The sequence below is a fragment of the Podarcis vaucheri genome, assembly GCF_965113315.1.
Source record: "Podarcis vaucheri genome assembly, chromosome: 10".
In the NCBI taxonomy this organism is placed as follows: domain Eukaryota; kingdom Metazoa; phylum Chordata; class Lepidosauria; order Squamata; family Lacertidae; genus Podarcis; species Podarcis vaucheri.
The window spans coordinates 37,456,211-37,528,299 of NC_138748.1; positions in this window are offsets into that span (position 1 = coordinate 37,456,211).

The window sequence follows — 72,089 nt, forward strand, 5'->3', positions numbered from 1 at the left end:
TCTGCCTGCGGACTGTCTCGCGAGAGTGGTGCATGCTCTGGTTATCTCCCGCTTGGACTACTGCAATGCACTCTACGTGGGGCTACCTTTGAAGGTGACTCGGAAACTACAACTAATCCAGAATGCGGCAGCTAGACTGGTGACTGGGAGCGGCCGCCGAGACCATATAACACCGGTCTTGAAAGACCTGCATTGGCTCCCAGTACGTTTCCGAGCACAATTCAAAGTGTTGGTGCTGACCTTTAAAGCCCTAAACGGCCTCGGTCCAGTATACCTGAAGGAGCGTCTCCACCCCCATCATTCTGCCCGGACGCTGAGGTCCAGCGCCGAGGGCCTTCTGGCGGTTCCCTCATTGCGAGAAGCAAAGCTACAGGGAACCAGGCAGAGGGCCTTCTCGGTAGTGGCGCCCGCCCTGTGGAACACCCTTCCAGCAGATGTCAAGGCGATAAACAACTACCTGACATTCAGGAGACATCTTAAGGCAGCCCTGTTCAGGGAAGTTTTTAACGTGTGATATTTTATTGTATTTTTGGTTTTTATGGAAGCCGCCCAGAGTGGCTGGGGAGGCCCAGCCAGATGGGCGGGGTATAAATAATAAATTATTATTATTATTATTATTATAAAGGCAGAGGCACAAGTTGACTTTCAAGCTTCCTAAGGACAGGTATAGAAGTAAAATATGAAACATTTCTTTTATTCCTCATAATGGTTCTGGGAATCTTCCCAGCTATACAGATTGAGATGAAGTGAACCAAAATATTTCAAGACACCCAACGGCTATCTGAGCTCTTAAAGAAGAGAGAACAAATAAGAGATACTTCCTCCAAATTTCCAGGGAGTCCTGGTCATTTTGCTGATGAGAATGATTTATTTCAGGCTGCCTTAAAGTTCTTCATCGTGGATGTAATAACTAAAAAAGAGAAGTGTATACTTAAACTTCACATATTTTGCCATTCTAATGTATTAATTCTAGATAAATGTGTCTGGAAATAAATTCGACTTAACATTATGATACATGTTCAAAGATCATGTTCTGCTCAGAGGTGTCCAGGCTCTGCCACCCAGTGATTGATTGATTGATCAGACATGTTGATTATCTGCCCTTCATCTGAAGGTCCCAGATACAATCTATACAAAACAAAAGAATCAAACAGCATAAAGCAAAATGCAGTTCTATGATGTTCAAATTTTATTGGTTCAGTTCAATTCATTTACAAATAAAAACTGCAGTGACAGAAATTCAAGTGCCCTGTCCTTCTCTCTCTCCCACATCCCAAAGCTTGAACAAAGTGGTCAGTCCATCTTCACCTGCCACTGAAACAACACCAGTGTCTCTGTAAGATGTGTAGTGGCATATGTTGAAGAAATTGATTATCCAGACCCATTTCATTCTGGCATCAGGCCCAGTTTTGGCACTGAAGCTGCCTCGTCTGTCTTGATCAATGACATACAAGGAGAGAAGCAGGGAAGTGCAACCTTATTAATCCTTCTGAACCTCTTTGGTGGTTTTGGACACCATTTCCCATGGCATCCTTCTGGATCAGCTCAGAGGCAAGGTGAAATGGCTGCTTTGCTGCTACCTGCAGAGATTGGCAAAGGGGCACATCAACTTGGCCCCATAGCAATTATGTTGTGGAAGATCCAGCCAGTTTCTATCTGTCCACCTCCTCCTCAATGCTGTTTAACATCTATATGAAGCTGCTGAGAAAGGTCATATGGGGATTTGGAATACAGTGTCATAAGTAAGCTGATGATACCCAGTGCTATTTTTCTAGAAAAAGAGATGCCAAAACTCAGCATGAACACCTCCCTCGTTTTCTTAGAACGGCAATGGCGCCCACCTGAGAGGTGCCAGAACTGAGTTCCAGCTGGAAAAAAGCTCTGATGATACCCAGCTCTCCATACTATGTGAAACGGGAGAAGCTGTGTGGGGTTGGGCCAGTGTCTGCAAGCAGTAATTAGTTGGCTGAGGGCTAGTAAACTGGAGTCGAATCCTAAGAAGACAAAGGCCCTTTGAGTACCTAGTCCTTGTGTCTGGGAACTGAGTAGATGGTCTGTTGCACTGCCTCTGATGGAATGGGTGCATGGGACAATGGTGTGCTTACATTTATCTCTGTTGCTGAAAGTCCAAGTGGTATTAGTGGCTCTAAGTGCCTATACCAGTTATGGCTACAGCCATACTAGATGACCTTTCCAACCCTACAATTCTATGATGCTATGCTTCATAGCTTTTCAGAGCAAGCTTTTGGACCTCACTTAACATTAGTCCTCTACATCTCCCCACTGCAGCACTTCATGTCCCTACTTATTGACATCTGAAATTGTGTCCCCAGTATTAACCATCAAAGACTGCAGTGGAATTGTTTTAGATGGCGATTTGATTGATTTCCCATTTTGCAGGTAGCATATTCACCCTGTAACATACCATAAGCGATGTCTTAGCAGCAGAACCTAGCTGCAGTTACTAGAGCGCCACATGCATTTGTTACATAACCCGTTGACCAGATTCGTGTTCAGCCTTGTCTGTCTAATTATACAGAGTCTGGGAATACTGTACGTATGTTTCTTTCTCCAGTAACTAATTAATGAAGGCTGAAATAATTCATGATGAATGTAACAGAAGTATAGTGGCAGATACTAAAGCTAAGACTTGATCTACTTTCTCACCATGCAGCAGACTGTGAATATTATATGCACACAAAGCATACAGAATGCATTTTTTTAACGCCCGTATGCAGTTATAGAAAAGGAGCATTGCATTATAAATTGATCGTGTATGTCAGATTAATCTCTGAAAATTATACGGCACATTAAACAGCATTAAATGCACAGGGAATGCACAGCTAACCTTATAGCCAGATCCTATGCTTTGCTGTTCAGGACCATGCTGATCCTGCTCACTCGGGGGTAAATTCCATTGAGTTCAGGGTTGAGTCTTACGGTTGATATAATTTTCTAAGCACCGTACCTATAAAAGATAGTTCTTGCCTGTAGGCTCGCAATCACATGATACAAAAGGAAAAAAGGAATGGGCAGGGCAATGGGAACAGTTACTCCTTCCATGGCCAATGGATGGGGACTGCTTGGTCTCTACCTTGCCAATGCCTGGCTAAGAAGCTTGAGGTACCATGATACAGAGTTCACACACAGTCTTACGTGAAGTCATCTTTGAAGAAAAGCTACTTCTGTAACAATCGCTATGGACAATCATTGACTTCGAATGCTCCCCCTGTCCAAACTAAATAACTGGGGATAGTTGGTGGTAGAATTTAAGCTTTTATAGACAAGGCCATGTCCTGCACCACTACTGCTCACTGATCCCAAGGCTTTCTGAATAGGGGGGAACTATGGTGAACAATCTATTATTTCCACTTATTTTTTTAAATAAATGTCCTCAGTACTAAAATTGTGGATCTTCTTATTAGTCACATGATTTGATTAACAGGAAAAATATATACATCAAAGATTGGAAAGGGATTCCTGTGCCAAGTACATTATTTACAACACCAATGGGGGAATGAACTCAAGTCTCCTGGCATATAAATGGTCAGAAATCCTATACAGTGATCTATGTGAAGAGTCTCCACATTGTTGGGCGGGAGATCTGAAATAAATAGCATGGGTTATTTCTTTGGTCTGCCGCACAACAAATGGAACTTGGCAAAGCACTTCCTTGTAGCTTCTTTCCCCAATAGCCCAAAAGGGTTTAGCGGTTGAAAAGCCTTTGGAGCACTGTTGACATCTCCTCCTTCAAAAAATTCAATACAGCAAAGTGAAATTAGTATAATGCTTGGATGCCTGTGGAATTGCATTGCAATTTGTTGAAATCAACGTTGCAGTACTTTTTGCATTTAACAACACATAGTTATGAAATTCACCGACACAAGATGTGGCAATAGTCACCAACTTAAATGATTTTCAAGAGGGATTGGATACATTATCAAAGGCTACTCATTATGATGACCAAATGGAACCTCTCATTTAATACCGTTGAGGATCACTTGCTGGGCAGCTGCAGCAGAGAAGGGATCTTGCCTTCATGCTCGGCTCGCAGACTCTGATTAGCCACTGAGTGAAACCTGATGCGGGATCAGATGGAACTTTGGTCTGATGCAGTAAGAGGTTTCCTTATAGTCTTCACTTAAAAGAGCAGCCTAAAGCAATGCTTTGATTTCTGGCAGAAATAGTAATAGTAATTAGAAAAGATATTTAGGCACGATCTATTGAAATGTCTCTGGCACAAGGCACACCAAAATGAACTGGCAGTCCATGTGAGTGCCCAGTTCTGCCCAGTTTCATTTGTATTTTGCTTGATCTTCTCCAGGTGCAATTTATCGAGCAGTTTTAGCAATGATGTATCACTTCTGGAATGGAATGTATTGGTGTGTAGGAATTTTAATGTGGTAGAATGCCAATAAGAAATAAGTAATTTTCTGTTGATTTGTCTCCCCCCCCCAACCAGCTGAAATACTGTCATTAATACAGTCCCCCTATTTTACATATCTCTGCAAAGTAACCATAATTCTGTTTAAAGCTGGGTAGTTTGATATGACAGGCAGACCTTTTCTTTCTATTTTGAAAACTAAAGAACTGTAAAAGAGAGAGAGAGAGAGAGAGAGAGAGAGAGAGAGAGAGAGAAGTGCTATGTTGCTTTGGGGTTGATTGCTTTTTTTAAACGTGGTTCTGAGGAAAACTGTTCTTATTCCATTCACATACGAATGTGCAGCCGAGTAACAAATCTCACCATGTGTCTCAGGTCAACTACAGATGTTCTTTTTCTTCTTCAGGAAAGCATATATTATAAATAGCTGGAATTGCATGTATGTATATATGTAAGCTGTTTTTTATGGGCTCTCCTTGGCTTAAAACATTTGCACCAATTCAGAGAAGGATACTGCATCTGCATGACTATTCCTCATGAATTATTCTTGCTGCACAGAAGTGGTACTTATTGCCTGGAGAGGAGATTAACTAAGGACTGGAATGACCCAAATATTCCATATTTAATGCATAACCATGGTTGGCGCTTGCTGGATCTCATAAATAAATCCTCAGAATGGCATTTCTACTTCCTGATGCAAAGACCCAGATATACAGAAAAGGATATGCAGAAGATTTTTTAAAAAGAAAATATAATGTATGAGTGCCAGTGCAGATCTTAAGAAAAAAGGTAGAATCACCATCTTTCTTACTATGTGGATATAAACTTCCCTGTATAGACAGGGATCCCCCTAGTAATTTCCTCATCAATTTCCCCCTCATTCCACAGTGTCCAACAGTTTTCCATATAGCTAGGATCCCCACACAGGAAGTGTGGGTATATATGGTACATAGTTGCACAGTTCCATGTTTCATACCCAAATATTCTGGGTGGTTGTTTTTTTACATCAGCTTTGCAAGTAAGTCCACAAATGTTTCCGACTCATATGATTATTGACTACTTCTCTTCTCGCATAGAACTATTTTTGTAATTTATGACATTTAGTTGGCTTAAAAGAAAACAAATACTTTCATTCCTGGTCAATTTGATTTAAATATTCCTTGCCACAGGCTCCTTCAGCACATTGGGGCCAGGCAAAACCTCCTGCTCTCCAAACAGATAGAAGTGCATTTCCCTTCCCATCTATGACCTCAGCTCAGTGTGTGCCTCTCACTGTGGATGAGGCAACATATGTTATGAAGTTATCTCTTAGAGTGCGAGACACTGATGACTGCATACTGTTTTGGTGGCAGCGGCAGAGGCTGGGCTTGGCCACAGGTGAGCTGGAGGGGGTGCATGAAAATTCTTTCTCACACAATGGACAGGTGTCATCATCAGCCTCAGGAAGGCATGGGGATCATCGGGACTCTTCTACAATTTGAATTCAGGTGGGCCATTTATGGACAAGCTAAGAGACAGGACTTATGGGGGAGTCCTGGGTGAAGCCTACCCTTCCTGGCTTCGCTCAGATTGAAATCAGCTTGGAACTGCTGGAACGCCAGCATTGGCAAGGTGCCTTGAAACCCACACGTATCAACTGCCCCATAGAAGCCAACTCCTAGGGGCTAAGGTCCCTTCAACCCCCAATAAAATATTTGAGAGGGCTGCCCCCCCCAAAGTTGATGGGCATTGCCATTCACATGAGGGGTGTGTGTGTGTGTGTGCGCGCGCGTGCGTGCGCATCATCTTGTGATCAATTATGTGGGGTGGAGATTACCTGGCCCCCAAATATTTTATTCAAGTTTTGATGGCATCACACTCTTATTAATAGACAATATTCTGATGTGCTGGAAGATCAAATGAAAACATAACGAGAAGCTGATATGAGTTCTAGATGAGTGCCAAAGGAACAACATTAATCCGAACAAAGGAAAATGGAAGTTTGCCATGACAGAAACAAAATATCCAGCACATAGCTTAACCAAACAGCCATTGAAACCATAGCTTAATGTCTCATCTCATTGAAACAACAAAACTGCTGTATAAAAATTTGCTGAACTCATCCGTTATCTAGCAATATTTATTCTAAACAAGACAATAGTGCCAATGCCATTAGGCCATTTATTGATTCGGCATGTTGCATTTTCTTGACCTTTGATCCATGACCCTGTATTCAGAGAGGGCACCAGCAGAAGCATCTGTGTCGAAGTATTGCAATGCAAATAAACCAACAGTGACACTAGGAGATGCCAGGTCCTATATTGTTTATGCTTCCAAAGCACTAACTACTCAACTGAGCTGTACTCTGAGAGAAAAATGGTTCACCTGTGGGAAAACAATAACCGTGGAAACAGACTTGGAACACTCATAGAGCAGATGTCAAACCTTCAGAAATGAAAATAAAGACCCAATTACCATCTATCAAAAGGGAGTGTGGAAATGGGCATACGTGACTGAGCAACATATGATGCCAAAGTTGTCCAGACAGAAGAACACTAAAAGCCTTAACCTAATGATGATGATGATGATTTAGTATTTATTAAATTTATATACCACCCTTCACCTGAAGATTACTGGGCAGTTTACAGTATAAAAGCAAAAAAGTACATAACATAATAACAAACAAAACTATACCCCCACTCAGTTTAAAAGGCCATGGGCTGTTTAATTAGCCAAAGGCCTGGGAGAAGAAAAAAGGAAGCCACTGCAGAAAAGGCCTCTTTTTGTGTTGCCCCTATTTGGACCTACTGTGACGCCTCAGCAATGAAATTCCTCAGTGACTGTGAGTCACAGTTTCAGCTTAACTTACCTCACAAGGTTGTTAAGAAGTTCATATAAGGCTGAGGAGACTGTCTACACTGCCCCAAGGGCAAAACAACAATGTAGTTATAATAGCAAAATCATCATAGACTTTTGGTGTGACCATGTTTCAACTTACAATTCCTCATCTGTAAAATGGGAATAATCATATTCCTCAGAGAATCTGTGAAAATGTATGAGCTATAAAATATAAATATGTAATCTTATACAGTATTTATTTGATTTTCAAATTTACATGTCAAAGTTTTTTAAAATATATAACAGATTTTTTATAGAAAAAAACTTCAAAGCCAGAAGCCATCAAAAGTGCATACAATGCTTTTAAAAAAATTGAATTGACTCTCAGTTAAGCGTAACACAAATGGATTATGAGCAAAAGAATGACTTAAAATATGCTATATTAATTATGACAATACACATATTCCTGAATTGAAATACTTGCTTATAATGTTTCTCCCCCTGTATCTAATATAGAGGGTTTCCCCCCCTATTCTGAGTTGAGTGGGAGTTTGGCTTATTTTTAACTCTGCTTTTTTGTGTTTTTTTGTGTTTTTAAAAACCATCGCTTACTTCAATTTTTCAATCTTACCTAGAAAGCAAAACATGAAGCAAGCCACACCATAATTGCATTGTTGGTATGCCAGTAGATGTAATAATCTACTATATCTTTGAATAATAAAGACAAAAACTTGATTATCATTTAAATGCTGTTAATATATGCCTGTGGGTTAGCCAGGACACCAGGTGTTCTTCAACACAAAACAGCAATTCATGTAAAATTACTAGTCTCTGTTGGTGATTATTTCTTCCTGACTCCAGTCCCAAAATATCCCTGCTGTTTTGTTTGCACTGTTCATTGTTTCCATTCAATTGGGGAGGGGGGTTGCGCACATCCGTGTGGGGGAGGGGGTGGGAGAAGACGGCTTGACACTCCTGCGCTAGCAAAGGAGCAGAGCTGAAGTGCTCTGGAATTCCTTACTTCAAGCTAAGAACACTAATTCAGCAGCTTTGGGTCTCCCTTGCCATGTAACCGAAGCCCTTTGGTCAAGGGGAAAACAATAGAAAAATGGCAATGAACCTATTGAAATAAAAAATTTAAGGTCTTATATTTATAAGAAATGTTTATAAATGTACCAAGCAAACACGTACATAAATATATAAACCACATGTCTAAAGCAGCACAGGACAACAGCCCTGAAATCATTTTGACTCCCAAACTGACCAAATGTTTTCTCTGCAAGGTCAAATGAAAATGGAAAAGCCTCCCCGTTGTCTTTTCCTTCACAAATCCTGTCTTAAGGGTATGTCTGTGTATGAATAGGGTGAACCTGTGACCTGGCTCAGGAACTAAGTATTTATCATTACAAAAGACTGGCCAGGCTCCCCAGGGTATCCAAACAAGTGACCATTAACAGGTCTGCCAGACAGGAGATAAACAATGCACTCAGATTTCTGTTGGAGACCACCCTTTCTGTGATGTAGGTATGATGTATCTGAGGGGTGGTTTTGAGCTACACCCCTTTCTGTGATGTATATATGATGTTTCTGGGAGTGGTCTTGGACTCCATGGCAGGCAATTTAAAATGTCTATATAAGGGCGGGCACACCTTTGTTCGGGGTCCTCCTCCCTTCCTGCATGTGAGGGGGCATCCTGTTGCAACAGTTCAATAAAGATCAGACTTACTAGCTGCTTTGCTTCTCAGTATTATCTGGTTGGCCTCTGTTATTTTCTCCGACTGATGGAGAACCTGCAAAGGACTCTATAAGGGCTCTTCAGAAATTGTCTATCAAGTGTAAGAAACTAAAATCTGCCCTTATTCCCTTATGGGGGCATAAGGGAATAAGGGCAGATTTTAGTTTCTTACACTTGATAGACAATTTCTGAAAACTAGGGCCAGATATAAGAACAAAAGAGCCTCTGGATCAGGCCAGTGGCCCATCAAGTCCAGCATCCTGTTCCCACAGTGACCTCCTTCCTTGGAGGTTTTTAAGCAGAGGCTGGATAGCCATCTGTCATGGATGCTTTAGCTGAGATGCCTGCATTGCAGGGGGTTGGGCTAGATGAGTCTTGGTGCTCCTTCTGCCTCTACGATTCTATGAACTAGATGCCTACAGGAAGCCTGAAAGCAGGACCTGAGCAAATATTTATTTATTTATTTATTTATTTATTTATTTATTTATTTATTTATTTATTTATTTATTTATTTATTATTATTTCAATTTATACACTGCCCTATACCTGGAGGTCTCAGGGAGGTTCACAAACAAGACCACAACATATAAGGTCAAACCAGCAACACGGCACTCTTGCCTTCTTCAGCCTTCCAGCAACCGTTCTTCAGAAGCATACTGCTTCTGACCGCATGCATTGGAAAGCGCTTCCCAACTTCTCCATTGGATTAGCAACTTACTGATCACCACGTGCAACAATTGCACATGCGTACTGCAATGTATTCTTCAGCTGGGAAGCTCTGATTTGTTGACATATTTCAGAATGTGCATTCATACCTATTCTTACATGGAAAAATAGAGAAATTTTGCATCTATCTTACTGGCCCTTAGATATGGAGCTTTCAAAAAGGTGTGGCTTGAGAAGTGCTTGAAATCCTCCAGTCTGTTTATACAATAATAGTAAAAACAAAGACAGCCTTTGGTGAGCTGTTGAGACATTTATTGCTATCAGAGCTATGAATGTGATGTCACACCAGAGCACAAAACATACAATATTTTTGTTTGTGTGTATAAGCAACTATCAAAAAACAACAACAACAAAAACACCACCCAAAACCAACCTATGCAGTCTTCAAAACCTCCTAGGTATTGGCTACAAGAACGCTGGCTCCACCATACTGCAATAGGTTCCTTTTACAGCCAAACAACATCTGACATGGGGGACCCATAACTAGGTCTCCTGACATTTGTTTGTGCTGTATTTTGCTAGTGTCTTGGGGAGTGGGTGGGAGCAGAGGCATGGAACTGCAGGATGAGGCACTTAACCCTTTCTCCCACTGCTCCAATTTTCTGACCTGAAAAACACCTCCTGAAACCTATTATTTCTGCAGGGAGAAACAGATTCACTTATACTGCCCACCCCCTGGGTCCGATAACAGATTTGAAAAGGGGATAATTTAGATAAGGAAAGTGACAAACATCCCCATCCCTAAAACCACTGCTCCAGTTAAATTTAGAGCCTTCCATTACTGCACAAAAACAAACTTTTTGAGATCCAGTTGCAAATCTTCTGCATAATGTGATTTTTAACCCTAGCCTAAGGCTGAACTGCTATAGTGTGATGACATTCTATTGAGCTGTCCAGCTGCTAAGTGGATAAAATACTAGCACAAAAAGCCTACAGAAGAGGCTTATGTAATGTTTGTTGAGAGGCAGATGCGACTACAGGAAAATTAGTTTGGGGTAGCAAAGAGGGGACAAAGATTATTATTAGGGGAAGAAAAGATTTAATCCATTCTGTATAGGACTTTTGTATACTGTGACTGAAAACTGGGGGAATAAATGGAAGGATGGGGAGAAAATGGTGTGAGGGAGCATCTGTCAGCTTTGGAGTTATTTCTGGTGAGAAGGGATGCAGAGAAAAGATCAGCTATTGTCTGGATGGTATACGGTTGTCAGTGTTGTGCTTATGGAGTGGGGAATGGTATGCGTGAGAGTGTAACTAGGATTTATGAATGAATTAGGGTATGAATGGGAAATCGATACAGAAAAGTTATTACAGATCTCCAATAATGACTGAAGTGAACAGGGCCAGCCAAAGACACTTTGCTGCCTGAGGCAGAGCAGCCAATGGGGCTCTATCTCCCAAGTCAGGAAGTACACAGCACTGAAGGCCAGCCAAGCTATTTTTGGCGGCTGAAGTAGAAAATCTTACAAGCACCTCTCCCTCTCTCTGGAACTAAAAAATCGCACACCCAATAACCATAAATTAAATAGCTAACCACTTTCATGACACCCCAAATCAGATGCCTGAGGTGGCCGCCTCACTCTGGCTCATGCTTGGCCCAGTCCTGGCAGAGAAGCTAAACATCTTAATGAAGTAGTCATTAATAAATCAATTCCAATGAGCTGAAAGCCAATCTATTCTGCCCCTCCTCCCTGAAGAAGTGTTCTGTGCCTTACTCCAACTCTTCCTTCTGTTCTGACAGCAATAAGTGCATATGGCACATTTTCTTAATAAAGGTCTCTTTTGGTACATTATGTTAAAGATTTGAGTGAATCTCTCCATTTAATTGGCACTCCACGTTTAAAGGTCAGTCCCTCTGCCCAGCCATCCACGTTCTCTCTTTAATTGCCAGTGCACATGACTAAATCACCCTGTTGTTTGAGTCATATGTCAATATCTCAACCTGAGTTTCTTGATCTCAGAGGCAGAGTAGACTCCAGAAAGTAGGTAAGTGTGTGGGCAGAATTTTCCATTTTGTATGCACCAGCATATTGTCTTTATAACTACACCCCCCAAATGTGGAAATAGAAGCTTCCAAAAGGTAGACTGGCTTTTTAAAAAACCACATACAAAAACCAGGAGGTCTTTATTCTGAGGGAACAATTCACCAACTAGCCTAGAGGTTGCTGGGTTGCGTGGCACCTCATCACAAAGTAGCTGTGTCACATTCTAACTTTGGTTGCCCCCAGACTGTCAGTATTTTGCCAGAGGGATTCAAGCACATGCCAGAAATTTAGGTGCGATTCAAGAGCTCTGTTGCTCTTGCACAATCAATCCACTTTAAAAAAAGAAGTCAGCACAGGGATGGGAAATGCACTGAAAAGTGAACAAAAGATTAGTGGGAAGATGTAGAAACAACGACACCACAAAAACAATTCAAGATGAATGCTCAATAAAGGTCATTGCTGTGAGCCCTCTAGACTGTAGGATAAACATGTTGTTATTTTATTCAAGCATTAAATTGTTTAAAATAAATATCCACGCCATGTGGCTTTGGAGCAAGGGCAAATAAACCAGAAAAGTGTACGTGGGACCCATTATTGAGCTCACTTACACTTTTCATGCAAATAACATTGCTGAAACTTTTTTTAAATTACTGGAGAACGACAGGAAAATTCACAAATGGGTTCATCACAAGGGAACAGGAGGGATGATAATAGAATCATAGAGCTGGAATGAATCAGGAGAGTCATCTAGTCCACCCCCTGCAACACAGGATTATTTTGTCCAATGCGGGGCTCAAACCCACGACCTGGGTTTAAGAGCCTCATGCTCTCTACCAACTGAGCTATTCCAGGCAGGCCTATGTTGTTGCTTGACAGAGAAAATGAACTGGACACATGGTGGCTAAGCAATGCTGTGAGCTTGGAGTGAGGGAGCGGTATAAAGAAACGATTCATGCCGGAGTAGCTGTATCTCTCCATTTAAATATCAAATACGACTGTTACAAATTCTTGAACCCATGTAAAAAATAACCTCGAAAGCATCCTGCGCTTTAACATTATAATCTGTGCTATAACAGAAAAGCACACAGGCCCCATCATATGGATGAGCTGCTGTCAGAGATCATCAGCCTGCATACAGCACTGGCATTTCCCCTGCTTTTATTATTTTTTAAAGCCTAGTTGTGTTACATAACTGTGATAAGATCGTAAGAAGAGCAGTTCCGGGCAATATTATATTTCTTGTCTGGTGGAAGTTACTTAGCCTTCAGCCGTGTCCCTTTTATTGCACCACTTGAGGCAGAAAACAGGCCCCAAGAAAAGCCCTGGGCGCCAACTGTCGGGTCTCATTACCTCCGTCAGCTCCTTCACTTTCTGACTGAAGGGGGAAATTCTCCTACCAAGCGAAGCCTGTCACAGAAGCGAACACTTTAAAACACTGACAGAATGAGTAATTAGAATCTGTTCATTAATAAAGGATGGAGCCACAATCTGAGGCCGTCAACCACGAATACAATGTTAGTACAGCTGTGCGAGGTTGAAGCCAACGAGGCAACGCTGAAGAAATTGGACAACCTTTTATCCCATGCTGTTTTGTTTGGGGTTCTGTAAGCAAAAAGCTCTCCCCCACTTGCCTCACCCATTGCTGGAACCCTGCCATTAACATATATACTGTTATTTTGCTGTCAGAGATCTTAACCTGTGGGACACAACTTGCCCATTGAGAAATATATTTTGCCGCCACTCTGCACACCACTGGCCCAAATTTATTTTTCTGGTGCCGCCATAGTCTCTGGTCGTTTAAGGACAGCTTCTGATGCAGCCTTCAATGCCAAGGGACAAGGTGAACTCCTCTAATAGAGACCAAATATCTAGATTATTTCAAATATGTAGATTATTTCTGGCTCTAATGGAGCAAGAGAAGAAGCATTCCACACATGTCCATCAGAAAGTTTATAAGTATGGAACCTCTTCTTCCAAAAATTTTATGAGGGGCTATTAAGTCTGTATAGTCCCTTCTGCAGAATCTCAGCTTTCCTAACTCAAACAGAAGAGCTGCATTCGTTTTCCCTTTGTTCCTCAGCACCATGACATCTATTTGTACACATTTTACATTTCTTTTGTGTGTTTTCTCTCAATTGTTTCCCCTGTATCAGTTTCTAAAGATATATTGGGCTTACATTTTAATATCTGGGCCAAATTCAATTTAGTGTACAGGTCCCCATCCCCCCATGCAATAATTCTACAGGCAATCTGTACTGCATGCTGTGCAGCAATTTATACCTGCAAAAAACCACAAATCACTAAGGTTCCATGCTTTCCCTTCTAATTCAACTGTCTGCAAACTCTCATTCAAACTTCTCTTAAACCTTTAAATCTCCCCATTAGCTTGAGGATAGTACACAGATGATGTCCTATGTTGCATACTGGTTCACATTCCAAAGGGGCAAACCAAATACCATTATTGGAAATCAGTTCCTCATCATGATGTTCTGACCATTGTCATGTGCTGATGCCTGACTTCCCTGCAGACAGTAAGCAAAATAGTGGTTGGTGAGTGGCAGCATTGACAAGGACACTATGGGACTAATGGTCAATGTTACACTAATTTTCATTGCTTTTGATTTTGCTGCTGGGAAAGCATAGGATCATGACTACATAACACTGGCTCAGCAGTGGCATTGCTGGGCTGTAATATCAGGATGCAAGAGTGAGCTGGGAGTCCTGGCTTAAATTGCTGCCACCAACTCTCTAGGTAGCCAGGCAAACTGTGCTCTCTCTTTCTCTAAGCCTTTCCTTTGCCTCCCTGATGAAGAGGTGATGACAATATTTGGCTGCCTTACAGATCTGCTATTGCTAAGAAAAACTGAGAAAACGTAAAACACCCCAGGGACTTGAAACTAGATAGCGTGTTCTCACTAAAAGAGAGCACGTGTTGCGGATGGGGCCGAACAAAACTCCACTTGGTTGCCAGGCAGTATTAGATTCAAGGGGCCTGGAGCAGATTGGAGGATGGTGTTACTGGGGTAAATTTGATGTTGCCAATTTAGGGGTGGGATCAGTGGTTATTTAAGCAAGGTCCACAGCTTTCTCTTTCTCTTTCGCTGTGGACATCGGATCACATGGAGCACTTGGACTGTCTGGAGGACAGTGATGCAAACTTCTCATTGTCTGGTTACATTTCTTTATTTCCCCCTTCTTTTAATCCTCTTTAGTCCCTTAAATAATTTAATTCCCCTTTTTCCTGTTCAATTTCCCACCCCACCCCTTACCCTGCCCTGTGGGAAGATTCTCCCTGTATCTGTGGCTTGCCTTTCTTTCGCAAAAAGGTTTCCCCCATTTCTCCTGTTGTAAATTGTGGGGCTAGTCAGGGCTGTTCCCAGCTTAGCTGGAATCACTTTCGTTTACAGCACCCCCGAAGGTTGGCTTTATTTGGGTGTGTGCAGCGCTGTTGGCCAAATTTTAATCTAGCCTTGGGCGGGAGCACTATTTTGAGTTCCTTTAATATTGCTATGAGACTAAGATTCTCAAGAGCAGAGGCATGGAGCCCTATTTGGCCTGGGCATAACTTCCGAGCCTAAGTATGCTACAGGTAGCAGTTAATTGTTAAGTCTCTGACCTCTCTATAAGAATGTACCTGCTTGCAGGCTCAGTTGCTGCTAATGTATATCAGAGGGCGGCAGAGGCTCTCTGTGCCTCCAATGACTATGAGCACTCTGTATATGCTCTTGAACTATGCTGTTTCTGAACAAGTTTATTTTCTTTAAGTTTGTTTTGCCCTGATAGTGGCGACTGCCATTTTAGAGGCGAGCCATTGTGGTTTAGTGGCTAAAGTGTAGGACTAGGACCTGGGAGACAGGGTTCATATCCCCCTCTTAGCCATTGTTATAACAAAACAAAACAAACTGCTCCTTTTGGGCTATTCTGTTGCTGGGTAGTTCGGTCCATAAAAGAACTTTGGGTTTCTTGAAGGGGTGCTTCCCTCTAAAAGGGCAAGCAGGGGTACCTGGACAAGCTGTGGGCTGCTTCAACTCTGCTATTTCACTGGAAACATTTATGCCTGGCCTGGCAGGTGATCCTAGGGCTTTGCCCTAGAATTCGATGGCCTGGAAGCGTTTCCGGCCTGAATAGTGTCCCCATGTGGTCCATGAAGCATTGGTTTCACCAGTTCCTTACATTGTTTAGTTTTTGCGGACTATGACTGGGCTTTTGCAAATGCCTCAAGAGCTTGCCTCTCCTGCAGGGGATGACTTGTGGACGCCCCAGGTGTCTTCTTCCAGAAGAAAGCATCTTCGAAGGCTGCAATCCAGGAGGAGGGCAAAGAGGAGCAGGGATCATGATTCAGACATCACCTTGGACCTCTACAGGGGTCAGGGTGAGGCTGTCCCGGGTCTTTAGGGATCATCCTGGATAACTCAGCTGGTCAGCGCATAGTGCCGGTAATGCCTAGGTTGCAGGATTGGTCCCTATATGGGACAGCTGCATGCTCCCCCATTGCTCTACCTGGACACTTAGGTCCAGTGTCGAGGGCCTTTTGGTGGTTCCCTCACTGCGAGGGATGTAACAGGCGCCACGTTTGCAATATGCAAGCGGGAGAAAGCACCTTTGTGTGCCCGCACTGCAGTTTGCTCTGTGCGTTACAGGGCACAGCGCTGCACGGGCTGCATTTGCATTGCATTGCGTGAGAGATTTGCATTTGCATTGCACAGAGGTTGTGCGCATTGCACAGAGGGTGTGAGTGCATTGCACAGAGGGTGTGTGTGCATTGCACAGAGTGTGTGTGCATTGCACGGAGGGTGTAGTGGCATTTGCACAGAGTGTGTGTGGTTTGGTTTTTTTTTTTGCATTGCACAGAGAGTGCATTGCACGGAGTGTGTAGTTGCATTGAACAGAGGGTGTGTGCAGTGCACGGAGTGTGTAGTTGCATTGCATGGAGGGTAGTTGCATTGCACAGAGTGGGTAGTTGCATTGCATGGAGGGTAGTTGCATTGCATGGAGTGCGTTTTTGCATTGCACGGAGTGCGTTTTTGCATTGCACGGAGTGTGTAGTTGCATTGAACGGAATGTGTAGTTGCATTGCATGAAGTGTGTAGTTGCATTGCATGGAGTGTGTAGTTGCATTGCACAGAGTGGGTAGTTGCATTGCATGGAGGGTAGTTGCATTGCATGGAGTGCGTTTTTGCATTGCACGGAGTGTTTTTTTGCACTGAGTGTGTAGTTGCATTGAACGGAGTGTGTAGCTGCATCGCACGGAGTATAGTTGCATTGCATGGATTGTGTGAGCACCGCACGGAGTGTGTTTTTGCATTGCACAGTGTGTGTCTGAAAAGGAAGCTGGCACGGCGGCAGTTTTGTCGGGACTTTTTTAGCGGTTCTGGCCAGCGTCGGCCCTGTAAATTTACGTATTATGATGGCAGCACAAGATGCCCCCTGCCCAAGCAGGGCTGGAAGCTGGCAAGCAATACCTCAATACTTTTTGCCCATATTCCCATTTTATTTAGGGATCCAGTTGGATATCGTTGCTAAAACATACCACTTGCCTATGGAGAAGCTGTCTGCCTTGAAGGAAGTTATTTTGTAATACTTCCTCTGTAGCAAGTGATGCTTCATCAGATCCGATCTTGCTGGGTCACTTAATTAATCTTGCATGCAGAGTGGTTGCCCCAGGCCGCCCCTTCCCTTCCCACTAGGCCAGGCGGCCTGAGGTCCCCTTACCTTTCTCATGCAATGGGATCTCATGCAATGGTTGCAATTCCTATATGTATGCAATAGTAGTTGGCCATGGCAGGATACTTGCACAGGGATTTTTCAGGTTCATGCTGATGCTGCTGGATCTTTGCCCTTTGGTTTTTTATTTCAGGGGCTGCTGGTGTGCAAAGCCATGGCCTCAAGCCCGGTATGGTGAGGCAATCATGTGACCTAACTTTTGAGTTTTCCCCATTGTAGTAGCAGTTCACATGTGGCCCGAGGAGTACAGTGACCATCGGATCTGCTTTTGGTCTGATAACCAGGTAGTGGTGAGCGTCTTGGCTAAACAGTTCTCACGCTCCAGCAGAGTCTCCGCCCCTCCGCTCATGCTTTTGAGCTGCACCGCTTAAGGTTTACTATTGTGCTTTCTGCTCTCCTGATTACGGGATCCTCTAATGATGTCTCTGACACTCTATCCCATTTTCAGATGGAGCGCTTCAGATCCTGGGCTCCAGACTCAGCTATTGCCAGACTTTTCCAGACCACCTGTGGCATTTTGACAACAATTAGTAATTACAGAGAGCAGCAGCTTCCATTTCCCCTTCTGCTTTTAGCTCTTATGGGAAGGCCTGGATGGATTTCTTAGCCTTAAGCTGGCAGTCCTCGGCCATTCAGATGAACTGGCCCCCATCCTCTGAGCAGATCCTGCAGTATTTGGTCCACCTGCCGCAGATTGGGCGTCCTGTTATAACTATAAGAATTCAGTCCGCTGCAATGTCTGTTATACTGAAGCTTTATTTTTCAGAGACCCTTGCATAAAGTTTGTAATGTGCAGGGCCTTGGAAGGTTGGAATAGGCTCCAACCTCATAGGACAGTGGGCAGGAAGTCGGTCAATTTTACCTAGGCAGGATCTGCAACAAGTTAAAACTTGTCTGCTGGTAAAAGATCAAGGCGAGACTCCTTTCAGTATTCCATTGCATTTTGGGCACTGAGGGTTGGGGAAATGGTTGTTGGAGCCAGCACAGGGCTGAGAGTCTGGAGGCTTATTGCTTCAGGACTTTTCCTTATCTGCTTTGGAGCTTGTCATTAGAGTTGGGAACTCTAAAACAGACTTAGTGGGCAGGAGTGCCACAGTCAGGCTTCCCATTACAGATGAGGAGGGCCCTTGCACGGTTATGGATACCAGAAAAAATTGGCTTTTCATTCCCCTGGGGGCTGGCCCACTCCTAGTGCATGAAAATGGGTTCCCATTAGCCAGGCATTAATGTGTTTACGCCGTGCACCAGTTATTACGGCCTGCGGCTTACCTACCACTGGACACGCCTCATTCCTTCCGAATAGGGCTGCTGCAACGGCTGCACACTGGGGGCCTGTCAGTAGACAGGATTTTGAATACGGGTCATTGGAAGTCTGACGCTGACAAGGGTTATATCAGGAAGTGTCACAATGATGTCTGTGCTGATGCTTGTCTGTTATTTCCTTTTCTCATAGGAGCAGCTGTGCACATTTGGGCCACAGCATTGTACACTAGGCTGGCAAGCGCGCTGACAAGTCTGGACTGGGGCGCCATCTCAGTCTTCCTGCCCATGTGGACATATACTGGATGTCCAGATGGGGAATGCTTTGGGAGGAGATCCTTCCTTTGGTGCGGTCGAGTGTGACCTGTGCAGGTCCTCCCGCAGGGCTGGTGGTACAGCTGGGCAAGAATGATTTGCTGTCTTCCTCCAGCATAAGTTTGCATTCCTGCATGCAAGAGGGCTTGGATTGAGTTGATGGCAGCTCTCCCTGGACTCAAAATAATTTAAGGCATTTGGTTCAAGGTGGTCTGGAGGGGGGGTTGGAGCACCTGTCCCCTCCAATGCGCAAAGATATTCCATTAAAGGAAACCAAGGATTTGCCATGCTTTGTCAACCCCTTTCGAGGGGTAGGGCCACGCAAGAGTCCCTGGGAGCATTTGGGGTGAGCTTGAGTCTGATCCTGGTTCATTGCTCCCCCACGCTGTTTACTTGTACTGACGATATGGTGGGGCCCAGTCGTCAGTGCTGCCCTGCTGAGGTCAGGTGCAGCTAGTCGGGAACCAATGCCTAGACAAACTACCACCGAGCAGGCCAGAAAGCATGTTAATATGGCGGTGGAAAATAAAATAAATAAAGTAAATCAAATAAAATAAAATAACATATAAAATAAAATAACAAATAAAATAAAATAGGTCCTTGCTTTAGGTGGTTCTGTGATATTGCACCCTGCTATTTTCTTCAAGACTGTTCCCCTCTTTGGGGCAGATGGGGGGTGCATCTTTCCCCTATGGGGAACGACACCTGGCGGGATGCGATTGCCTTGGGATTCATTGCTCCCCCACAATGTTGCTGGTACTGACGATATGGTGGGGCCCAGTCGTCAGTGCTGCCCTGCTGAGGTCAGGTGCAGCTAGTCAGGAACCAGTGCCTAGACAAACTACCACCAAAGAGGCCGGGAAGCATGTTAATAAGGAAGTGTAAAATAAAATAAAATAAAATAAAATAATAATTAAAATAATAAAGTAAAATAGGCTTTGCTTCAGGTGGTTCCATGATTTTGCACCCTGTGATTACCTTCAAGGCTGCTGCCAGCTTCAGGGTGAATATTTCCCCTATAGGGAACGACACCTGGTTGGCTATGGTTGCTTTGGGATTGAAGGAAGGGTTGCATTTGTGAGTGGTTTGGCGGTGAGCTAAGGCTCTGTGGCGGTTAGGCATTGGTTAAATTGGTTGGTGGAGGGGTATGGATTGGCTGTGCCTGCCCCTCCAATGCTGCTGCTGCTGGGAATTCCGTTAAAGGAATTCTGGGGCTTACCATCCCTTCGTCCAAACCCTTGGAGCAGGGTGCGGGCCGTGTAAGTTCCCAAGGAACAAGCAGGGAATAGCTGAGGGTCTGTGTCGCAGTCCCAGCTGTCCCTGGTCTTGTTCCTCCACACGCTGACTCACGGGAGTCAGCGCTGTCCCCAAGGCGGGGGGGACAGATAGTCATAACCAATGCCTAAGCAACCACTCTCAATTTGTATGAAAATAAAGTTGTGGCCAAAAGTATGCCAAAAACCTTAAACAAAAATTATGTGTGATGTGTGAGTTATTGGGGTAGGGGTTTTGGGGGACCTCAGCACGCAAAGCGTGTTCTCACTAAAAGAGAGCACGTGTTGCGGATGGGGCCGAACAAAACTCCACTTGGTTGCCAGGCAGTATTAGATTCAAGGGGCCTGGAGCAGATTGGAGGATGGTGTTACTGGGGTAAATTTGATGTTGCCAATTTAGGGGTGGGATCAGTGGTTATTTAAGCAAGGTCCACAGCTTTCTCTTTCTCTTTCGCTGTGGACATCGGATCTCCCGCCCGCCCTCCCTTGCTTGGGCTTGCGCCTTGACCTTGCTCTGCCTGTCATGGGGTCGTTCGCCTTGGTGCGGGGGCCCAGTAGGAATTTTTCCAATTGGCTGATTAGTGTGTGCCTTTTGGGTTTTGCCTACTGCTTAGCAAATCGTCACAACTTGTAAGGTTGGCGGTTAGGCATTGGTTAAATTGGTTGGTGGAGGGGTATGGATTGGCTGTGCCTGCCCCTCCAATGCTGCTGCTGCTGGGAATTCCGTTAAAGGAATTCTGGGGCTTACCATCCCTTCGTCCAAACCCTTGGAGCAGGGTGCGGGCCGTGTAAGTTCCCAAGGAACAAGCAGGGAATAGCTGAGGGTCTGTGTCGCAGTCCCAGCTGTCCCTGGTCTTGTTCCTCCACACGCTGACTCACGGGAGTCAGCGCTGTCCCCAAGGCGGGGGGGACAGATAGTCATAACCAATGCCTAAGCAACCACTCTCAATTTGTATGAAAATAAAGTTGTGGCCAAAAGTATGCCAAAAACCTTAAACAAAAATTATGTGTGATGTGTGAGTTATTGGGGTAGGGGTTTTGGGGGACCTCAGCACGCAATATTATTATGCACTACATAAATACAGACTATTGCTATTGTTAATGTTTGAGGTTCCCATAGGTTGATTACATTGATTTAACCACCGAGTTTCAGTGACTATATTAAAAATACAATGGCCATATGATGTCTGCTTATAGGATAAGCTGGCCATTCTGCCTTCCACTGCCTTTATAAGTTTTGATCTCAGGAAATGCTATTGTATATACGCCAAACCTATTTTCTCTGCCTCACTTTTGTTGTGGGCTTTTATTTTTTTTGGATGTTATATCAATGGTTTTGCATAACTGCACAGTTATTGGCTTAGACAACCTCCTTGAGATATGTTTTTTTAAAATGGAAGCGCTTCCTACAATTATTTTGCATGACTTAAATAGGCAAGATTAAATATTCTCCATTAATTATTCACTTGGTTCTGCTGTGCACTTTCCTCAAACAATTGTGTACAGGTTTGGGATCTGAACAAGAGTTTATCTAAAGCAAAACATCTGTGCTTTATGACAGCCTTGATTTCTCGCTGGAGCACACAACACACTGCAGTATCACAGAATGTTTTGCAGACTCCATCCGCTTTGCACTTCTACCTTTCCCCCTTCTTAATATGAGACAACAATATAGGGCCCTGAAGGCAGAATTAGCAAGAAGATATTTGCGTCTCCACATAACTCTCAGCTTCCAGCTTGAGAGCGAAGGCTGAACTTCTGTTCCCATTTCGCTGCTACACTTGTCCAAACTTCTAAGCAGTCTCTTGCCACTTGAGACAATCAACCCTGGATTATGCATATCATCATTCCAGATCTTCTCTCCTGGTATGCATTTCCTAGGTTAGTAGAAAGACAATCTAGATAAGCAAAAACAGTGACCAGTGGCATGACCAGGTGTGGAAACATTATCCTGAAAACATTTTGATTTTTCACCAAACCAGTGTGCAATATATAGAAATGTAGGTCAGTCAGTTTTAGTAGGAGATAGATATCTAAGCTAGCAACTGCTTCGTGCTTTCTTGTATCATTTAAGTTTCTTGTCAGTTATTCACTACAACTTACCTTCAAATAAACCAGCTGTTTTAATCAACAGGAAATTGCAATCAGCTGCAGATCATTAACACTGAAGTGACATTGTAGCAAAGGATTTAGAAATCTGAGGCAACACACTGCCTTTGACTCATCACCAGAGTCCATTTTACATGGGATGTGTAACTCAACTGAAACTGGTTAAGTTGTGCAAAGGGAAGAAGAAGAAGAAGAAGAGTTTGGATTTGATATCCCGCCTTTCACTCCCTTTTAAGGAGTCTCAAAGCGGCTAACATTCTCCTTTCCCTTCCTCCGCCACAACAAACACTCTGTGAGGTGAGTGGGGCTGAGAGACTTCAAAGAAGTGTGACTGGCCCAAGGTCACCCAGCAGCTGCATGTGGAGGAGCGGAGACGCGAACCCAGTTCCCCAGATTACGAGACTACCGCTCTTAACCACTACACCACACTGGCTCTCGGGAGAATTTGTATCCTTGTTGTCAGCTACTGTGCTGCCTTTGGTACATAAGATCACCAACTGAGATGAAGCTACTGAAATCCTAGGGCACTGAAAGTTCAATTAAGGACACAGGGACAGCTTTGATCTTGAATTGGTGAGCCTTGGTTCATTTGCCACACATTGGATCCTGCTGCTTTTTCACATCCTTCTTTTAAACAGCTGCAGAAGAAGGCAATTCTGCTTTGAAGTGGTCACTTTGTCTCCAAATACACCTTTAAGGAACTCTAAAACATCTGAGCCTGTGACAGTCTGTTGTACAAATCCTTCTGAGTTCACAGACAGGACGTATCTAACAGCTCCTTTGTTGCTGAAATAGTCTGTCGTGTCAGCTCTTCCGCAAAACATGCCAGAAGGCCTCCCCGGTAGCATATGGGATACTGCTTCTCATGTATAGGGGCCAGAGCAGCATATTAGGCATAGCTCTTCAAACCATTCATCTTCATAGCTATTTCTTTATGCAATTCATACACACATGACTCAGAACTCAGCTGTCACTCTTGCCATCTCCCACCCTTCTCTAGACTCTTGGTTTTTTGCATTCAGTGTTTGCATCATGCATGGCTTGAGTCAGAGTACAAGCCTCAGCAAAGAACATGGAAGCGATCAGTGGCTACAAGCCACAATGGCTCCTTTCTACCAACGTGAGGCAGTATGCCTCCGAATACCAGTTACCAGGGATCACAGGTGTGAGAGCTAGTGTGGTGTAGTGGTTAGAGTGTCAAGCTAGGACCTTGGAGACCAGAGTTCAAATTCCTGCTCGTAAAGCTTGCTTTGGGACCATAGGCCAGTCAAATCTCTCAGCCTAACCTCACTAACCTCACAGGGTGGTTGTAAGAGTCAAATGGAGATGGAGAAGAACCATGTACACCACCTTGAGGTGTAATAATAATAATAATAATAATAATAATAATAATAATAATAATAATAATAATAATGCAATTACACCCAGGTCTTACTTACAGGCTTCTTGGTTGGCCACTGTGAGAATAGAGTGAGGGACTAAATGGGTCTTTGGCCCATTTAGCATGCTCTTATGCTCTTCATGCTGGAGTTGTCCTATTGATATCAAAAACATTCCCATAACTTTAAAGTTAAGCCTAATGCTGTGCATACTAGAAGGACAACCATGCTCAGCACCTTTTGGAAGGAAAATCCCAGTTTTGCAAACCAAAGCATTAGAGGCAATGCAGAAACTAGCACAAAGAAAGCTCGGTTCATATAATTGCTGAAGGCCAATATGACACTTTCAAGGAGCTGCCACAAAAACTTGTAGTGTGGGATGCACTCTTCAAGATTCCAGCTATCCCATTCCAATTCTCTCCCTGAATTTCTTGCACACACCCAACATTTGGTCAGAATTCTGTGGCATAGTCAGTCCTCATTTAGGAGCTGCTTTGAGGGAGTTGTGTCCCCTTCTAATGATTTTTCAAAAGATTGTTTGGTACCTCTTCCAGCTCTGCTGTGCCTGTAGTTTTTGTACATCTCAAGTACCTCACATACCTGTATGTAGACTGAGGGTGGTTGGAACTTGTGTATTTTGATATACTTATTTAAAGGTTTTTTTAAAAAGTTACCCTGAACTCTAAGATCAATACAGTTAACACTTCCAGCCTCACCATGTCTACTTGAATTAAATGGGACTTACTTCGAAGTAAATGGGGTTAGCATTGAAACTAAAAATGTGTTCCCATTCTTGGTTGAGGTTGACGGGCAGGTTAAATAAATACATTGCACTGGCAGAGCAACATTTAATCCTGGAGCAATGAGTTTATGGCCACCAGTATCCAATTCTAAGCACAAGGGGCAAAGAAGAGGGCAGGGTTTGGATGTGGTGGAATGAGAGAATCATAGCCAGAATCCTCTTTGCTTAAAACAGGGTGGGGAATCTCAGGCCTTAGGGCTGAATGCAAACTCCCAGGCCTCTCTATTTGGCACTCAGAATTCCCCCAGGCCACACACCCTCTTTATAGGCCCCAGCCCTCAATGTCTCTGCTTTAGTGTTCTTTCATAGTTAGGAATGTGTCCTTGGACACTGATAACGCTCCTTGTTTGCCTGGATGGAGAATACAGAGGGATGTGTGTAGAAACTAGCCTAAGGTACAAAAGAAAAAATTACATTTGTTGCTACATCCACTTTTTGCCTTTGGCTCTTCCCACCCTGGCACGTGTCCCTTGGGAAATTGCCCACAAAGGAAAAGGAATGCCCCCACCCCCCAAGCTGAGAAGTAGTCATTTCCCTTGATGATGGTGCACAGAAATGCTAAAATGAAAGAGGCAGTAAAAGCAAAAAATAAAATTAAAATCCTCAATGCGGTGAGTGGCAGAGCCCAGGGTGGCAGGCCGGCAACATTGGAGAACAGGATTCTAATTAATGGCCTTTCTTCAACAAATTCTAATGGGGAAGCATCTCATTGAACATGGAAGTTACCAGGGACTCTGTATAGCTGCTTTTCAAGTATGGCTGAACTGGCTTTTATTGGAGTTCTAGCGCTGTTGTGAGGTTGCAGGAGTGCAATGATAGGACACCAGTACAGCACTGGTACAGCAGGACTAGCTTGATCATATTAATTGTCGCATTCTGTGGATTGGGAATACTCTTGCATGAGTGGCTACTGCCCTGTGCGGTTGGTTGTTATCCTGTGACAGGATGCTGAGCTTCTCCTCATAGTTCACCAAAACTACTCACTTCAGTTTCCAGTTTGGTTCAAATGCTTTAGGGTTGACTAACATTGACTGATGAGCCAGCGCTTTACCCCCTTGCGTAATCTTCAGTTCTGGCAACTCCATTAAGTTCTTGTGTCTTCAGATCTCATGTGATTAGCGCAGGTAACTTAGAAGAAACTACGAAGTCTGCAGATAACACCAGCGACAGAGAGTGCCTGCCTTACAAAAGCAGCAGGACATCACAAATGTCCAGTTGCGTTTGGACATTGCCACCGTGGATTTTGCATGCTGCTCTGAGCAATTTGTGCAAAGTTGGTTGCTTTGTTTGCCTCCATTTATGTAAGAAGCAGCAGCAGCAGCAAATGCTGATGCAGTTGTAAATATACAAGGGGCTGATGCGGGGCTGGCCCAATACATTTTGGCATCTGAGGCAAACTACAAGATGGCTCCCCTTGCAAGGGAGGAAGAGGTGAAGATCTTCATTGGGAACAAGGCGGTGGTGGGGTCAACTTTACCTGACCATTGAAATGGGAATCTTGCTATGGATTTTTGTATGTGATGCCAATAAAAGGTTTGATGATGGTGAAATGGGAAACATGACCCATTGTCCCTTCAACTTATTTCTGCCTATAGTATTAGCATACATGTCTTTCCAGATATTTATTGATTTGGCTGTTGCCAAAGCACCTCCCAGTCACATAGAAATTAAAAATGATTTGGCATGGCATGTTGTTTACTAGTGGTACTTGGAAAGCTAACAGGTGAACATCGTGATTGTTCTATTGATTTGTGGTTCACTTGGAAAAACTCAGCTGGGCAGCTGAAACTGACCATCATGGCTCGAAATACTGGCTGTCTTTTGCAGGACTGAATCTTGCATGACCAGAAGAGCAAAGTGTGGTAAGCAACCTGAAAAGTGAGGTTTTTTTAAATAAATAAATGGAATGATTCAAAAGACCTAGTAGATCCCTGTGAATGAATTTAAAGGCAGCTAAAGAAAGAATTCACTTATTATTGTGAGAGGGTTGCCTAAGACAGATTTCGGCTGGTCTCCTGCAAGCTGGGGTTCCGGGCTCTTCTGTCTGCTGTGAATGGGGATAATATATTCTCCCAGTTACTACCTGCTAGTGAAAACTGCATAGGCCAGGGCAGTTGCTTAATCCCCTAACCACCTTCACTACAATTACTGTTTCTCTTTGAGGGAAGGCCATAATTCACAGTTAGAACACTTTTTATTTTATTTTTTGCATATCTAGGATCAGAGGTTCAACCAGTGGAATTTCCATTTAAAAAGATTCCAGGGGACACGGCTAAGAAAAAACTGATAATATTGACACAGGGCTTTCACATGCAAGCAAAAGTTCTTCAATGCAAGTGCTTCTCAAGCCAGCATAGCTTTTGATGGCTATTGTTTGAGTTGTGAATGATCATTGATTCGATGGAGATCTGTCTTAATTACTAGCCCCGTTCAGATTGAAGGGCCAAGAGAGTGGATGGGTGTGGGTTGCAAATGCAAGCCCTGAGTCCAGTGATTCAGTGCCCCAGCACAGACCATAGTGCAAAGGTCTGCAAAGCTGCTAAGTGCATTCTGTTGAATACCCTTAGCAACTTCCCTGAGATAGGGATCCTTGTCTTATCAGAGTTTCCAGCCATGGTTAAATTATTAAGTATGTTCAATCGAATGCCCTTAGAAACCCTTTGCAGACCTTTGTGCTAAATGTGTGAAGGTCTAAGGAGGACCATATGCACCCAGGGTGTGGAGTGCCTCATTGCCTCTGTCCATCTCTTTAGCCCACAGAGGTTCATGGAAAGAGGCCTGATCAGGGCGATGACAGTGTTCAATTCTGGTTATAACGTGCATTACATAGAATCATTGAATTAGAAAGTTGGAAGGGATCACAACCCCCTGCAATGCAAAAATCTTTTGCCCAACATGGGGTTTGAACCTACGACCCTGAGACCGAGAGTCTCTTGCTCTACCAACTGAGCTAGCCGAGGTTAACATTCTGGCCTTGTTTGGATTCCTGTTTTCATTTTGCTTTGTTTGGTTTGGTTTATCCGGTTCCAGTTTTCAAAGGGCTCCTGAGAAAGCGGCCACTGGTGCCACCCTGACCCATCAGTTGATCTGCCTCCAGATAAACCAGAGAGTAGGGAAACAGGTGGGCAGGACACCCAAACAGGCACCAGTGTCAGCACTGGTGGGTCCTGCTGGGTCTCTGGCAACTCAGGTGCTTATACTGGTCCTGCTTTGATTCACCATTTAACATGTCAAGCTCCAGAGGCTGAAGTAAGTCTAGGAGCTGTTATCTCAGAGTAGCTGAGCATTTAAACAAAGGCCCAAGCTTACACAATGTTTTTGTTCACACAGTATCCATGGGAATCGGGAATTATTATTATTAGAAAAAGAGATACTGCCGCATTCTTTTCCTGCCAAGCTTTCACCAGTGCAAGCCTACATACGTAGATAAGAAATATATTTTCAACTGAGTAAAATATAGATTCCCATGAGACTGTTTTTGTATTCTTTGTTTTAAAAAAAGAAAACTCCAGAGGGCAAAGCGTTTTAAACAGAAGCTTGTCCCATCTCCACAGATTTCTTTCAGCAAGCAGGAGGGGAATGTATTTAAATTAAAACAGTTCCAGGCTACAGGCTTTTGAAATGTGCCCAGAAAATCCGCTGACGCCCTCTTGTAGTACATACTCTCCAAAATTTCTCTGATGAAAATAGGGACGTCCCATTCCATAATGATAATTTTACTATTCATACCCCACACATCTTACTGGGTTGCCCCACTCTGGACAGCTTCCAATATATTTAAAAACATAGTTAAACATTAAACATTAAAAAACCCTTCCCTATACAGTATTGCCTTCAGATAGCTCAGGGGTCAGATAACTCCATACCCGCCTACATTTCTCCAATGAAAATAGGGACATCCTACCATTCCCTTCAACATTTCTCCAATGAAAAAAGGGACATCCTAAGGAAAAAGTGGGACATTCCAGGATCAAATCAGAAACTGAGATGGCTTCTCTAAATCATGGACGTCCCTGGAAAATAGGGACACTTGGAGGCTCTGGTAGTGAAGGGGGCGGGGAAGGAGAATGGTGATTTTTAATGTGCTGATCTGGGCAACTCACATGGCATTATGGAAAGGGTCATTGTCTGTAAAGTGGTACCTCTGGATGCGAATGGGATCCATTCTGGAACCCTATTTGCATCCTGAGTAGAACGTAAGACACGACTGCGCGCCTGTGCGTGTGTGGGTCACATTTTGCCACTTCAGCAAATGCGCGTGATGTCATTTTGAGCGTCTGTGCATGCACGAGCAGCGAAACCCGGAAGTAACTCTCTGTTACTTCCAGGTCACCACAGAGCACAACCTGAAAATACTTAACTTGAAGCACATTTAACCCGAGGTATGACTGTATTGGTTTGAAGCTATGACCTCAAAAATGAACTCATTTTTAATCTGCAGGTTAAATATTGGGACAGCAGGAACAGGAAGTAATTTCCCTCCCGAGACTCTTACTTACAAAATGAGGTCTTGAAACCACAATATCAACATAGGCCGCAACATGGTAAAATGGCTGAAATGCTATGTGTAATGATAAGAGAAGGATGGGGAACTGGTGAGCCTACAGGTACCCTTGGACTACAACTTCTGCAGGCTTGGCCATTGACTCTGCTGGCTGGGACTGATAGACCATAGTCTCATAGACCACAGGTTCCCTATCCATATTTTAGGAAATTGTGAAGGTTCAGACTTTCTCTCAATGTGTGACTGGCCTCTGGCAAGATAGTATCCCACAGTGTAACCTACCACAGAGGCTAAAATAATATAATGTATTCCACCCTCAGATCTGAAGAGGAAGAGGCAAATAGGATAAACATAAAAGTGAATAATAAAACATGTAAACTACTTGGGAATCTCATGGTTTTGTTATTACATTTTGTTGGTTATTGCATCACGCTTTTTAAAAGATCCTCTCCACCGCTTTCCCCCTTGCGGTGATACAAAATGGCTGCCGTACTATGAATGCCCGTTGCTGTGGGCCACAAATGGGGAGAGTCCAGTGGTCCACATGGTCTGCTTGAGGGTTTCCCATCGGCATCTGGCTGGCCACTGTGAGAATGGGATCTAGGACTAGATAAAACTTTTGGTCAAATCCAGCAGAGTTTTCTTTTGTTTTTTCTATCTGGTGTATCCACAGGCAAAACATACACTTTGTGATCCTTAGGAGCATGACAGAAGATAATATTTAAAAGGAAAGAGTAAAAGGTAATGAATGGGTGAGAACTGGTTTAAAATTATATTCTAGGATCAAAGGACAGTAATCTGCAGAGGAAGGACACCATTAAAACAACTCTGAAGTCATATATAGAACAGGCCTGTTTGTATTTCTGCCACAGGACCTCGTTATCTGGTATCTCCTTTCCTTTCCTCTGTCTCTTTTCTAACCAGAGTTTTCTACAGAGGACTAGAGTACTGTCCCAACAAGTATGGCAATGCAGCCATTGCTTCAGAACTCCACCAGTGCAAATTCCTAAGGCAACATTATAAAAGGCAAATGATTTGAAGTTCCTCCAGAAAATATGCACCATGTATCTTGGCAATAAGCCAGCAGGCACTAAAAAAAAGTCTTTAATACCTCAGTCTTTTATAGCTAAGTTCATAAGTATAAATTCTAGAGCCCTTCTTTTAAACTTAACAATTCATGACTATAGCACAGTGGTTAACAGAAGCATGTGGGAGAGAAGGAATTGGAATTCATATGGGAGACAGTGGTGTCATATTAGAACACCTGTGTCTGGAATCCCTATAAAAGGGGCAATTGTGGCCTTGGCAAACATTTGTTTGATAGCTGGATGGTGCTCCTCCCCTGTTCTTCACGCTACATGCAAGTATTCATTGAAATAATGAAATAACCATGTACCAGGCATTCTTGCTTTAGGGAGAATATCTTTGGAGTTTGTTTTTTTTAAAAAAAGTAAAAGGAGAGAATGCTATAATTATTACAAGACATAAAGAAAGTAAAGATGAAATAATGTGGTTCTTCCCAGAGCTTAGGACTAGGAAGTAGCAGGGAGACATAAACAGAGGCTTTATATAGGGTTGCTGGATTTTCACTTAAAGCAAATGATTAGTAGGTTGTGGGGTGGGCAGATCGCATCCTGAGATCCTATTTCTTACACAGTTTTAAGTGCAGGAGCCGTGTCATTTCCCCCCCTCCCTCCGATGTGGGGCAACCCATTTCCACTGGGATTTCCCCCTCCTTTCAGACAACCAAGTCAGTTGTGTATGGAATATGATTGGTGTCATGGTTACCTTTTCTGAAGGTTACTGGAATAACCACATTAATGTCACAACTCCTACCTCCAGTTCCCACATTGCTATGAAACATCTTTCTCTCTCTCTCTACTGTAACTTGACATACAAAATTTAAGGGTGCAGTTTTTTGTTTTGTATGTTGTTGGTGTTTTTTTTTTTTTAAAAAAACCTTTATTCCCACGCCAGGAAAAGTTTCACAGCATGCCAGGCAGTGTTAAAGAAACAGAAGCAGAGCTAGTAAAAATGAAAATAAAAACTGGCAGTCTTCTGCTTAAGCAGTGTTCCCAACAATGCTTACTTGGAAGTAAGTCTCACTGACCTGAGTAAGCTCCATGTTATATCCATGTGATTTCGGGAAGGTTGTCCAAAAGCTATGGGTCAGAAAATTATAAAACAGAATGAATGTGGGTTTGTTTTTTTAAAAAAAAGTACTTGGGGAAGATGTACATCAAGTATGTGTATTGTAATCCTAGTCTAGTGTTTTGAATAATGTACATTTTTGTAAATGCTTTCAGGATTGGGACTCAATATCAAGCACAAAGACATCAGGCTGTCACCTTCCTAAATATAAAGATCAGCACCTTCCATCTGGTTAGCAAAATGCCAGAGTTCTTTCTATCTGTCAAACTGTAGAATTATGGGGTGCCCCCTATAACTCCCACCTAACATGGTGCCCTCTGGATGTTTTGACTACAACTTCCCTCAGCCTCAGGGATGTGGGTGGTGCTGTGGGTTAAACTACAGAGCCTAGGGCTTGCCAATCAGAATGTCGGCGGTTCGAATCCCCGCGATGGGGTGAGCTCCCATTGCTCGGTCCCCGCTCCTGCCAACCTAGCAGTTCGAAAGCACGAAGTGCAAGTAGATAAATAGGTACCACTCCGGCGGGAAGGTAAACAGCGTTTCCATGCGCTGCTTTGGTTCGCCACAAGCGGCTTAGTCATGCTGGCCACATGACCCGGAAGCTGTACATTGGCTCCCTCGGCCAGTAAAGCAAGATGAGCACCACAACCCCAGTCGTCCACAACTGGACCTAATGGTCAGGGGTCCCTTTACCTTTACCTCCATCAGCCTCATCTAAAGTGCAGTGGGTTGGGAAAAGTCAGATTAATCTGAAATGGTAGTATGCATAGATTTTTCATTGTGAGCTGAGACCCATTAAGTGTTACCCATTGCCTCAGACCACATTCATCCTCTGTCCCAGTCCACAAAATTAAAAAGTATCATTTTGAACCACTGTGGTCCAAGACAATGCTGTATTTATAATCAGATAACTGGCAGTTAATGGGGAAACTAAATATGGATTTATGCGACTCTATGCAACACTTCTTTTAGTCTATTTCACCTTATTGCAAGATTACAACATTGCCCAAAACATCTTGTTTTCAGTATCTACAACTTTGTTGAGAAAACAGGCTGAAGGAATCTAATGTACTATCTCTGAGGCCATGCAGGTGTACCTGATGCTAGTACTTGAATGAGATGCCGGCTTGGAACTATGTGTACCATCTTCAGAGTGTTCAAGATTCCCCGCCCCCTTTTTTGATTGACATCCTAGTCCTATGGTACTAACCAAACACCTCTGCTAGTGCTGCTAAAGCAGTCTCTTGGGCTATCCTGGTTACACCACTTCTAATGCCTGAAAGGCCCTCATCTTTCTTCTTTACCACCTTAAAAGTGATGGCACCATGTAAATCTACTACTGGAAAGAATAAACCAAGCAAAAGTATGCCCCTGCCTGCTTTCTTCTCTTTCCTTGACCCCAAAAACCCTCTTGTATAGGAGTAGTGCATCCTGTTTTGCTGCTGCTGCTCCTCTGCCTCTTACCTGCCCTGGACAGTGGTGGCGGCTTCTGATGAGATCTCACAAGATCCTGTGCACTCCATGAGATCTCACAAGATCTCACTGGAAACTGTTGCTGGTGGTGGTACCACTTCAGCACTGGTGGCAGAGGCAGTGGAGCAGGCAGTGGTGGCAAGACAGAGGCCACCATGCAAGAAAAACGCCTCTTTTTGCCTCATCAGTGTGGGCCAGCCCTGCTCTTGTATTGCACAGACATAGGAAGGAAGAGAGATGTGATAAGCCATTTGGGCCAAGGGATAGCTTATTTAGTTTGTATCTGAACTCAGCCCCTTGAGCATGTCCCTAAATGCCTTAGGATCTCGTACATTCTTCGACTGTATGCTTGCCACTTTCATTATTGGGACCCCACACATTTGTAGTATAACCTGGAACTGGGAATTATAGAGGTTGTGTAGATACATAGTAGGGAGTGGCCATAGGTGCCAACTCCCTGGGCCCCTGTGGGTGCCCAAGCACCCACAAATTTCAGTGCCAGAGTCATGCATGGCACCCACGGCCCCAGGTACCCACAGTTGTGGGGCCAAGCTGGCATTCTTGGGAGTGGTCATTGCATTGATATTGAAGAAGCACCTACACCACTGGTCCCCAACTGGTGGTCCGCAGGCTGCAGGGGGTCTGCATAACCCACCCAGGAGGTCTGTGGCACCATTTACATAACAGAAGCTACCCTGGAGATTCCCCCCCCCAAAATATGGGGTCCATGGCTTGGCTTTTGAAAAACAGAGGATTCACAATACTTAGCTAATTGGGAACCACTGACCTACATCTTAGAGGTCTTAGTGCAAAGGTGCGGAAAGTTACTTCCAGACAACCTGTTTATTGAGCATTCATTCTGTATGGTTTGCAGGGAAGTTATACCACAACTGCTGTTTAATGAGTGTTCATTCTAATTTGTTTCTAAGGTACAAGATCTCATCAAGCAATTGGCATCCCATACTTTCCCATGTATCTTACCATCACAGTTGTGTAGCTGTTGGTTTTGTAAAATAAATAAATAAATGGGAGTGGGTTTGTTGCATCCGAGTGCCAAATCGACTTTCATTGTGCAACCTGAATTTGCTGGTATGTGGTTTAGGGACAGCCTGGAAGCTGCCTGGCAATAGGCTGTTGGTGCTATAACAGCTTACTGTTAACAGTCCTTAAGTTGCGCAAACTGAAATCTGCAAACTACAATTTGCAAACTGAAACCTGCAATCTGCTGCAGCCAAAAACCACAAAAGAGAAATGAATCACATTCTTTCATCAGTCCTTGAAAAGACACACGTGGGATTTTTGCGCTCAGAAGTTCTCATTTAAGAAAAAATAGTAGGTAACCACTAGTGAATCGTGGTAAATTTTCAAAGGGAGCATTACTGGCAGTGACAGATGGCGGAAAACTTTCACGGAAAGCTTTCCTCTTCCATTCTCCTGAGCATTCAAACATGGATTGCTTAGAAAGTTACTCTAATGAACTCAGCTGTTGAGCTGCCTTCCATAAACAGAAGCAGTGAAAGAAAAAAAAAAGGCCAGGCAATTTAAGATTGTGTAAATTACACCAGCATTTTCTGTATTATCGTTTTACAAGCAAGTATTTACAGAACACCTTAATGATGGAGGATGACAGGTGACGTGTCCAACAACTTTGCTTATGGGGCAATAAAAGTAAATTAGTGACTGAGCAAGAGAGGAAAGGAAAATAAATACAGATTGTAATAATTTACAACCATAGAAAATAAAAGAGGGAATAAGCTAGGATGGAAAGAGTTCTATCTAAGCTATAAAACCCTAAGTAGTCATTTATCTTATCACTTAGAAGCGGTGGTAAAGAGTCTGAATTGTGTTCTTGCGTACTGAAAACGTGCTGTGCACGCATTGACTTATTTTATTCTCATCCATACACTTGATACTCCAAAGGCAATTTGAAGGAACTGAGAGAGCTTGGCCAATCTCTCTGGTTTCCTGTGTGCAATTTGTTCTTTCTCTGAAACTATTCTTCACTGCCTTCCCCCATATGCACACAGTGGGCTAATGTCTGGACAATTTTTATCTTGTTGTGTCTCTAATTCAAAAGATACATCACCCTTCTGAAAGGATGGGGTGCAAGTCTGAGTTATGCGAAAGAACTGTAGATACTGAAGCCATGGAGAAGTGGTGCTTCTTCAAACATTGCCAGATTCCAACTCCCATCTTCCCCTGACCATAGGCTGATGGGAGTTGAAGTACAAAAACATATGGAGGGCAACTTCTCAAGGCTTTATGCAGTTCCCCTTAAAAAGAGACCTGGATTATCATACCTGGCAAGCATCTAACTGGTCATGTTCCAAATACAAGTAGTTTCCACTTGCAAAACTTTACCTTTCAAAGGGGGGTAATTCTTGGTTGTTGTTTAGCTCTTAAATGACTTCTGACTGAGCCTCTTGGGCTTGCTGATCAGAAGGTTGGTGGTTTGAACCCCAACCCAGGGTGAGTTCCCGTTGCTCTGTCCCACCTCCTGCCAACCTAGCAGTTTGAAAGCATGCCAGTACAAGCAGATAAATAGGTACCACTGCGGTGGGAAGGTAAATGACATTTCTGTGTGCTCTGGTTCTGTCAGGGTATTCTGTTGCACTAGAAGCAGTTTAGTCATGCTGGCCACACGACCCGGAAAGCTGTCTGTGGACAAATGCCAGCTCCCTCGGCCTAAAGCGAGATGAGCACCGCAACCCCATAGTCGCCTTTGACTGGATGTAGCCATCCTGGGGTCCTTTACCTTTACCTTTTTTACCACATGATATACAAAAAGGCCCTGCAGGAAAAATGTACAACCCCTAGTTTGGTGGTAGGTTTGGACAACAAAATGTTTGAGGCATGGATAAATAGGGATGAAAACTTGTGGGAAGATGCATCTCATATAAACTGTGAGAGGATTTAAGGACTGCAAAATGGAATCTTTTCAAATTTGCTCTCTTTGTTGTTCATTGTTTCATTTCTTAGGGGCACTTCCTGTCTCACACTCCAGTGATCAAGCTATGTTGCCGAAACCATCGCTTCTTTTTTTTACAGCCATTTTATTAGGCAAACTCGGATGTTTTCACTTCCCTTTCACAGAGGTGCAGTGCAAACCACATCAGTGAACTGCACCAACAGTTTGCAGGAGAAAACAGCTAGAGCAAACATATCCTGTAAATTAACAGGTACAGACATAGCCTAGCAATGTGCATGAAGATAAGTGTGCCATCGATGCAAAATCTGGTGACATTTGCAGATCTGAAGATCTTTAATCCCTTGCATTTTGCTTATGAAAGTCTCATAGCCACATCACTGAAGGACACAAATAAGCCCGAAAGCACTTGGACAGTGCTTTTATATAGATGCGTACAAAATAAAAGATATTCTGAGAAGGATTCCAGAGGTCATGGGATTGGAATTTTGTAATCTAGACTGTACTTGGCCATCCAGGGAGGCCAGCAGTAAATCCAGTTATTCTGATGATGTCTTAATTTTCTAACACGCACAGGGGAAACAATAATCAAACCAAGCAAATATAATCAATTTCTGCGCTGTTTGCTGTGGCAGATAGAAATGCTGCACTTTTAAGATGTCTGTATTTGCAGTCCTTTGGTTTTCCCCTTTGAACTCTAGAATGCTGAATCTGCCAGTGTTTGTCTGCATAATAGGGCCGCCAATAAAGACTGAATGGAGTCATTTAGCTCTTACTGCACTATTTCTCTAATCAGATGTTCTGCTGCTGGAAATGGAGTCAAAAGTTAACTACCCCGAGCCAGTGATAACAAACCCATATTACGCAAAAGCTTTACAACAGCTGGACCAAGTCCATCATTTTTTTTTTGCAGGGGAGGGGTCAAGTGATGGATGAGTTCAGTTTTCAAAATGTGCAAGCAACAAACATGTCTGAAGGGAGCTACACCCCCCCCAAAAAAAGCATATGACTGTTTTAGTCTCTCCATATCATATATCTGTAGGATGTTTTGTTGTTGTTACTGCTCCATTGTAGTTACCACATCAAATGGTCTATACAGATGTGAATAGTATTACAAATCAATCCGGATTATTGTTCTATATTTTTTTTAAGATTAAATAACTGCTCTAGGGTACCTTGTTAATGATTTTTAACTTCCCTACTGGTCAGTTTAGGTTAATCAATTTTATTTTAAAACAAACAAACATGGATATTCTTATTCTTATTTTTAAAAAATTGGTGAATTGCCTCCCACAACAAAATCCTGAAGTAATGTAGATGTAGAAGAATAAATTGAATTAATAAAGATACCTAAACTTACTGAAAAACAGGGTCAGAGTAAAAGCATCCAATCACTGGTGCTGCCCAAGTGCCCAGGAAAACCAGAACTTATTTGCCTGGTGTCAGACTAATAACAAGGTTGGTGCCAGGGAGGCCTTCCCAGGGAAAGCACTCCATAGATGGGAAGCTACTAAGAGACCCATTCTCGTCACCACACTCCAGACCTCTCTTAGAGGGCTTTAGATGACCATCTTGGGATCTCTGCAGGTTCACATGGGGAAGCCGTACAGTGCATTCCTACACACCTACTCTGAAGAAAGCACTTTTGAATCCAGTAGGACTTACTCCATTGTAAATGGATCACAGCCTTAATTCTTTATAAAATGATTTGTGTCTGTCTTATGCACAATATTTAGTCAGGATAAAACCTACCTTCAAGCCACAGGCATAGCAAACAATTATTTTATCTTCAAGTGGAACTGCAAATAACTATTAATAACAAAAATAATAAATTTTTATTTATATCCCGCCCTCCCCAGCTGAAGCTGGGCTAACAACAATAAAATAATACAACATTCTAAAATCAATTCTCTCTCTATAGAACATTATTGGGATTGTATTTATTCATTTACTTTTCTAACTTGTCCAAGTTTGAAGGTTCAGATTGGGTCATAACATTGAAAATAAACCCACACCAAAAGGAAAATATATTTCACCACTCCCAGTTAAGTTTGAGTATAAAGGTCTTAGGATAAGAACATAAGAAGAACTGTGCTGTGTCAGGCCAAAGGCTTATCTAGCTCCACATCCTGTTCCCACAGTGGCCATCCAGATGCCTATGGAAAGCCCACAAGCAGGATCTGAATACTTTCAAATGATGCTTAGCACACATATCTGAATGATGGGGAGCCTCCTGGGGAAGGCTAAGAACATGAATGATGCTCCTGGTGGCTTTACCATCATTACTTCAATCTTGTCTTCTTGACTCACTTTCAAACATCATTCCTAATATATTGAATTCTTGAAGACATCTAAACACAAAGCAGCAAATAATGTCTGTTCTGATATTTGCGGAGTAGGAATATTTTAAATTAAGATACCCAGGTAGGACAGTGGTGGGGAATCTCTGGCCTGCAGGCTTAATTAGGCTTGCCAGATCTCTTCGCTTTGCTTGTAGCATGGTTTGGCCCAAACAGTGCCTCCGTGTCAGTCACCTGACATCATGTGACTTTAGGGTCAAATAAACTCACAGGGCCAACTGAAAAGAAAGAACTTGAAGGGTTACAGTGGTTATCACCTCTGACTGTTAGCCATGCTGGTGGAAGTTGGTGGTGGGAGTTGGAGCCCAACGATGTCTGGAGTGCCACAGGTCCTCAACACCTGCCACCTAAAAAAGAAGAAATGCCCCTGGAAACATTGGAACGTTGCAGTTAACAAGACTAGTCATTTTCTTCTTTTAAGCCCATAGCATAATGGAGACAACAGCAAATGGACACCAACTAGAAGCATGGATAGCTCACACGGACAGCCAGGCTTGATCTCAAGAAGTACTATTGAAGATCTGAATAAGCACATACAGATATTATGAGGAGAAACACATAGACATCTATTTATCGGCTTACCAACTCAGTCCCCGTGCCTCTCTGGCCCTTGTATGTTGTTATAATATGAACTGAAAAATACCAAATAAGAATATTATGTTGAAAAATAAAGCAAAGTTCTAATTGGAAGAGGCTGGCTTACAAGAAAACACAGAAATAGATTGGTCGTGCATTGTCGACTATCTGAAAGTCAAGTCTGGTGTTTGCCATGGAACACAGCATACAAATTTCAGCAATTTTCAACCCTGTGTAAATCAGGAAATAAATGTGGTTTCTCTGGCAACTCTATTTCAACCACTGTGTTGGTAAAAGTGAGGTGTTTTAAGTGGTGATGAATGGTGATTGTACAGTTTCATATCTCCTTGCTCTAGATTAGATCCTATAGCAGCACCAAGTACCTGCTTAATTCATCACCAGTGCTGGTACTTGGAAAATAAAGCTAACACCCTGATTCTCTGAGTTGTTTGTCAAGAGAGTTCCAAGAGTGTACCTGGAGAACTGAAGCATGAAAAATGCTACAGGATTACATAGGAGGTGAAAGGGATTTTTTCTCCACTAGGGCTATGCCAAACCTTTTAAGCATGAAATGGGATACTTTGAGGGGACAAAATACTCTATGAACCTCTCACCTCTGCTCCCTTGTTTTCTCCTTTTTGCAGCCATGACCCACCTTGAGCCAGCCACCATTTTAGCCAATGAAATTTGCCTCTGTGACGACATCACTGAAAAAGCTAGCTCAGAGTGGTGGCAATAAGTTTCATTTGCCCTCACTGAAGTCATCATGTAGGCAAGAGGGCTACATGATTACATTACGATCCATTGGTATGAAAGCCAAATGGTCAGAAAAGCTCCCAGAACAGCCAGATGGGACTTATTTTGGAGCAATACCATCACACCTGAATGCCGGTTACCAGAGAGGAAGTGCTATGTATGTGCCCGTGTGTGTCATCCTGTTTTGAACTCCTCCCCAGTCAATTAAAATGGGAGGTACTTGACACAAAGGGGTGAAAATATTTGTGCGAAGGTGTGGAGCAGGGAGAATGTCTTACTGTTTCAGCTCAGCCCTTTGTTCCATCTGCCTTGCGTATTAAAATAATCTCTGACAACCTTGAGGAGTCGCACGAAGAATGCTTAAATGCTCACTTTACAGCTTATGGTGTAAAAGGGGGGTGGAATCATTATATATGAGTCAGGCGTGCAAGTTCCAATGAAAGACTCTATCTAACTAGGTCAGCCAGCACTGACAGTCATACCCCTTCTGCATTATTAACAAACTACAATGAGAAAATTCTCGCTCACATGTTAGCAGCAAATGCGTCCCATTCCAGTGACACACCCTGTTTTCTATTAATGACAATTAATCCTTGGGTGCATACTGACTTTCCCCCAGCTACGGTCGGTGCATTTCTGAACCCTAGTATCCTAAGGGTTGGGAGATGTGCTTTTGTAAAAGAGCATTGCTGCTGATAGGCAGTGATCATGTCAGTTGTCTAGTCTGACTCATATGTTTGGAACTGTAGCTCCGCTTGCAAAACAGTACTGCTCAGGCTGGGGTGGGCTGGGGGGGGGGGAGAAGAACCAGCTCCGGACATATTGATGAATGAGGCAGAAATTTCCAATTTTCCCCACCAAAGATAAAGTACAATACTGTATTAACAGAGCAATCCTAAGCATCTACATTCTAAAGTCAGTGGCACAGTGCTCAATGGGGCTTACACCCATGCCCGTGCATGGAAGTTAGCAACCTGAGTCTGCAAACCGAAGCAGGAAGATGAGGAAGCAAGAACTGTTAAAACAGGAATGGGGAACCTGTGTTCTTGGACTCCAACTCCCATCAGCCCCAGCCAGCGTGGCTACTGGTCAGAGGCTAGAGGGGCTGGGAGTTAGAGTCCAGTGATGGCTTGGTGTGGGGAGTCATCTTTGCTTCAAACACATGAGCACTGACTTTTGAGGAAGCAAGCATGGGATTGTGCCGAATGGGGCTAATCTGTTGTTCTTTAAGTGGGGCTGCCATACGTCCTGATTTTTCAGGGCATGTCCTGGAATCCACCTCTGAAAATGCCATCCTGGATTATTTTTCAGAAATCGGGCAAATGTCCCAGAAAACCAGCAACAGGGGTTAAAACGTGCTGAAAATGCCTAAGAAAGCTCCAGAACTCAAAAATTATTGTAGCTTTTTACTAAAGAAAGCTCAACAACCTTTTGAAATTGGGCAACCCAACTTTAAGGCTGCAAGCTTATTTCTGCCTTATGGCAAGGCTGGCCTGGTGTGAGTGTGTGTAACAGTAGTTGGAGTCTGACTCTAGCCATGTTTTCTTAGAAGGCAGCCGTATTGATTTCAGAGGCCCTTTTTGAACAGTCAGATGTGCTTAGTGCTGCAGTTTCAGTCAGTAACCTTGATGGTCTGAGAGCAATTGCTCACCGCCATCCCCAGAAGCTCTTCTTCCCTGAAACCAGTGTTTAATCTTTGCTTCTCCAAGCTCATGTGACAGGCAGGGGTGAGGATTTCTTATCTTAACAGCCAGAGTCCATGATAAGAAGGCTCAGGATGTCTTTGAAACCTATGTATGTTGCCTTGAGGTCCAGGATGGAAGAAAGGGGAGTTAGAATTCTAAGCAACAAGAGTAATATATAGCACAAGAGGATGAAGTTGATGGTGTTGTGCCCGTGTTACTATTATCTTTCTTCCATAACACAGATTCAATCAAATGAAGGCAACTGCTCTGATTATCGGAAGAGTGTTATACCACCAGTCACCAGGAAGCATCTTATTCATGTCCATTTATTTCCTATAAAGTATCTCAACATGATTTAACATTAAAAACAATTATGATGATTGGAGCCTTCCGAATGCGAGGCAGACGCTCTACCACTGAACTACAGGGGCACATGGTAGTGTGAACATCCTTTCCTGGCTGGTGTGTGAAACAGTCCTGTGTTTAGTGTCAAACAAGAGTGCTTTCAGATATTCACCTGAGAAAATCAACATAGTTCTCTGCAGCGAGTGCCCATCTCAGTGTGACATAGGCTGTGTCTTCTACCATCAAATAATTACAGTCGTACCTCGTTTTATGACCAGGATCCATTCCGGAGCCCTGGCCGCTAGCCGAAATGGACGCAGGGCAAAGCGCCGCATCTGCGCACATGCACGGAGCAGTTTGTGCTTCTGTGCATGCGCGAGTGGCAAACCTGGAAGTAACCCGTTCTGGTACTTCTGGGTTTGCCGCAGACGTTCGCTGGAATGGATGCTAGACAAGGCGGACGTTCACAGAGGTATTACTGTATTAAAAAAATAACCTGAAATTCATTGTAATATGATCAGGTGTGGACTAAAAGGCCAGTCCATCCCAGAACACATCCTTGACTTGCTTTGGCAAAGCATCTCTTCCCCTTGAGACAGGTTCATCTGAACATTGGAGGAATGTTCTGTCCCCCTTTAAAACCGTTTTTGAGCCAAACTCATATATTTCCTTTAGCAGTAACTGGAGAACATAAAGTGGCGGTATGAGCAGGCCCCCAAACGGGGGACAAAGTAATCTCTAGCAATCCAGCTGGCTACATTAAACCTCTCCTGACCAAACCCCAGTCACGCAACCATCAATGGCTGGGTTGTCAGGGACCCCTACGATAACACTAGACTAACCCCCACAAACATACAGTGCAACATATAAAATCTCTCTGTGTGTAACATTTAAGGCTCCTCACAGAGCATATTTTCCCCTGCTCTGCTTCTCAGTAAGAGCAAAGTCACCAGGCAGAGTGGCAGGATGGTGTGACCTGCAGGCACGCACCTGATGATTAGGAAGCAATTCAGTGTTCCAAGCCTACTGTTGAGTCACCAGCAGAGATATATTGAATTCTATCAGTACTGAAATTCTCGTGTGGGAGGCTTAAGTCTTGAAGTTCACAATTAAAATAAAAGCCAAAACAGTAGTGTAGATTTACTTTCAGTCTCTCAGCATGTGTGATGCTACTTTATTTAAATATGTGTTTTGGAATTTTCTGCAAACACATAAAGTTGTTAATTCAGATATATATATATATATATATATATATATATATATATATATATATATGCAGGTTTTGGTGTCTTCGGGTGTCTTCCCGTGTAAGAGTCGGGGTGTCTGGGCGACATTTCGACGAGGTCTCACTCGTCATCTTCAGGCTGGTGCTTTCGGCTTCTTGTTACTGGAACAGAGCAGAATCTGGTGTTTGAGTTCCTATAAATACTGTTGAGGGGTGTGGTGTATAGCCTCCAACGTTCTGGGTAGAGAGGAAGTTCCTAGATTAGTGTGCCTCTTCTTCTTTTGTTCCTTAATTACTTGAGGGATATCTTGAGTGATTTCATGAGTGATATTCTGAATACCACTGGGTGGGTCATTAAGTGTAGATTAGTTGCTAAAGCTTTTGTGTCTTGACCTCTTGAGCTTGTGAAGAGTTTTTCTGAGAAGATGGCTGTGCTGCATTTAGTTGTGCTCTGGCTTGGCTTCGTGTATAGGGGCGAGCTGTGGTTTTGTGCCTTGTGCCAGCCAGATCTGTGTAGGGATTGCAGGGGGGTGCAGCATCCGGAGGTGCCACTATAGTTTGGCTACTGGATGGAGTCTGTAATATGTCTGTGGAGAGGGTCTGGGTTTGGGTCTGGTGTGGTTGATTGGTGACGGCGTTCTGTGTGCCTCTGGTTCTGGTGTCGGTTTTTGTGGGGAGGGCTAATTTCCAGATGTCTGGCAGGCGGGACGTGTCGTCACGCTTGTTCATGTTGTGAGGGTGTTTCTCTATCTCGATGGCTTCCATGATTATTCTCTTGTGGTGATGTTCCATGTTAAAGAGCAATTTGGAATCTGCAAAATTAATTTCGTGTCCTGTTTCTTTCATGTGTTGGAAAAGAGAGGAAGTTTTTTCTTCTTTTTTGACGGCATTCTTGTGTTCTGCGATACGTGCATTTATTCGTCTGTTTGTTTGTCCAATGTACGTGGCTGGGCAGACTTTGCAGGGTATTTCATAGACCCCTTGGTTTTCCAGCTGGGTTTTGTCTTTTGGGTTTCTGAGGATATTGGCTATTTTTTGGTTGGTGCAGAAGGCTGTTTTGATATTGTGTTTATGGAGGATTTTGCTGATTTTGTCTGTAGTGCCCTTGATATAAGGAAGGAGGGCCATGCCATTGTTTTCTTCTGTGTCTTGGTTTTTGGGGGGTGTTTCGAAGCTAATCCAAAAAGAAACACCCCCCAAAAACCAAGACACAGAAGAAAACAATGGCATGGCCCTCCTTCCTTATATCAAGGGCACTACAGACAAAATCAGCAAAATCCTCCATAAACACAATATCAAAACAGCCTTCTGCACCAACCAAAAAATAGCCAATATCCTCAGAAACCCAAAAGACAAAATCCAGCTGGAAAACCAAGGGGTCTATGAAATACCCTGCAAAGTCTGCCCAGCCACGTACATTGGACAAACAAACAGACGAATAAATGCACGTATCGCAGAACACAAGAATGCCGTCAAAAAAGAAAAAACTTCCTCTCTTTTCCAACACATGAAAGAAACAGGACACGAAATTAATTTTGCAGATTCCAAATTGCTCTTTAACATGGAACATCACCACAAGAGAATAATCATGGAAGCCATCGAGATAGAGAAACACCCTCACAACATGAACAAGCGTGACGACACGTCCCGCCTGCCAGACATCTGGAAATTAGCCCTCCCCACAAAAACCGACACCAGAACCAGAGGCACACAGAACGCCGTCACCAATCAACCACACCAGACCCAAACCCAGACCCTCTCCACAGACATATTACAGACTCCATCCAGTAGCCAAACTATAGTGGCACCTCCGGATGCTGCACCCCCCTGCAATCCCTACACAGATCTGGCTGGCACAAGGCACAAAACCACAGCTCGCCCCTATACACGAAGCCAAGCCAGAGCACAACTAAATGCAACACAGCCATCTTCTCAGAAAAACTCTTCACAAGCTCAAGAGGTCAAGACACAAAAGCTTTAGCAACTAATCTACACTTAATGACCCACCCAGTGGTATTCAGAATATCACTCATGAAATCACTCAAGATATCCCTCAAGTAATTAAGGAACAAAAGAAGAAGAGGCACACTAATCTAGGAACTTCCTCTCTACCCAGAACGTTGGAGGCTATACACCACACCCCTCAACAGTATTTATAGGAACTCAAACACCAGATTCTGCTCTGTTCCAGTAACAAGAAGCCGAAAGCACCAGCCTGAAGATGACGAGTGAGACCTCGTCGAAACGTCGCACAGACACCCCGACTCTTACACGGGAAGACACCCGAAGACACCAAAACCTGCATATATATATATATATATATATATATATATATATATATTCATTCTCCCCATAATTTGGACAAGAGGGAAGTACTGAAGTTCATGGCTCAAAATGTAATGGAGATAGTAATTGTTGTTTGCATTCCACCCTCTCTTCCTGGGCTCCTATCACCCATAAACACAGCTGCGAAGAGTCTTAATAAGGAACACCAAATAAATCATCATTCTTGCTTGCTACTTTTGCAGAACGAACTTTGAAAGCTCTTTTAATTTTCCCTTCTTGCTAATGCTAGCTCCAGCAGGCTTTCCCTCTTCCTCTGCTGTCATCCGTGAACAGCTATTCTATCAGGCTGCTGCAAAAGAGAGAAGAGAAGCAGGGCCACTCCATTGGCTTTGCTGGAGCTGGTTCCATCAGGCTGTTCCTCTCCCTCAGCCGTTATTTTGCAACAGCCATTACGTTGGACTATGGCAAAGAAGAGAAGGGAAGCTGATCACTCCATGAGCTCTGCCCTGTCAGGCTTCTCCCTCAACCAACCTGCAACCTGGCAGCAGTCATTCCATCAGGCTGCAGCAGAGGGATAATATTTGGTATGGATTGTTTCTATTCCAGCTGGTTATTATGCGAACTTTGTAATGGGTCCAAGTTCCCATCCAATCACTTTTCCTTTCCCACTTTTCAGCTGAGACATAGGGCCAAAATTCTTTAAATAGACAAAGCAATGTCTAACTAACATAGTAGTCTGTTTTCCTGTCCTTACAACTCAGAAGGTACCTGTTTAGTGAATGAGGCTTGCCAGACCACAGACTCAACAGAAGCTGGCTTTCTACAGATCTCTCGGCCTTAATAGAATGCAATGCCTCAATCTCAGATTTGTTTTCTTCTCACATGCTCCTAATGACAGAGGCCGACAGAGATCCACTGCACTGGGCACTGAGCCTAGAGGGTACTGCAGGGCATTGCAACTATGTCATAGTGAATTGAGGAGAACAGAAGGTGAGAGGTGGGGGTGCTGAATTTTTGGCTCACACAGCTGCTGAAATTTGAAAGACCCAAGTCTGCCCTTGCTAATGACTTCCTCTGGGTAGAATGACATCCTGGAAGATCCCTGCAGAGTCCATCTTGGAAAAGGACCATATCCACTGCCTGGAGCCAGAATGGCTCAGAGCTTAGCACCCAGATTCTCCAGTCATGCATTCACTTGAGTAGAGATAGTATGGGCTGAAGCAAGGAGCAGAGTCTGCCACAGATCCTCTTTGACTAATGAAGATGCTAAAAGGAGCTAGACATGGAGGAGAGAACTCAAAGCCACCAGATCAAAAGGCCCGTTGACTACAGCAAGGACTGTGTCTGAAGATCTGAACCACAGAAGCAGCCCCACCAAGAAGGTACAGGAAGGTCTCTTCCTCTCTGCCTTAACAGGACAAACCATTCAAACAAGGGATTATTGGGTGCACAGTATTCAGAATTGAATATTTGACCCTATGGTGCATTTTCTGAGGCCAAGCACACATAACCTCTTGATCTATATATTTGGACAATTTCTCAATGGTCCAGGCATATACAAGAGAATATATTTTTTTCAATGTGCGTCCTGAAGCCAACAGAAAAAAGACACTTTCCCAATTCACATGTGGATTTTCATGTAACTGGGAAGTGGCCCATTGGTATAGCACAGAGTGGACCATGTCAAGAAAAAAAGGGACAATGTATGAACAGAGATAATTTATATTGTAGTACTCCCTCAACCATGACTGACAAATAGTAATGCCAAGTTTTGTGAGGTTATAGCAGGAGGACTGACTTAGAACTTCTCTCTTGCATAAATTAGAGGTAATCAGTGCATTTCTGAAAGAATCAGGATGAACTTGATCCATGTGCCCAGCTCAAGAAGCTGCAGATCTGTCTGAATCCCACTTAGATATATTTTTATCCTGCCACCAATTTAATTATGCATCAGTCACATAATTGCTTAAGCTTTTATCCAAATAAACTCTGAATTACTTTTCACACAGATGCACACTTTTAAAAGCAGCAGAAGGAAATGGGCAAATCTTTTGAGAAATTATTGCTGCTGTTTGGGGCATTGCAACTGCATTCTCAGCAATAATTTTAAATAATGGCTTTAAAAGCATGAATGGTGCTCTTGGAAAGAATACTGTGCAGAGGACCTGCAAAAAAATAAATAATAATAAGTGAGGTGGCATAGACATCTCCCTCGGGCTTGTTATTAAATGTGTAGTGCTTCGAGCGCTTCTTTTCAACGATGCGTTAAAAACCCACTGCTGCCATAGGAACAAAAGAAGGATGAAGCCACTGGTAAGTTGTCAGCGCTGAAGAACGCTGTGACTCACTGAATTCTCTTTCACAAAAATGAAGTTGGCTGAGCTTTAATGACAACAACAATAATAAAAATAAAATGCATGCATCCCACCACCTTAGCTGGCCAATGAATTTCAAAACATACTTTATTAATTGCAAATTCCATTATGAAAATGTCACAGGGTAGATCTGCTATGAAACTAATGAAGCTTAAGCTTCAGGACCCCTAATCCCAGAGGACCAGAGAAGCGATTTTACTCCACATTGTTTCATTTGGGGGGGGTGTTTAATAGACTCAATTTGAGTTACACAACTCAACAACTATAAAGCAGAGCAATTTTTATTCACACCAGTGAATCTGACATGTGAGATAATCCCGTACAGCAAATTTAAGGAAATCTGAGATGTAGTAGCTATAAAAAATAAAATAAAATGTGGTAATCTGATGTGGAAAAATCCCATTGAAGAAGATAACAGTTGTGACCCAGACCACATTGCTGGTTGCAAAGGGAGGCTTTAACAATTTAGGGCCTCAAAAATGTAGGACCACCACTACATCTGTCCTAAACCAGGGATGGGGACCCTGTGGTGATGCTTCCTGACCAGCTCCCATTCAACTCCAGCCAGCAAGGTCAGGGGGATGGGAGGTGGAGACAGGCAACATCTGGAGGGCCACACACAGGTTTCCCATCCCTGTCCTGCACTACCTTTGTTATGCTCCACCGTCGGATTCAGTATCTCTCTGAACTCCAGTAGCTGGAAACCTCAGAAGAGGAGAGTGCTGTTGCATTCAGACCCTGTTGGTGGGCTTCCTGTAGGCATCTGGCTGGCTCTTCTTATGTTCTTATGACCGTCTTGAAATCTGCCTCTCAAACGTATTACAGAATTGCCTCCCCCCAAACTCTTCATTAAACAGCTGGTGACTGCCAAACTCTTGGACAATTACCTGTGGCACTGTGAATTAAACCACAGAGCCTAGGACTTGCCGATCAGAAAGTCAGCGGTTCGAATCCCCGCGACGGGGTGAGCTCCCGTTGCTCGGTCCCTGCTCTTGTCCACCTAGCAGTTTGAAAGCACGTCAAAGTGCAAGTAGATAAATAGGTACCGCTCCGGTGGGAAGGTAAATGGTGTTTCTGTGCGCTGCTCTGGTTCACCAGAAGTGGCTTAGTCATGCTGTACACCGGCTCTCTCGGCCAATAAGGCGAGATGAGCACCGCAACCCCAGTCGGTCACGACTGGACCTAATGGTCAGGGGTCCCTTTACCTTTACCTTTATGTGGGGCAGAGGTTGGGAAGTATTGATGTTTGCATCTCTCATTCTCTTTAAAAGCGAGAGAGAGGGAGAACTGTAGCCTACAGCAGAAGTGGAGTCCAAGGAAGACCTGTCCAAAGTCAAGTTGGGTAGGCAAAAAACACAGTAGCGGTGAGCAGCTGTAATTCTCCGCTGACAAGAGGGGATTCGGTTTGCTGTTTATTTCAAGTTACTCAAACAATGCTCTGCTAAGTAAAAAAGATGAAAAGATACAACTCCAGCCCTCTCAATGGGAAAGTTTCTCACATCCCATGAGATCATCCAAAAAGAATGGTCTTTCATCTTGTGCAGTAGTTATTTTGTTCTCAGCCAGAAGTCTGTCCAAATTGAGTTCAATACGAAGGACACGCGAATTGCACTTTTGAACAGTGTAACAGGCAGCACACCTAGGGACCAGCATAATAAGCCTGATAAAACAGGCTTTTCTATCAAACTCTTTTAAAGAGCATAGCATAGACACTGGTAAGCATCTGAATCAAAGACAATCATGGCTTGCACTGCACAAGATTTGTGTGAGTCACTCTGAGAGTGGTTATTTCTTCACCAGGGACAGGAAGGCAGACAAACACCAGGCCAGGCCCATTTTGAGATTTTGGCCCACGGTGACTGACTGCATGTTGGGGGCTTGATAAATGGCCTCTTGTTTTCACTTGAGCCATGCATGATAAGGAAAGTCATTCATTTCCCATTGCTGTATTATCAAGAGTGCACAATGTGTGAATTAAGTGCCTTCCCCTAGCAAGAGAGACTCCAAGTGTCTAAAACAGATAAAGGGAAAGAAAAATGTCAAAATCAATGACACAGAAGCAAGCGCAGCAGCTCCTTCTGCGGCAGCCGGCTCAAGCTGTCTGATTTTATGCCATTTTTATCGGCTTGAAACAGCTACTAAGATCGAGCCTGCGATGCAATGATTCCCCCCCCCACCCGATAAGTAAGGGTCAAACAAACACGCTCTAAAGCCTGACCTTTCTAAAAGGGGATTACCTATAAATAGCAATGGTTATCCCTCACAGTCTTCTGACACAAGGCAACCACTGGCATGAAGAGGAGATCCTTTCCACTTGTTCTTTCAGGAGAACTTGGGAGAGGCACAGGACACTTGCTGGCCAGGAATAGCCCAGAAGAATTTGCCAGGGATCAAGCAAAAAAAATAAAAATGCCCAGCAGCTGCCTCTGTATCAATTCCCTCTTGGCCCCCAAAATGAGTTCCAACCCCTTCCCATCCCCCAGTCTAAAACAGAGAGTGTGGAACATTAAGGCTTTATAGCTGAAACATGTCACTTTTAGAACTCATTGATTAAAACAATAATTTTAACCATATTTTATTTTATTTTTAAAAATGGGCTAAGTACTCTCAGCATTGTTTGTTCAAACCCCAGGGTGTTTGAATGCTAGGATGAAGGGCTTGGCATGCTTCTGCTGTTCCATTCAGCTCTTCTCTTTGAGTCGTGAAAACCGACTGCATTGGCCACTAGGCAACCAGGGAGCAAATCAAAAGGACAGGGGAAACAAAGTGGCACTGTTCATTTTTCATACAGAAATGGTACAGTGCATTCTGTTGTCAGATAAAGAAGACAGGCAATGTAAACAAATAACTTCCGTACCTGTAGTCTGTGGCAAGGCCGTCTTAAGGAGTTGTCTCTAAAATATCCCATGCGGTGAAAATGGAACTGTGGTGCATTTATTTGATTGTATCTCCTGCTCTCTGAACATCTAAAATTTCCAAAAGTCATATGATCAGTAAAATGAATGCCTGGTTTTTGAAGAAGCCTCTTAGGTGCTCATTCGGTGTTATGGATGTAGTTTACAAGTTAGCAGTGAGATTGAAGACATGAGTGGGGGATGTGTGTGGGCAGCTGAGGAAAGTTTGGGCACACATTATGCCTGTGTTTAGCCAAGCTGAGCTGCACCTCCAGCACAGCAGATGCAGTCTGCCTATCCAGAGAAATGCTGTGAGATCCTGCCCTACCTGTTGGATATGGGAAATGCAGGTTCAAATAACTTTATCAGTGATTACTCTCACTAGGAGGGACGCGGGTGGCGCTGTGGGCTAAAGCCTCAGCGCCTAGGGCTTGCCGATCGAAAGGTCGGCGGTTCGAATCCCCGCGGCAGGGTGCGCTCCCGCTGCTCGGTCCCAGCGCCTGCCAACCTAGCAGTTCGAAAGCACCCCCGGGGGCAAGTAGATAAATAGGTACCGCTTACCAGCGGGAAGGTAAACGGCGTTCCGTGTGCGGCTCTGGCTCACCAGAGCAGCGTTGTCACGCTGGCCACGTGACCCGGAAGTGTCTCCGGACAGCGCTGGCCCCCGGCCAATAAATGTGAGATGGGCGCACAAACCCCAGAGTCTGGCAAGACTGGCCCGTTTGGGCAGGGGTACCTTTACCTTTACCTTTTACTCTCACTAGGCAGGTCACATAATGTTAGGCACAACCCCCTCTCTTGGTCTCCTTACTTTACAGACTTGTTGGAAAATGTTGATCTGGGCTCCTCAGAGGGAAGACAGGACACAAATGTAGCCAATGAAGAAATCCATTCACCAATAAAGCAACCCTCAGAGCTTCTTTCTTGTACTACCATGTCAAGCAAGTGAGTATATGAGGAAGGGGACTAAACTGAAGAGACGAACTGGGCAAAAAAGAGCACTCAGTTGTGGGAGGAGATAGTTTCAGGAAAACTGGAGGTGGAAATGGTCAATTTCCTTAGCAGGGGAGAGAAACAGGGTAGGTGAAATTAGAATAGAAAGGTTTTCACCAAAGTTCCCATTTCCCCATTTATTTGTCCTCTTTCTCACCCCCATTCTCTGTTCTGAAACTTCGATTAGTGAATGATTGAAAGATTGATAAAACTGATGTTCCATCTCCAAACCTCATGAGATATAATGGGCTTCAAAGAGATGAAAAATATATGCAACTAGATACAACCAAGAAATGATTTGAGAACACTTCTGTGCAGTAATATCTTGGGTCCTGCGAATGCCAAGGGGGGGGGGCTCTGTTGGGGGCGGGGTCTGTGGCTAGGTGTTGTCTGGTTCGTGCTGACTTGTGGCATGGCTTTCTCTGTGGTAATTCCCCATTCGTGCCCTCCATGGCGAGGCGCATCTGTTTCCCTCATTAGTAACACTCAGGAGGAATTAGATAACATTCCTGTTCACTTGGACATTTAATGGCTGAAAGATACTGTTTCCAGCAACCTTGACATTATTAGCTATGAGGGTATGTTACTGTTTTTAAATGTTTTAAAATGTTTTTAATGTTCTTTATTATTTTTAATTGTTTTAAATATTTATAAATGTTATTTTTAATTGCCACCCTGGAATCTTTTGAATAAGAACAAGAATGCTGCAGCCTGATTTTCAGAGCTCCTGGAAGCTGTCTGTCTTCTGTTTTATGAGTACCAGAGTATTATTTTTCAGCGAGGGATGTTGATTCCCCTTTATTCCATGTTGGAGAGTGCTTAAGGTCAATTTTAACATTGCAATCTCTCTGGTGCGTAGTGGAGCCAGGCCAGGTCAAATAGGAAGTAGACTTGAGCTCATTGACAGAAGTGCAGCTAGGAATGCCCTATTAAAGCTGTATGTAAACAGGTACCTGGCACTTTCTGTGGAACTGACTCAGACTGTAAGTTGATACCATAATGGGTCCCTCAACATGCCAGCACCAATGAAATACAAACCAATTAGTGTGTCCTTATGCAGCCATTTTGTGGAGCCTTGCAGATTCCTGACCAATAAACCACACATCCTTCTTGGCCCATGCACACTTACACACACACAAGCTTTGTCCTATCCATATTCTTCTATCTTACCCCTGAAATGTTACTAAGAAGAGACAATATTTGGTTCATGTTGGCGAAATTGCACGTATTATTCCTGCAGCTGACATGATAGTTGTTTATCTGTTCTTATAGATGATGCAGTCACTATCTTTTTTAAAAGCAGCCCTGAGGTGCAGGCAAGATAACTGCAACTCTCCATATTGAGCAACGGCTTCTCAGCAGAAACTTAAGTCTAATTGTGGCCTCATTTTGTGCAACACACCGCAATGGCCGCATTTCCTTCTTGGTAATCTTTCAAGTGGGCAGGGCCAGAGGCTGAAGTGGGTGGAGCAATTCATGTAAATATTGCCTTTGTGCAATAGGCTAGTTTCTATGCACACTTCTTGCTGTCCTTCATCCAGGTTAGCAAGAGTCATTATCAGCTAGGTTGAAGCACTCAAGGAGGGTATGAAGCAAATCCAGTCAGAGGGGGAAATTCTGAAGGCTTGAGTACACCGAGGCCTAGTGTAATGGATCATGCTTCCCTGAACAGGATCAATGCAGTGACAAGGTGCTGCAGGACAGAGCTGTATGTGCCTGCCAGCCTGCTCTGCCTCCTTTGAACGAGCCTGCTGTCCTCAGGTGCACTGGAGGCTGCTTTCTGGTCACCAATGTTGAAAGTAAGATTCAACTACCAGTCTAGTTAGCTTTTATACAAATGGGGGAGCAGGCACCATCCTGTTTTGTGGCTCAGACAGCAAAATGCCTTAAGCCAGCTGTGGCCCTGAGCTGACCTATGACCAGGCATAGGCAAACTCGGCCCTCCAGAGGTTTTGGGACTACAACTCCCAACACCCCTAGCTAACAGGACCAGTGGTCAGGGATGATGGGAGTTGTAGTCGAGTTTGCCTATGCCTGCCTATGCCTGTTCTGGGTCAGCCAATTTTATCTTTACTTGTATAAATTAGTGTTTTGTCGTGTTAAAGATACCCTGCCTCTCCCACCCACCCCACAAAAAATGAATAGAAATGTAAATACATCCGACAGTTAATGTTTGGTTGTAAGTATTCCAGGTTTCAATCATGAGACATCCAATACGTCAGTTCAACCCAGGCTTGTTTACACAAATCAAGGGATTTTCAGAGTCACAAGTCACTCCCTCTTGGAATAACTGTATAAGCAATAACATGGCTCCATTTATAAGCTTAAGCATAAGTAGAGGACAGGAGTCATCCGAAATGCTCTCATCTGGTTTTACAGTATTCCAAAGCAAATGAAAAGGTCACAGTTGCTGCATGAGCAAACTCAGTAAATGGTTGCTGAATAAACTGTTCCTTCCTGCAACACTTTGAAGTGTGTCCATTAAAAACGGAACATCGCATGCCACGCTGTTTGCAGCCAATCTTCCATTGTGGGTGACTGCTTTTCACTTCCCATGCTTTGTGACTTTTTTTTCTCGGCTGAGTGGGTGTTTCAGCTGTGCCCCTGGTACAAAAGCTACTGCTAACCACTAACTCACCCTAGCCATACGCTGCAGAACTACGTCTCCCCTTAAGCAGGGCTTGCATTGTTCTGAAGCTCCGCCTGTCCATACTTTCATAGCTGATGCCTATTAGCACAGCAGCCTAGATGCCATCTTCACGTGGTTGGTACTTATGGTGCACCCAGAACCCTCATGGTTGTTACCCATGATGCAGTGCAGCACCACCATGATGGTGCACAAGGGAGCCACGGAATCCATTGTTATCATGGCTTCACTTGCCATTGCCCAGAATGATGCTTGTTAAAATGTTGCCATTTTATTTTAACCAGGGCTTGTGCTTTATAGCATAGATCTTGTTCCTTTATACAAATGCAGTTGGATTAGAGCTCGGCCTTTACATGCATCTAAATAGAATGAAGGCGGCAGCAACGGTGGCAGCCGGGAGGTGAGGATTACATCAAAGCTTTCAGGACACTCAGAGTACTGCTACTGCAGCCAAGGGATTTTCATGGGTGCAGAGGCACAAAGTAACCCCTCTAATCCCTTTCTCACTGGCTTACAGCCTCCGAAGAAGCTTAATAATTAAAGAGGAATACAGTCAAAGTGTTTTTAAGGACATATGGCGCAGCAGATTATTTTAGTTGTTTCCGAACGGCAAACGCATGGCAGGCTCTTAAGGAGAAAACAGGAGCTGATTCCCTTCTTTGTGTCTTTGCCTGCTCCCCTCCCAAAACAATAGTTTTGGGAAAAGAAGCTCACAATAGATAGAAAAGGCATTCACATCCTGTCGAAGCTGAAACAACCAGCAAAAATGCTGTGCTCTTTGCACAGGGAGAAGAGAATACACCACACTGAACATAGTCGAATGAAGAACCAAAGCAGGGACATGTGCACCTTCTCTCTCTCTCTCTCTCTCTCTCTCTCTCTCTCTCTCTCTCTCATTTCTCTTTCTTCCTTGTCGCATCTAACAAAAATGTGTGACATGATGTCACCGCACTGTATGTGTCTCTCCATCAGTGCTTCACATCATTGGCTGGCTGCGCAGGAGAGCTACATGGTGTGATGGCAGTGACTCACACCAGGCATTGTTTGTGTCAGATACTAGAAGGGGGGAAAGGAGAAAAGGCATGGAATGGTGGAAGAACTGTCTCTTATACCATCAGCATGGCCCTGTCTTCTGCAGAAACATGCTTAGTACAGGTCTGCATAGGTTCTGTAGCTGAAGGCCAATTCACACAGCCAATTTGGCACAGCGAGCGACTCTCCAGCAGGCCTGGCCTTGAGACAAAGTGCTTGTAATCTTGATTCATCATTTCAGCATGAACGTAACTCGCAGCTCAGCCTTCTTTTTTGCAGCGGGGCAGCAAATCTAGGTGGATTCTGAATTGTGAGCTGTGTTTGTGTGAAGAGAGCACAGCTGTGCTCCCCCTAACATAATGCCATTTTGTATGCATTAAATGTTTAGCAAAACTTTCCTGCTCTTCTGAATGCCTCACAGAACACAGCATGAGTTTGTAAATAGGTAATATCACATTAAAATATTGATGGATCGATGTTCCAGGGGAGGGGGTGAAATGCATTTTTAATAAAGACGCATCTAGATTATTTTCACGTAGGCCATGTGTCACCTGATCCTTCAAGTTAAACAAAGCTTGGCTAGATCAGTATCGTTGGGTAGAAGGTATAGAGACAAATGCAGTTGATCTCTTGGGGTGATAGGCGTAGGTAGAAGCAACACAGCCAAGGAACAATTGTGAGTATTGTGGGGGTGTAGATGAAGATAGGCGCAAAATGCCTAAGTTATGTATGTGGTCAACAGGACAGTGGAGCTGTTAGGCACATGTACATCTCTCAGTGTGCTAATCAGATCAGTATTGAGGTGTCCTGCATGGACCACGAGTGTAATGGTATCAATTGATGTAGTTGGCTGGTAGCAGGCCACAGGCCAGAGTTGTAGGACCTTGGACAGCTCCAACTTAGGAACTTGATCTGATAGATCTAAAGATCATCTTTTCTCCTTCCCAAGGAGGGGAGAGCCTTACAGGGATAGTCTTTGGGCATATGGTCGTGTTCCAGCTCTGTTAGTTCCTCTAAGTGTGTTGCCTGCATGAGTGTAAAAAAACAGCAACACCCTGGCCTATGTGGGAGGCTGAATGCTTCAATGTTGTCTTGAGGGTTCTTGTTTAGGAGTGAGTGGCTCAAGGGGCTTTTAGCTAACTTACTCAGAATCACAGTTATCCATGGAGTTGGTCCAGCACCTCTGCAGCTTTCATGGCTACTCCTTTCCATCTGGCTAGATACTCCTCCACTGGGTCAGAATTTGAGCTGCTTCTCAACGTGGAAATCAGGAGCAGATAGTGTGGTGGGGCTGCCCCACTTACCTGATTTCCCCCAGCTGCTCTTTTTGAGCCATCCAAGTTGGTGTCCATCGCTACCTTTCTGGGAGCATACTCATCCTAACATGTGCATGAGCTATACTTTTCTGCAGAGTACAGCTCATGTATACAGAGCTGGAATGCATTAACACTTACATGTGTAGGTACCTGTGCAGATGGCAAATTCAGTACATGGAGATTGGAGGCAGGTTCTTCAGGCATGGGCTGTAGCTCAGTGGTAGAAAACAGTGAGGCTTCAGACATCTGTTGAAGGCATAGCTTTTTGCCCAACACATATAATTGATCCCTGTCGCTTTGAGATTTTGAAATATTAAGTGACTTACACACACTTTTAAATCAATAAATAAAACCAGGAAACCAACTCTAAATAGTGTTGCGACTCGACTGCTGATTTCCTTCAGTTCAGTGGAGCAAATTTTGGGTCGTCCCCCCCGCAGCATTAATGATCCCATAGCTTGGAGAAGGAACAGCATGGGCACTGGCTACTCAAGCATTGGGAGGGTGGACATATTTTTGTGCTGCATTTCCTGCTGCATGCACACCAGAAAACATTCTGTTCCACCCTCTGATGAAGTCCAACTCATATGAAGGAGCAATTGATTCTGAATGTTAGCCATTTGTAGCTCATTAAGGAAGTGCCAATTAACCCAAATGACCTGCATAATTGAATTTCATGGACATTGGCACTCCACTTCCAGCTTCGTCTTCTTTGCCAAACCAGAGAAGTGCTATCAGAAAAGCTTTTTTTCATCTACTTTTAAAGGAATTGTGGTGATTTACCATAGCAGACACTGCCTTTGGTTTGGATCAGCTCATTTCTTTAACGCTGACCTTATACGGCTACAAATAATTCCAGTTTGCCCCAAATATATGCCAAGGGAAGAGGGCTTAAATATTTTCATCAAAATAGTAATAATACAATGTGACAAGAATTCAATGTAATGGAATCAGAGGTACCCTAAAACTGAGGAGAGGAAGGTAAACTTTGAACAGACGAACTAAAACTGAGAGGAAAAAAGCATTTAGAAATGAATAAAGAGTGAACGAAACAAACATAGTAGCCACAGTGCTGTGTGGGTGGGTGTAACTCAAAGAGAAGTTTGCAGAAACCTAAGGAAAGGTAAGAGAAAACAAATTAATGAAGTGTAAATCTTTAAAATAGGTGTTGTTTGATGGAAAATACTGTCATTAGAATTCAAAAGAACAAATAATTCACATGGGAAACCCTATTATTGAACTTAGGGAGAACAGAAAGAATTGACCCTATACTGAGCCTTCCTAAAAGTTTGCTGACTAAGAACAAATCTAACATAAACTGGGGTACAGTGGTGCCCCGCAAGACGAATGCCTCGCAAGACGGAAAACTCGCTAGACGAAAGAGTTTTCCGTTTTGGAGGTGCTTCGCAAAACGAATCTCCTATGGGCTTGCTTTGCAAGACGAAAATGTCTTGCGAGTTCCTGCGGGTTTTTTCCCCTTTCCCCTCCTTTTTCTAAGCCGCTAAGCCGCTTATCAGCTGATCCAATAAGCCGATAAGCCGCTAAAAGCCGCTAATAGTGCTAATAGCGCTAATCCGTCAATGGGCTTGCTTCGCAAGACGAAAAAACCGCTAGACGGAGAGAATCATAGAACGGATTCTTTTCGTCTTGCGAGGCACCACTGTATGTGGGGCGGGAAATACACTGAATTTAATTTTTTAATTATTATTTTTTAAATTTTAATTTTTAGTACAGGGTAAACAATCTGAAGGGATGTCAATAGTCTACTGCTCTTCTTAAGGCTCTGCTTTCCCAGGCATATCTATCTATCTATCTATCTATCTATCTATCTATCTAATTTGTAAATCTGTAGGTCTCAGAATAACAATGCTAATTACTTACTTCAACATCCCTCCCATGAATAACTGACGGGCTTGCCCTGCGAAAATCACTCTCTGTGATGAAAACCTAGACCTGCCCATCAAAACAAAAGATCCACCCTACTGCTCCATGCCCTCTGTCCCCTCATCTCACTTGAGCCCAGGGTGGTTCTCTAGTCACTTTGTGCTGCAGTGTTGTTGTTTTTTGGACATCCAAGCCCACAAATCAACTCAGGTTTTAGGGAGTCGCTGATCTGATTCAAGATCCTAATGGCACAGTCTGACTTGGGCATGTGAAAACCTCGCCCAATCAAGCCAATTTGCCTTACAATTTTAGCTTCTCATAGAGCTGATTTGCACAGTGTGTTTGTTTGCTGTTCAGATTAAATAGTCAAGAATCCCATAATTACTTGGTACTCATTTTATACAAATAGACACTTAAATTTATACTGCTGTTTAGAGAAAGTACCCAGAACTGTTCCTTTAAAAATGCCAGATGGCATGCGCACAGTTTAGTGCTTGCTTACACAGAGAAACAGAAGTTTTGAACCCCAAGCCATAGAACTTAAATAAACTCATAATAGCCAATGTCATACGTGCTTCTTTATGCTCAGTGCTCAGCTAAGCAAAATGTTTTCCCAGTAGCTCACACACTTTATGCAAGTTATAAAAGAAGCTTATCTAGTCCAATAAAAAAAAAGTCTTGACCTTTGAAACCACAAATGTCGATGGGAAAGAAGATTTTCAGCTATACAATATGTTGTAGTAGATAATAAATTTTTTATAGAGATATACTTTGAAACAATGCTAGGAGATTATGTTGTGCTTACCTGTACTGGGAGCCAGAGAAAAAGGTTGTCTCGACCCCATTAAGTTAAAATGTGTGGGCGCTGTTTTAGGTGTGCTTCCAGCGTGCAAAGAAGTTCACAAAAAAGACAGAACAATAAAATTATATCAATAAGGAGCATTAACAATCATTTAATACATTCAAAAATTAACAACAGATTAAAAATTTCATCAGCTTTCTAAATATCTCTGTAGGCTTCCTAAACAAAAAAATGCTTTTAACAAGCATTGGAAAAAGAACAGCAAAGACACCTGCCTGATGTCAGTAGGATGGGATTTCCACAGGTACGTGCTGCCATACTCAAAGATTTGAATACTTTAAAACGTGGAATGGGTATTATTGTAACAGTGATAGTTCCACTGATCAAAGCAATCAAGTGGTAAGGAGGTAAGGAAAGCTACATCTGGAGAGCTATATTTGGGCCACTATGGGCGTTGATGGAAATCTGGGTTGTTCTTTAGGGTCGCTTGTTTTGGTTTTATAGTCTGATCCTCAAAGATGTATGGGGGGAGGGCTCCTCCTTTGCCTCTGTTCCATGGAAGATGATCCAACAAGCATTAAGGTATCAATCAGTGGTGGTCTATAGCCATTGCAAGACAGTCTATGTTTGCTGTCACATAATTCTGCAGTATTGTTTTTAACTACACCATACATTTAAAGTGCATTCAATGAACATGACCTTCCCACAAAGAATTCTGGGGACTGCAGTTCCCTCCCACAGGCCCACAGCTCCCAGTACCCTTAACAAATCACAATTCCCAGGATTCTTTTTGGGGAAGTAATGTGCTTTCAATGTATGGTGTGGATGTGCCCTTAAACCTTGGAATTATTAACAGAGTTCAGCATCTGCTGCATAACTGTTGCAGATTGTTGCACACAATATGATCCACTCTGATTACCATTTCCTCCCCCCCTTTTTTTTTACATCTACAATTAATGCAGTAATCTAAATATATCACTGGCATGAATAATTGAAACGGATCTTTGGCCAGTTAAGACATTACTCAGGTTACTTTTCAAAACGCTCCTCTTTTATGACTATTAATAACAGAAAACAGCTGTTTCCTCAAGAAGAAACTGCATTTAATATTAGCAAGTTACACAGCTGTTGAGCTTGGGTGGTATTGTGAGAAGGACTAGCCCAGGGATAGCAATGTTAGAATGTACTATGTTTTTAAAGAGTTTTAAGGGCATTGCACCCATGTGGTCCTCACAGATTGAGAAGCTGAACACACAAGATGGCACCTGTGTGATGTACAAGCAGCCTGTGTTTTCTCAACATGACCCCTATCGTTCTTTAACATACACAATCAATGTACAGTTCCTGTGAGAAGGGGGAAGGTCCTTTGTAGTGCCAGGCCTGTTGATCCAAGTCATTTTGGCACCTAAGGCAAGCCACAAAATGCCTCCACCTGCCAGGGAAGAAGGGGTGTGTGAAGATCTACATTGGGAACAAGGATGGGAGGAGGCCAGCAGCACCTCCTATTCACCAAGAGGATGCTATAGAGGTGGCATTGGGCGTACTCCTGAGGAGGCAGCTGATCCAGCTTCCATGGAGCGTGCTGCATTCCTTCGAGGCCAGGTGCACTGGGTGTGTGGATCCTGCCACCTGAAGAATTTGCCTTACCTTGCCTCATGATTGGGCCGGCCCTGATTTTTCCACTGCTTTAAACAACCAGCTGTGGTTGTGTGGCTCCATCCTATATCTCTTGAACCAGACGTTGCTGGTTTTAAAGAAAACCAGATTGAATGTGTTCCATTGGCATGCCCTCAAGCACTGAGCATTCAAACCAAGACAATGCAATTCAAATTGTTCCTGAAAGGCAGCGGATGAATATTTCAGACATAAATATTTATACATGCAGAAGCTCTTGGTTGCAAGGCCATTTTGACAAACAGAATTCTTTGAGTGACAAACAAAGAGTTTCCTAATGGATGGAATACAAATGTATTAATAGACAAATTCTATTTAATCTTGCAGCCGAGGTGGAGGAAAGATCCTTGGTTCAGTGACCATTGCATCCAGGATCTTAATGACTTATAGCGACCAGGGCAGAAGGTGCTAGGTCATCCTTTGATTTCCCCTTCCCATTCAGGCCAATGAAAAGAATTAAAAACGCCAGCTCTAAGGCTGGCATAGTTTTAGGACCTTTTGTGGGGCATGTTGGGAGAACAAAAAGCCATAAGATTTTGCAATCAATTGGATCTTTCAGTGTACTTGGGGCAAGGACTTCTCATTTACGGCCCCACAACCACTGGAGCACCCCCAGCAGAACAGCAATGGCAGCAGAGCCTTCTTTTTTAGATATTTATCAACATATAAAACACATACATTTACATTTACACAATACATATACACAACGCACTACCTTATTTTCATAGCATAAAACATATCTACATTATATAATACCTACCTATACTATACATATCAACATACCTACACACCTACCCCACACGGACACCCACCAAGTGACTTGACTTCCCGCTGTTCTTGTTACTCTACTTTATTTTTCCAACTAGCTTAAACGCATTTCATTATTTCTTTGATCTCTTCTTCTATCTGAACTTTACTCTCCTTTCACTCTAATCATTTTCTGGATTCACTCAGTATTTGTCAAAAATTCTACTTTTCCCACATAGATTTTGATGTATTCCTTAAAGAGAGCCCACTCCTGATTCACTTTTTGTACTACTGGTCTACCTCCAGCATCTTGTGGTGGAGAAGAAAAGATCAGAGACTGCTTTATGTAGGAGCAGTGAATGGTATGGGAGCCTAAACTAAAAGTTGCCTGAATGGATGACAGGCAAAGACCTGGAAAAGATTTGGATCTGAAGGACCCCAAGCCTCCTCAGTCACCTGATATGCCCATGTGAAAATGGAAAACAACCCCAGAAAGGAAACAACAACAACAACAACAACAAGGCTTTGTTCTGCCTCTCATTCTGCCTGCCTATTTGGACTTTGGAGACTATGGATCCTCCAACAGCAGAGTTCCTAGACCTACTGGTAGGATTGTTTTCTCCACAGATGTGTACCCAATAAGCTCCTTAGATGGGTGATCACTAAAGGCCCCAGAGAAAGGCAAGAAATACCAAATACACATATACACACACACATTATTATTTTTCTATTGCGAAAATGGTTATGCATGAGAAAACTGTTCATCAACCATGAAAACAGATAATATACAGTTCTATATATTTAACATATTTGAGATTGTAAATAAGCATAATAAATATTAAATGTACTAAAAAGACCATAGATAATTTGATAGATTTGATAAATGTACTATTAGCTATACTCCTGATGTGGGAGAAAGACCAGTGCATGTGGAGGCAAGTTTCTTAGAATGGTGCTACTCAAAGTGGTGATCCATGGACTGCGCTGGGCCATGAGAAGGCTGCCCTGCAAGATGATTTTCCTGCTCTTCCCACTTGTATAAATCTACAGTCAAACATTGAGACTGATGGACCTAGCAGGTCTTCAGATGGAATAGCAGAATGAGAAACCTTTGCCAAAACAAAAGGTGAAGTCATCATGTGATATCCTGCCTGTATTTACTTATGTAAAGGTGGAAGATTCAGTGGCACAGGCTTAACAGAGTTATGGTCACATCACATGTGTGAAGAGTAATCTTAAATTGTTCTCTCTCTCTCTCTATATATATATATATATGAAATGCAGAAGATACAGTATCTGGCAATTCTAAATATATATAAATAAAGTGATCATTCACAGTAACAATGATTGGCGGTAACACAATCATTCTAATTTTGTTATGCTAGTTAACGCTTGTAGTGAGCCGGGAAAAATCCATCTCAGTTCCAAACTAAATTAGAAGAGTAGAACTTCTTGGTACATTTTAATTCAGCAGTTTTGCACTGGAGGCTTTCTTTGAAGCTCTTTTGTTGAAAAATTGAAGAAAGGAAATTTTAATTAATCGGCTTCTTAGATCGCTTGTCCTCATAACTGATATATTCTTCCACAAGCTCATGTGCAGATTCTGTGCTTGAATGATGGGGGGAAATGTCAAAAGACATCATTTAAATCAGAGGACCACTTGCCACCGCCACAGCTCCCATCCATTTGAACCCAAACCATGTTATCTCCTTTTAAAAAAAACCCAGTGCAACAGGGGAAGGGCTGGAACCCTTCTTTCTTCGTAAATTCAATATTCAGTCGTCAACTTTCTTTGTAAACCAATCCTGAAAAGCTTTGAAACCTTTGCTGAGCAAGAAAGTTGAATGGTAAATTATTATGGCCATAAGGTGAATACTCTGGGAGGGGTATGTTTTCATCTTGAATCTCAAGCTATCAATATGTTCTATATTAGCAGGCAGGAGGAAAAAAACAAAGGGCCTAAGGCAGTGGCGTCCAAACTTTTTTCAAAGAGGGCCAGACTTGATGAAGTGAACATGCGTGAGGGCCGGACAAAATTGGTGAGCTTTTTTAAGAATTGCTCCCCACAAAACATACAGGTTTATGGCCACGCTGTAGTGTAGTGCTTATGCGACTGTGAATAAAAGGTGGCTGGGCTCATTGTCTCAGGGTTTGGGAGGAAAGAGGTGACAAAACTGATTTCCAATAAGTGCCCCCCTTTTATTTACATAGCAAGTCCTTGAGTCTGTACTCTGAATAGTGACACCAGGGACCTAGAAGGTGCAGGGCTTGTCAGTCCAACCCTGCACAGTCTCATCAGGGCTGACCTTAAGGCAACTGGAACAATTTGGCCAAATTGTCGCTCCTATGGCAGTCCCCTGCACCAGGGCAATTTAGATGGATTTTATTTATATCTATATGATTTTGCGGACTTTGGCTGTGAACTGGGGCCCTACAAAAATAAAATAAAAAATCAAGTTGGGCCCCACTGACTAGCCTTGAGTCTCATAGTTGCTGGGCCTGAGTTGCCCTGCCCTTGCATGAAGTCTTGGGTTTGCAATTTTGGGAGAGGGGAGACTGCGGCACTGGGGAGCGGGAGGGCTGGTGAGGCCCCCTAGATTAAGAGGCCCTAGGCTTCAGCCTACTTAGCCTGCGGCACTGGGTCAAGGTGGCGGCCACCCCTCTGCCACCACCATTGCTGCAGCATCAACGTCCTGAACGCGTACTTTAGTATTTATTTATTTAGCCATGCTCCCCCAGCCGACCAGATTGGTCAACCCAAGGAGTGACGCAACCGGGGACTCTCTAATGGCGTGGGGGCTAGCCACGCCCCCTGTGCAGAGGGGAGAACTTGTGATGATCCCACAAAAAGGAAATGGCTTTGGTGGGCAGGTGCTCGGGGGCTGCAAGAGATTTTTTTTTCAAAATTGCCTGGGGGGCCGTTTGAAACCGGACTTTGGACATGCCTGGCCTAAGGTGTGTAGACATTCACAGTAAGCGAGCCAGCGGCAAAGTTTCAAGGTCACTGTTTCTTCTAGAGAAATCTGATGCTCATTATTAGGCAGATTAGTCTAATCAAACAACTATTTGATAGTAGAATTTCAAATTAGGAACACTCAGACTTCCCTGCTGTTTCAGTCCTTGAAGTATGCCCTGTGTCTACCTATTTTATTTATTTGTTAACTTTATTTTGTCATTGGACAATGTTAGAATCAAAATATAAGAAGAATATCTGGGGGGAAACAAACAAAATCTGTGGCAAAACATTTAAATGTATCAGAACTTTGTCCCCACAAAGCAGACCCCATTTCTACAAGTTTGATTTAAAGGCACAATTCAGCAAACCATAAATGGTTTTTGTTGTATCCTTATGAATAAGCACACTAAGAATTTTTCTGTAGTTTATCAAGCGTCCCCCCCCCATAGTCGTGATATCCATAGGCAAAGAAACATTTGTCATCTGACTTTCAGGCGTTGACTTCTTGCCTGGAGATGTTATGGACCCTGAATGGCCCCTGCCTTAGGGATTGGTTTCTGTTCTGCCCTGTGGTCACTGCATGCAGTCCTCTTTCTGTTCTGCTGCATTTCAGCTTCCCACAAAACCTGCATTGTTCATCTCAGTGTCTGCTGTGGCAAAAATTTCTATAAACAATTGTGCAGTGAATTCCCTTATCATCATATTCTTCCACACGATTCATTTCAATGAAAAGGAAACACAATGGAAATTGGAGGTGGGGAGTCACCAGTTTTATATTCTTTGCACACTGAAACAACAACAGTGAATACTGAACATATTTGCCGAATTGATTTCCATTCCAGACCTGGGACAAATAAGCAAACACTGGCACTTTCCACTCCTGTTTTTTGTCAAAATTCTCTTACATTCCTATTCTACAGTTATTCCATTGCTCTCATGGTGGGTTGGGATTTTTTGTTTTGTTTTTTAACTGTTCCCTTGGCTAGTGATAGAATGTCATCAAGACCTGCCACTTTGAAAGAATTCCCAGTAGCCACTTCAGGCTGTGGGTCTGCCAATCTCAACTTTAACCTAATGGCTGACGATCTCTGTCACAGGTTACTGAAACATTTAAAGGGCACAACCATCATTTATTTATTTGATTTGGGTTCCAAGGAGCCACCCTTAGTTTATCTCATGATCTTTGTTCTGCTGCGTCAGAGCATGCACACGTCTTTTAAAAAGCCAGTTGACTTTGATTTAGCATTTCTATGTCCCTCATTATACTAGAACATTTGCTACACGTCGTCTTCCCAGTGTTCTTCACTGGTATTTTATTTTGTTTTAGTGCATGATACTGGAAGACATTAACAATCATGATGCTTTTTTAAAAAAGAAAACCCTACTCCAGAATAGCTTGCTTTGTTCAGTCAAAACTTATAGTTGCCTCTGACCTCCGCCATTTCTGCAGATGGATTAAATATCCAAAACAAACAACACAGCACAGACTATCTTTCGGGGATTTTGATGAAGTTATGCAAGTCCTTCTTCCAACAAGGTAATTAAAAGCCATTTATTTACTCAACAGCCAGTGTGGCGTAGTGGTTAGAATGTCAGACAAGGACCCGGGAGATAAGAGTTCAAATCCTCACATGGCTAAATAGCTCACTGAGTGACTTTGGGCCAGTCACTCCCTCAAAGCCTAACCTGCTTCACAGGGTTGTTGTGAGGATTAAACGGGGAGATGATGACCCATGTACACCGCCTTGAGCTCAGATTGAATGAATCCCACAGTGAATTTAACTATCAATGGGGCACTTTCCTCAAATACAACCCTCCAAGCAGAAACCCCCAACCCCCACCTTCCAGTTCATGCAAGTTGCTTTGGCTGAGATCCCATGAGTTACTTTACTCGCACAGGTAACTGATTTTTGGGTTGAAGAGACACCAAATAACACCTGTATCAGACTAGAGAGAAGCAATCCTGGAAATCAAGCGAGAGACTGAAATACTTCTATTTCAAATGTCCCCACCCCCAGAGTACTCTGTGTTCTTTCCAACAAAAGCAAATTTTACTCTCGCTGTTAGCTAAGGTTTAGCATAAGATCTCTTCTGTTATGCTGCCTGTGACCTCCTTAGATCTTGTCACAGCCCTGCTGTGCGGAATGAAATGGAATATTGCAGTGCTTGCTCCTGAGGGGAGATTCTGTCTTCCTTACCTTTTTAAATAAGTAAGTCTTTTGGCTGCAATAATCCACTGCCATGTCAGTCTGTATGCACGGATCAGCTTGCTAAATTTGTATTTTAAAAATGTCATGAAAATTTGCAAGCATCTTGGTGCAAATTTCTCCCACAGGCACATTTTGTATGCAGTTTTGACTAACATTTTTTTTTTTGCAAGCAATTTCCCCCCCTAATATAATGTATTTTTGCATGCAATTTATGGCTGATGGAACTTGGAGTTCTACAACAATCTAAGGACACTATGTTGACTACTCTATCTACACCCACATCTGATCCTAATTCTGCTTTTAAGAGAACATGCCTAAAGAGAAGGCTGTTCATCTACTGTGGGTTGTTCGGAATGATTATTATTATCCTCCTGCACCAATTGCTCCTGCTTCATCAGCTCTTCATTGCAACCTCTTATATATCACATTGTGTAGGCCAAGCTAGGTCTTCTCTTGCAGCCTACGCAACGCTCACTGATCCAAGCTATATGGCACCATGGTGCTGGCACGCTGCAAGGCACTTGCTCATCCTCTTCTGAAGCTTAAAATCAGACCTGCTCAAGGCCATTGTGCCACCAGTGCTGTGAATCTCGGACAGCCACATCTTTCAGAGGGTGCGTTTCTCAAACCACTTTGGTTCCCAAGCATGGTTGGGGCTTGATGTTCACTTTGTTTGCTTTAAAGGACTCAACCTCTTCTCGATTTCTCTCTTTGTTCCCCCACGCGCAAGAACAGAACAGATCGTACTAACAAATGCTAACGTTTTATTGCCAGATCAGGATTTTATTTTATTTTTTTGCCCAGTGGCTGGCATGTATCTGCAAAGAAGATTTAGCAAATATTCAAGACCAGCTTGATTCAAAACAAATGTACTAATTGTTGGTGCCTGCTTGTGCCACGTACTGTTTCCTTATTGCTTTTGTCCAGTGCATTCAGTATATAGTGCTAATGATACTTCACACTTGGAAAGCACTTAAAATATTCGTTTAGCTCTTTCACGAGCCATTATCAGACAGTCACGGCAAAACAAAACAAAAATGCGGGAGGGGAGGAATGGTTAGGTTACCCCCCCCACACACACACAAGGACAGTATCGGATTAGAGTTTGGCTTAAGCCAGGAGTTGATATGTTTTGCTATCAATATAGGATGTGGATCATTGGGATCCATTCCAATCGGGATTCAGGCCTCATCATGGGACTGAAACTGCTGGTCGATGATCTCCAGCGGGCTAGGAACAAAGGTGAAAACTGTTTCCTAGTTCTACAGGATCTCTCAGCGGCCTTTGATATCATTGACCATGACATCCTTCTGGACTGTCTAGAGGAGCTGGGGGCACTGTTATACAGTGGTTCTGCTCCTTCCTCCTGGGCTGTGTCCAGGAAGTGATGTTGAGTGTTCAGACCCCTGGGCTCTCACTTGTGGGGTGCCTCAGGGTTCCATCCTCTCCCCCATGCTTTTTAACATCTACATGAAGCCGCTGGGAGAGATCATCAGGGGTGGTTGAGGTGAGTGTTCATCAGTATGCGGATGACACCCAGCTCTACCTCTCTTTCAAATAAATCAGAACCAGTGAAGGCGATGAAGGTGTGAGTGTCTGGAGGCAGTTGGAGGATGGATGGTGACTAACTGATTGAGGTTGAATCCTGACAAGACAGAAGTACTGTTTTGGGGGAACAGAGGGTGAGCAGGTGTGGGGGAGTCCCTGGTTCTGAATGGGGTAACTGTGCCCCTGAAAGACCAGGTGCACAGCCTGGGAGTCATTTTGGACTCACAGCTGTCCATGGAGGTGCAGGTCAATTCTGTGTCCAAGGCAGCTGTCTACCAGCTCCATCTGATACGCAGGCTGAGTCCCTACCTGCCCGCAGACTGTCTTGCCAGAGTGGTGCATGCTCTAGTTATCTCCCACTTAGACTACTGCAATGCCCTCTATGTGGGGCTACCTTTGAAGGTGACCCAGAAACTATAACTAATCCAGAATGTGGCAGCCAGACTGGTAACTGGGAGTGGCCACTGAGACCATATTACACCAGTCCTTAAAGACCTACATTGGCTTCCAATATGTTTCCGAGCACAATTCAAAGTGTTGGTGCTGACCATTAAAGCCCTAAACAGCCTCAGCCCAGTATACTTGAAGGAGCATCTCCACCCCCATCATTCTGCCCGGACACTGAGGTACAGTGCCGAGGGCCTTCTGGAGGTTCCCTCACTGTGAGAAATGAGGTTACAGGGAACCAGGCAGAGGGCCTTCTCAATAGTGGTGTCCAGCCTGTGGAATGCCCTCCCATTAGATGTCAAAGAAATAAACAACTATCTGGCTTTTAGAAGACATCTGAAAGCAGCCCTGTTTAGGGAAGTTTTTAATGTTTGAAGTTTTGTTCTGTTTTTAGTCCTCTGCTGGGAGCTACCCCGAGTGGCTGGGGAAACCCAGCCAAATGGGCAGGATATAAATAATGAAATCATCATCATCATCATCATTATTATTATGACATTATTTGTAGGTGAATCAGATACCTGTGTTACCTGTTCACATAATAATCACCCGTTTTATGGGAAGATGAATGAAAGTAATGCTCATATCTGCAAAAACAAACTCTGGATCATGCCTAACTCAAATCCTTTGTGGTTCTGGGGCTTTTGACATGACTATTCCCTCTCCCACTACCTTGAATGTGGCACAACAAATTGCTTCAAAGACATCTTATGTAATGCACCTCCTGGCAGTTCTGGATTTATGCACAAGCTGAGCAGGCTAAATCTTAGGGCCTCAGGTTATGAGGGGCCTCTAAATACATTTTTTAAAACCCTAAATTTCAAGTTTTACATAATTACATAATAATGCATATTTTGGGTAATGCTACTGGGCATCTTGAACTCAATGTAGCATAGGCTGTGTCCGCACTCCCTTTTACTCCACCTCCAGCATGCTCCCACTGCTGGCTTGGGAAGTGGTGCACATATTACATTAGCTACAATCTGTATCTATCCTGTTTCTTAAAAATGAAATAGTGTGTTTTGATGCGTTTTCCCCAAACCAGCTCCAATCTGAATTGAGAACTACCAAGCTCTGCTTTAAGCTAGTGATGTGTACTCAGCCCCAGAAGCTCAGTGTTGGCTTCATATGGCTATCAGAATGTTTTGGATTTATTAAGTTTTTCAACCCGCTTGTAACTATGATCAACAATGTTTTCTTATAGTGTATATTTAGAATGAAAACCAATTTCCAAGGTAGTTTCTTTGTCTCCAGCCCCTTTGTACTCAACTTCCCTCTTCACCTGAGTAATAAATGAAGACGACTAGCCTCTTTCAAGCATCTTGGGGGTAAGGAATAGTAAATTACTGCTGGAAGTAATTAAGACTCGATATATTGGTCACTGAATGTGAGCCTGGAATCATCAGGGACATGACTTCAGTGTTAACACATCCTGCTTGGTCAGACTTCAGTTGGGATCTACTGCATTTTGCCCCAAAACTTTCTCTACACCTGATCATACTGGTTCTCAAATGATTCCCTTGCATGCTGAGAGCAGCTTCACCTCTGCATCAGAATCACTGCTAAATGTATTTTAAAATTAAAAATAAAAATTGGAGAGCACTTATATAATTTGATATGTTAAAGTTTTTCTGGTCTCTCCTCCACAAAATCAGTCCATGGGTGTAAAAGAGTGGCTTCTCCTGCAATTGCCCCGGGCAGGTCTCTCTCTCTCCCCCCTCCCTCCGGCATGCTCTTTGACACTCATGCGGCCAAGCTAGTCCTGTCTGATCAGTTGCCAGGTAAAGGTGTGTCAGCTGAAGTAGTGGAAATTTCTCTTCATCTTATAAATAGTTGAACAGCCTGACTTGGTGAAATGTGAGGCGAGCAAATATTCCATCTTCTCCTCGGAGGGCAGATCGGGATTCAGTCTATAGTGCTGTCATGTCAACAGTGTCAGCACTGCTGTTCATGATGCCATGGCACTATAAGTTATTCATGCGAACACCACCAACAAAGGTTTAGCTTCAGCCAGGGATGAACATCTACCTGCAACTTTCTCCTTGGTTAGAAGAAGCAAAAAGGCTCACGGGCCACTTAATCTGCGACAGAAATAGACCGTGCAGCCTCTAGGGCCTGCGGGTGTTGCAAATGCAGAAATGTGACTGCGTGTCGCAGCAGAAAAAGGGCTCTTGGCGCAGGACTTTTTAGGAAAAGGGAGGGGGGATTATCATTAAAACCCTAATGCAATGCGACTGGCTTACTTGCAATTTGCTAGGGAAAACTGTACATTTCCCTTATGATCATGTTTATACACTAGCCTATTAGCAGGCTTTTTCCCTTTGGCTAATCCTAATGCTTCTTGGCTGAGCACCCTGACCCTTGTTCTCTGATGTCTTAAGACAGATCTCCATCAGAGGCTTTTAAATCACAGTGAAACGGCAAGAGTTCTCCTAAGCCCTCTCTCCCCCCCCCCCCGGAATAATGGGTTTCTGACTTCATACTAAGAAGAAGAGGAGGAGGAGGAAGAGGAAATGCAATGGCAGCATTTTAGATCTGGTCCCGTGCCCAAAAGCAAGCTAAATGCAGCCTATTGTCATTTTCTCATTTCTAATTGATAGGGCCCTGTCAGGGCGGGTGTCTCATACTCCAGAAAAGAATGTCACTGGGCATCATTCCCTGCACCTTGGCGAGACATCATCATCTAGTGGTAAAAGCAAGGGACTGTGAATTAAGAGGCAAGCATCTATTCTTAGCTCTGTCGTTGACCACTCAGGAAATTGGCCCCAGCAAAGAAGAAAATGGGCTGATTCTCCCCACCCCACCCCCAGCAGCAAGATGGAAATATTTTTTTATAAAATGAACATTATTATAGTAATAAAGTTTTTCGCCATTCACTTTGGGGACCGTGTTCCTGGCTGTAATCCTGAGTACCCTCAGAAATAGAATCATAGAATCATAGAGTTGGAAGAGACCACAAGGGCCATCGAGTCCAACCCCCTGCCAAGCAGGAAACACCATCAGAGCACTCCTGACATATGGTTGTCAAGCCTCTGCTTAAAGACCTCCAAAGTAGGAGACTCCACCACACTCCTTGGCAGCAAATTCCACTGTCGAACAGCTCTTACTGTCAGGAAGTTCTTCCTAATGTTTAGGTGGAATCTTCTTTCTTGTAGTTTGGATCCATTGCTCTGTGTCCGCTTCTCTGGAGCAGCAGAAAACAACCTTTCTCCCTCCTCTATGTGACATCCTTTTATATATTTGAACATGGCTATCATATCACCCCTTAACCTCCTCTTCTCCAGGCTAAACATGCCCAGCTCCCTTAGCCGTTCCTCATAAGGCATCGTTTCCAGGCCTTTGACCATTTTGGTTGCCCTCCTCTGGACACGTTCCAGTTTGTCAGTGTCCTTCTTGAATTGTGGTTACATTAAAACCAGTAGAGTTTAGGTCCATGTAAATGAGGTAGAGGTGAAGGCCTGAATTTGATCCCTCCTCCTTTTTGGGGGGTGGGGAGCACAACAAACAAGCATATTTTCTACACTAGGCTATGATGATGCAATGGGAACTCTCACTTCCTGTGGTGCAGCCTTGGAGCGCTCAATATCTAGGCATTGGCAAGTAAGTTTCTTGCAAAAATATTGCCACTGTAGCCTTTGAGAGAATGTGCTTGAAATGTTGCTCTGAAATCTTCTTTGTCTGTCCCTCCAACTTCGAAAAAGGGTTAGAAATGTAGGAATCTGCCTCATTTGAGGTCAGACTACTTGTCCACATTGCTCAGTATTTGTGTGTCC